Below are 71,545 nucleotides of genomic sequence, written 5' to 3'. Positions count from 1 at the left end.
CCCATTTGCAGGTGGCAGGTCCTGAGAACTCTTGAACCCAACCTCCCTTACCATGAATCCCTTCTTACTTGCATCTCTGTTCATCCTATTGGTTGTGCTCATGTTCCTGCACTTAGAGAAAATTTGCCCTCCTAGGAACAGGGGCTTCTCCCAGCGCTCCTCTCTTGTTCCACCTGCTACCTGGGGGAGCCCCTTCACAGGCCCCTCTCTGGGGAGGTGGATGAAGCAACTAATAGCAACTGGGAAGCTGAAGCTCACCTCCTCCTCCTCCTCTCCCGCCTACCCTGAGGGCTCAGACCAGTCGCTTGGCCCCCTGAGTGCATCTTCCTTATCTGCTCTGCCTGCTTCCCAGGGGCCCCTGGTGTGGAGTGCAGTGACCTTGTGGCAGCCCTGAAGGTGGCCATGACTAGCAGCCCTTGTGTCAGCTCCTCCCTAACGACACTCTCTCTCACCTGGCCATCACACTGCTGGCACCTGCTCTCGGGCCCCTATGGGGAAACTCGCAGAAGTCAAGTTGCTGTCCCCGGTCTTGACCTTTGTAAGTTCCAGTGCAGATACACCCACACAAACATACCCCCAGCATCAGGCTCAGTGAACCCTGCACAGACAGAGGGCCCTCCCGATCCAGAAGAGAGCCACATTTCCTGCTGTCACCAAGCCTTCTTTCGCTCTGGCTGCCAGGAAGCCCAAAGAGAACTCAAACCTCCAATCACAGCAATGCTATCGACCCATGCGTTATATTGTTTCACTCCTTTTACACGTGCGGATTATTTTTTTTTCTCTTTCAAACGCATTATTGAAATATCCTACTGATTATGTGGAGTTGCCCAAAGCTTGATGAGAGAGAGAATTCCACAGCAGCAGGCTCAGCCCACTCGAGGGCTCTGCCCGGGGGTTTCAGCAAATGCCCCCCCCCTCTTCTGCAAGCTGGAGGAAGCGTGGGAAGCAGGGATGACGGGTACACGGGTGCACAGTCAGAAGCGCCAGGCTCTGATAAGAAGGCAGCCGGTCCTGCTGCGCACCTCGGTGCTGGGGGATCGCCCCAGGGGCTGTGTGAAACCAAGGGCATCAGCATCCTTTAAGCTGAGGGAGGCTCTGAGCTTCAGTGGAGCGTTGTCACCACGGTGTCACCTCCCACCCCTCCTGTCATGGTACCTGAAGGCCCCTCCGCGGGGAGTCTGGGAATGCAAAGAAACCTTCTTCAGGTGTCTGCCTCCCTCATCCATAAAGCAAAGAAAATGTTTCTGCCCTGCACCCCTAAGCTGGTGGCCATCAAAAAAAAAATATGATGGTGGCTCATGTTGCCGACACTCACAGTCAACCCTCGCTGTAGCCGGGTGATGTCAGGGCTGTACTCAACTCTGTTTTAGAGACAAGAACACTGGGCACAGAGAGCTGAAGAAATTACCAAAGGTCACACAGCAATCCAGGTCTTCTGGCCCAGGAGCCAGGCTCTTCTGCCTCGGGAGAGAGCCTTGGAGCCACAACAGGCACACAGTGTTCCATGTGTGAAAGCATTCTCCAGCTCTGCGGTACCCTGAGAGACCTGTGCTCCTGTGAGATCTGAGGACCCCAGCCAGAACGGCAGTAGGAGCCACAGGGCTCCAATGGAGGGGAGATGGTGCACCTGCTGGTTTCTAGCAGGACTCACAGCCCCCGGGACCCCCACTGTCACTGCCACCTCTGTGTGGTCAGATCTGACTTAATGACAGACACATCACACAAGAGCAAGGCCCCCACTATGGCGTGGATGACCCTCCCAGGCAGGAAAAATGACAGACAGAGAGAACACACCTGCAGCCTGTCCATTCAAGTCCAAGAACAGGCGTTACACAAGGGCAGCCCCTGGCAGGTGCATACTTGGTGGGTGTGGCGGGTTTCTTCCGGTTTTCTCGGTCTTCATGCTAGTGCTCATGGTGCAGGTGTTCTGCTGCTTAACCTCCCAGGATGGATAGAACTGCATACCTGGGGAAAGGGAGTCACAGCGCCCTCCGCTGGTGTTTGCTCCTTAGGCTGATAGGACGAGCAGTCAGTACCAGATCTGGGTCCTTAAATCAATGAATGAATGCAGACCTCCGAGATCATCCCCCCTGGTCTTCCGTGAATGGACTCAATCCACCTGGTTGGCAGCGTCTCCACCTCTTGTCTGAAACCGATGGGGGTTTTGCTCAGCAAGGAGGAGGGTAGGGATGCGGCTCCCAGGCCTGGGCATCCAGCGGTGCCTGGGCATCCCCGCTGGGCCTGCTGCCTCGTCTTTATCTCCACCCCTAGCTGCTCGGATGCCTTTCTGGGCAGGTGCAGTTCTCTGCCGCTTTCTCTGCAAACAGGGCACTTAGCCACGCTTGGAGGGAGGGCCAGGGAAGGCCTCCAAGGATCAGCTCAGCTCCCACACCTGGGGCCAGGGGTGCCCCCACACAAGCCAGCGAGCCCCTCTGCTTCCTCTCTGCTTTACAAGTTGCCTGTTGCTTCCTCGACTCCAGGACCCCGCCTCGCCCTTCTTGGCACCTCTGTGATTGGGTGTTCGATTGTAGGACAGCCAAGTTTATTTGCTGTCAGGTACTTTATATCCCCCATAACTCTGCCTCCCAAGCCTTCCTGTGCATGTGTTTAATTTTTACAATCAGGAAGACGGATGGGGAATGTGACAGCCCAGACACCCCGGAGGGGTGGGCTCCGGCCCTGCCTCGGCAGAACCTGTGCATGAATTCCATCAGTGACCTGAGGTTGTATTTTATGCATAACACACCAGTGGCTTTGAAATCGCCTTCAACTTTTGATGGCTGAGATAAAGGAAAAGGAGGAGGTTGCACAAACGCGGAGCCGCTATTTGGGGAGACTGCTGGGACCTCCGTAGGTGGGAGTTGAGGGCCACTTTCTGGGGTCGCTTGAGTTTTGCTCCTGGCCCCTATGGCCACCTTCTCCCTCCATCTTCTGCCAGTGGGCAGGAGAGTGGCCACACCCAACTTCACCATGCCCTGCTCTTTCCAAGACACACCCTAGGACGATGGTGACGGCAATGATGATGACAACAAAGAGGGGGAAGAATAAAAAAAACTAAATGAAAATAAATGCATCTTTTAAAATGCTGGGGGGGGGTTCCTTTACTGAGATGATAAAGACAGAGTTAAAGAGAGAGGGAGAGGGAGAAGAACAAAGAGAGGGAGAGCGAGAGCGAGAGAGAGAGAGAGAGTCTCCATCTGCTGGTTCACTCCCCAAATGGCCACAATAGCTGGAGCTGCGCCGATCTGAAGCCAGGAGCTTCTTCCAGGTCTCCCATGCAGGTGCAGGGGCCCAAGGACTTTGGCCATCTTCTGCTGCTTTCCCAGGCACATTAACAGGTAGCCAAATCAGAAGTGGAGCAGTCAGGACTCAAACCGGGGTTTATATGGGATGCCGGCACTGCAGCCCGGGGCTTTAACCCACTGTGCTACAGCTCTGGCCCTTAAAATGCTGGTTTTTATCGACTAAAATACACAATTTAATAAAAGTGATGCTCTTGCTATGCAAATGTAGCTCCAAGCTGAGTCTCCTAGTTGCCACTTCCACCTGGATGGCAACCCAAAGCCCATCCTACAAGGCAGTTCTGTGGCCTCTCCAAGGAGCCATTGTCTAAAATCTGCTCCAAACAGTGCCTCCCCATCACCCGTGGCCTGTGCTCATCACGTGGTCCCTGCCTGTCTGCCTGCCCACTGGCTCGCTTTCTACAAGACAACAGCAGCAGCAACCGTAGCAACAGCTAATAATCGGTGGTGGATTGGGTATCAGGACACTGTACAGGGATTGTGCCATTTTCTCCCCAATACAGCCAAACGAGGTAGTTCTTTAATGCTCACGTCACAGGCTTGAGGAAGAGGAAGAGCCGGCCCTAGCTCACACCGTTGCCCCGTCCTTACTTCCAGTGGAACAACCTACTGGGCATGCCACGCGTGACATTCCCACTCCGTCTCTTACCAAGGGAGATATGTTGTGGTCGGGGGTTTGCTTGTGAAACTCCCTCAGTGCATCACCTTGGAAACAGAGACACCATCAGACTTGTGAATGCCCACAGCACCCCGTACCTGACACCTGCATAGTGGAAGCCTTGGATGGATGCACGTTGCACATAAGCCAGCGTGACTCCATCAGCCCTGAAGAGATCTCACATGTCTCACCTGGCCCTGGGAGCTGCTAGACTGGACCCCATAATTGGGGGAAGGGGTCCCTGGGGCTGTGGACTGCCCTCCCTCTTGCCTCTCCCCTCTCCTTCATGAGATCTTGTGAACAGGCCCAAGCAGGGTGCTTGCTACAGCAGGCTATCTCATGGGGACCAGTTGTATCCACTGATTTCCTTCAAATTGATCCAAGAGCAAAGTTTCAAATTGAGCGTCTGTTGGGCTCGCAGGTGTAACCATTGTACAAAACAACCAACATTTTATTCTGATTACATGAAGGAGAAGCAGGAGGGCCCTCTATCAAGACCCAGGATTCCCTGGAAGAAAACAGACGTACTCAGAACTGAAATCGGATTGATAGTAATCAATACCATCCAACCCAATTCAACTCGTTTGCATTTGATTGAATATGATCGTAATATACTAGGAGACATCAGCTTCTATTAGAGCTTAGGAAATCATCTTTGAAAAGAGGCAAAATGGTATCAAATGCATAATTTGAAAAACATTGTTTTCAACATCTTTCCACTTCATTTAGCATTTTGAAGAATGGAGGCTCTATCTTGTAGTTATCAAACCGAATTAATCACCTTGAAACCTGACAGAAGATAACTGGAACTCTAATTTCAGGCTGCTTTTATTCTTGGAAGATGGCCTTTTAACTTGGAATATGGGCATTAGTACAAAACTCCTCCACTATTCATCAGCTCTCACTCTACTAATTTTCCATAGCCCAGACCTGTGCTTCTCAATATGGTAGCCACTGATGGCATGTGGCCACAGAACACCTGAAATGCGGCTGACCTAAACCGAGATGTGAAACACACCTGGAGTTCAAAGACTTAGTTCCAGAAATAGAAAACAGGTCAATAATTTATAAAGTCAGCACACATTGAGATGACAAAAGTTTATGTATATGGGGTAAATAAAATATGACAAAATTAATTTTACCTGATTTTTAGTAGTTTTGTATAACTCCTAGAAAGTGTAAAGTCCTGTCTGTGGCTCACATTATATTTCTGTTGGACAACACTTGTCTATGCAGTTAAATACTCTGGAGTAATTGAATGATGCCTGCCCAGTTTTTGAATGATCTGAGGAAATGTGAGGGATCTTGAATAGTTTCATGGAAAAAAAGGCTTACAAAAAGGCTGCATGTAGATTTCATTCTTTTCTTGGCACCCAAATAAACTTAACTTTTAATTCTACTTATTCCACAACTTTTTTGAAATATCTTATTAAATAAGATTAAATTTTAAGTGAAAAAAGTAAGACACAAGGCACACAGAGGGTAATTAAAACCATATACATATATATATATATATGCACACACACATTTACTTATAAATGTAGAGAGAAACTCAGCTAGAACAGTAATCTCAGAGTGGGGGCCGGTGCTGTGGCTCAGTGGGTTAATGGCCTGGCCTGCAGTGCCGACATCCCATATAGGCGCTGGTTTGAGACCCAGCTGCTCCACTTCCAATCCAGCTCTCTGCTGTGGCCTGGGAAAGCAGTAGAGGATGGCCCAAGTCCTTGGGCCCCTGCACGCACGTGGGAGACCCGGAAGAAGCTCCTGGCTCCTGGCTTCGGATCAGTGCAGCACCTGCCGTAGCAGCCATTTGGGGAGTGAACCAACGGATGGAAGACCTCTCTCTCTCTCTCTCTCTCTCTCTCTTTTTCTCTCTGCCTCTCCTCTTTCTGTGTAACTCTGACTTTCAAATAAAATAAATAAATCTTTAAAAAGATAATCTCAGAGTGGTGAGATTTTACTAGTCCCCTTTTACACTTCTAGATGCTCCCTCAAAGAACTTCTGATTATGTTTATCGTCCAAGGAAAACAAATGCTATTTGAAAAGGAAGGTATTTCCGACAGCGGCTGGCGTTGTTCTGTGCCATTCTGCATCTTTCTTGGCATCTACTTAAGAACATCCCGGACAAGCACACTCAGTCCTTGCTGAGCCCTCCATGGCAGCTCTTCCCACCATTCTCACGAGGAACTCATTCTCATGAGAACTCGTTTTTGTAGTCAGAAAACAAAAACTTTTCTCACCCTAATGTTCTAATCAGCAACAGAGCATGATCTGGTAAAAAAAAATAATAATAATGGTAGCACTACTTCAAGAAAAAAGTCCACTATCAAAGGTTGTTCCTCCAGAATTCATTTCTGGATTGCTTGTTGCCTGAATCAAGAGGAAGAAATGAGGTAACTGCAAAAGTAAGTCATGATTCCAATGGTAGAGCTTTGTGTAGGCTACATTTGAAGAAATAGTGCGTATCTTCTAACCTAAGAAAGCACTGATGACAGAGGAGTTCAATTTAGCTGGTCCTCTCAAGGAGTTCTGTTGCAATGACCTCACTCTCCCTGGAAATCCTGAGCTTCTCCTATGTTTCACCACAGGCCCACTCACCCATCCAACCGCACATATGTGTGTATGGCCATCCATCCATCCACACAAGCGTATGTATACACACATATATCCATCCATGCACATACCGATCCTTACACAAATCCAGGCATCTACATCCACACATCATCCTTCTATGCATACACACATCCTTATATCCATCCATCCATCCATCCATCCATATACTCATCCACAATCCATCCTCTCATCTACCTATCCATCCACATATCCATTCATCCATCCACACATATATGCATCCACACATCTGTATACCCATCCATTCATCTGTAAGTCTGTCCATCATATTTTTATGTGAGCTTACTTTGACTAAGAACAATTCTAGGTTCTAGGGATATGTCCTTGAACAAAACAGACAAAACCTTGCATGCATTCTCTCTCTCTCTCTCTCTATATATATATATATATATATATATGTATGCATATATACATATATATCTTCTATATTCTTGTAGGAGAAGTGCAATGTCACCATGATAATTCAGAAAATATCCAGCATTTTAGGAAAGTAAAATAGGACAATGGGAAATGAAGATGACCAGGTCAACTGCACACAGACCTTGTAGGTGATAAGGAATTTGGATTTGCTTCTATTTTCAATGAAAAGGCATTGGAGGTTTTAAAGCAGGGGCACCGATTCGATCCAGTTTCCAAGCTTCAACATTTCTCTGGCTGCTGTGTTGCCAAGGAACCCCAGCAGCTTGAGGATGCAGTAGGGAACCCAGTGGGAGGGCCCTAGGGTCAACCAGCTGAGAGACGAAGCCAACCTGGACAGCTCACTGTGCCAGAACACACAGTTTTCTGGGTTACACCCAGGGCACACGGGATGCACTGTGAAAATGCAAAGAGCAGCTGGCTTGTAGGCCCAGCCCCTGTGATGTGGAATTATGGGAAGAACATCCTAGCACATGAGATCATCTGCCTGAATCCTTGAAATATTTAATAAATGTCCCCAGTCACACTCTAAGCACAGAGTCCCCTTTGAGGTTCCCAGAGGCTCAATCTCACTTAGTTTCCCTGCTTGTCAATTACGGCAAATGGTTCCAGCTGGATGTGGAAACAGACGTGTCAACACGGTCCCTGCCCACGAAGGCTTCCCAGCCACCAGGAAACAGGTCGTCAAGTCCAATTGCCATTGGAAACCTGATTCCGTCAGAGGCTTTCCAAACCCCACATGGCTGGGCCCTATCTGGGAGCAAGTCCCTGCTGGCTGCAGCCAGCCTCGCAACGCCCCATGCTGGACTGATGGACGCTGGAGGGAGACTGATGCTCCTTGGTCCTCGGGGGTCCTGGCACCCCTCCTGCACTGTCAGACCATCCTCAGGTAAACCTGACCTTCCAGGAATTTGCCCAAGCTAGGCCCTTGACAATGAAGTACTTTTCTGATTTTATCAACCACTGTTACTTTTCTGGCTCCAACTCAGACCCATCTGGGTAGTAACATGGACCCAGTGACCCTGGCATCTGGAAGCATTTGTCTTAAAACAGCCAATTCCCTCTTGATGTCGATGATCAGTTCAGCTTCCAGCCAACAGACCAGATCTGCCTGCCTTGGCCCCGACCCATGGTATCCAGCTTCCAGTGTGCGTGAATTGTCTCGACTGTGGACCATTGCCCCAGGGGGTGCACTCACACCTGCCCATGCCCCCGAGCCCTGGGGTGGAGGGGGTTAATGGGCAGATGTCAGCACCTCCAGATCACTTGCAAGTGTATGCATGTGCACAGATACACACAGGGTTCTGCCAGGAGTTGGTTTAAAGAACTCAACTTCCAGTGGCTGGAAAGGGTGAGCAGCTGCTGTGTTCTCAGCTCAGCCCCAGGCTGGATGAAGCAGGACCAAGAGAACAGACAACAGTGACCTCCTCGGCAGCAAAGAGTTCCGTGGAGGCCGGGGAGGCTGAGAAAGCCTGGGAGATGCCGTGCACAGATGATGAAGGCAATGGGGCTTGGAGACGCAGCCTTGAACTTCACCTGGAGCTCTGTCCCCTGACTCTGCAGTTAAATTCTCCTCCCTGCGCTCTGGTTTCCCCATTCTTACTCCAGGAACCCAGAGGTGTTTACAAGCTTCCTAGCTGCAGTGGCGACCCATGGCATGCGGAGTGGAAGTCCGGCACGGGGTTGGAATCCTGCTGATTCAGAACTGCTCATGAAATCCACTTAAACCGCAGCACCTGTGGCTTTCTGCGCCCCATCCTCCTTACACGATTTTCTGCGTATGATACAGACAGGGAAGATTAACAGTGCATGTGCAAAATAGCAATGCATTGGGCTACTTAAATTATTCTCCATTTTTTCACCTTGCATGTATATTTTAATTCATAAATACTGCTGCATTGAAGAAACATAACCAACTACATAGCACGGCTACAGGTTGCTCCGGCTCAAACCCCGTGACCTGGTTTCAGAACTATTCGGCTGGAAATTTCCACCAAACATTCTTTTCTCGCATTAACTTTGGAAACAATGAACAGGCACAAAGGTGTCCCTGTCTGCCTGTTCATAGCAGGAAAGCCACAGAAACCACGCACAGGGTCCCAGGATCTCACACCGCGGCCAGGGTCTCCATGCACACTCGGAGAAGGAAGGGCAGAAGCCCATCTGAGGACGCAGTGGTCTCAATAAACAACCCCACCAGCCTCCAAGTGCTTTGTCTTGGCTGCATTTCCCTCCTGGTAAAATAGCTTTGGGGGGGGGGGGTCAGGTCTGGAATCCCTCTTTGGTGGAGCAGGGCCACTGTCTGCCCGCCTCCCAGGGCAGCTCTCCCTGAAGGTTAGGTACACGCAAAAGCTTCGGTCTCTACAATCATTCTTCAGCCCCCTTGGTCTTCTCAGCCACTCCCTCCTGCTTTCTGCCTTTCCACGCTTCCCTTCGGTCTGCCCTCTCTGCCAGGGCATGAGCACCTGCCGGTCAGCTCTAGAGCTCTCTTGGGAAGGAGCAGTTTCAGCTCGGGGCTCGGCAGCAGCCCCAGCTCACCAAGAGGGGCACAGCAGCTTCAAGCAAGCACCAGCCCTTTCCTGGGCACCGAGTCACTGGGCAGGACCTCCTGGGCAGGACCAGCGTCCACCCTCTGTGTCTGTAGGTGACACCCTTGTCCTTGGAAGCCCCCCTCCTGGACCTGGCCTGCTCGGCTGCCCTCCCTCCGCCTTCAGGGCTCACGCTTGGAGCTGTGTCCTGCCTCTGTCATGGGCCCACGCTCCCTGCCAAGGCTGTACAGGCGTCCGGGCACAGGTGCAAGCGCCACCAGCCCCCAGGGCCAATAAGCGGAAGCTTGGTGGAGGAAAATGAGGCCGCGCAGCCCCAGGGCCATTATGTTTTCCCAGAACACGCAGTGCTCCCAAATAAATGTGTCTCCAGCATTGCAGCACCACAATATTCATACGGCTCATTACGGGTTTTAATTTTGCCCGCTGCTTATTTACTGGCTCCTTCCTCGCTTTATTGCCGGGGTGGAAGAGCTACTCATCCGTGCCTGGAACCCAAGGGCCCCTAAGTGGGATTGCTCCAGAGGCCGTGGCTCAGGCCATGCCTTCTACCCTCCTGCCCTCTTACCTGCTGCTCCTGCTGGGGGAAGGGGCCCTTCTCCTTCCTAACACCAGAAACCATGCAGCCACCTTTGTGCAGCGTACGGGTGGGACCACGACTCTGCACCGGTGACCGCCACTGCGACTGGATGGGCTTGGCATCCACAAGGTGCCGGTCACTGCCAAGCCACAGCTGCACCTGCAGAGAGCAGGGGCTCCCCAGACCCGCCCTGATAGCCGGCCTGCCTCACCTCCTCAGGTGTTCCTGGGGTCCTAGCTGCATGGGGAACTGGGCAGAATGTTTTGTCCCCAGAGACATCTTCCAAAAGTGAAATCCACACCCACCCTGGGATAAGGGAGAGGCAAAATTACATCACTGATACATACTCTATAGCACCTTGCAGCTACTGCTTTGTCATCTAAATTTGGAAAAGGCAGGGTGTTGGAAAGCCGCAATGCACTGCTCCTCTCTACTCACCAGAGGCACACTCTTGAGATTTTAGTGCTTTGATTTTTGTCCTTTTATTCTGTCCTGCAAAAAAGAAAGCTAGAGTTCAGAGGGCCAAGCAGAATGTCATCCTAGAATTGCTTTCATGAAATCGCTTTTCCAAACTTGTAAAACCACCCTGGATTCCCTGAAATCAGTGTTGGAAAACAAAGACACGAAGAAAGTACTTAATCAGCCGCCCCATTGCCTCCGTGCCTCCCCTTCTCTCCCACTGCATGGACAGTGCTACCCGCGGGCACTGGAGTTCTGTCCATCAGAGCAAGGACATTTGGAGGTTGGAGAGAGAGGAAGAAGGGAAGAGGAAGGAAGGAAGGGTGGGAGGGAGGAGGGGGCAAGGGAAACAAGAAGATGCATGCAATTATCACATGTTGATAATAATCAAAAATTATAAACTCCTGTGCAAGGTGAAAAATGAAGCTAAAAATAATGCGTTCATTTACCCTGTTCTTCTGTTTTATTGTGTTTATTTGAAATGCAGAGACAGAGAGAGAGAAACCGCCCATCCTGTGGTTCATGCCTCAAATGCCCATGATAACCGTGGCTGGGCCTGGCCAAAGCTGGGAGTCAGAAACCTGGATCTCCCATGTGGCTGGCAGGGATCCAAGTACTTGGGCCATCCCTGCTTCCTCCTGGGGTATGCATTAGCAGGAAGCTGAAACTGGAGGCAAAGCCCGAACAGACACTGGACATGGGATGCAAGGGTCCCAAAGTGGTGCCTTAAGTGACCGCCATGCCAAACACCTGCTGCCGCCCTAATACTTTTATTTCTGCAGGAAAAGCCAGAATTGTTAAGTCAAAGGAGGTTCAGGTGTCATTCTAATGGCCACTCTGAGATCACTTTCCCGAAAGGCGTAATCCAGCCGCATTTCCAACTGGCAAAGTCTCAGGTGCTTTCTCCTTGCCCCTTTGTCAGCACTTCATACGTCACTTGCACATCTTCGTTAGCCAGATGGGTAAACCACGGCATCTTATTTTTACTTTAGTTTTTCCTTCCCCAACTCCCAGAGGTTTGTTGTGTTATCACGAGTTTGCTGACCATTTGGATGTCCGGATCTGTGAATGATCTATTGAGCACCTTTGCCATGTCTGTAATTGGGTCACTTGTTGTCTTTATTATTTTAATGAGTACTCTTTGCATATCATGCATATGCACTACTTATCTGCCAGGTGTTGTGTGTTCCTCAATCTGTTGATCATTATGGTGCACACAGTTTCCCAGATCTTTCAGCCTTCTTTGTAAATACTGGCCTGCGTGCTGCCCAGAGTGTGAAGGTGTTGACTAACCATTCTCTACTACTAATGGACACTCAGATGGTTCTATCTTGTCTGTGTCGTGTGTTATTTCTATTAGACTCTTTAGCATATTTTGAAAATAAGAATTTTAAAGTAATTCATGACATTGAAAATATGAGCATTTAAAAAAAAAAAACATTGATTTTTAGAAGCTAAAGAAGAACTATCAATGCACGTGGCTAAATTGCCCTCTCAAAAGATACACAATGTACTCTCCCATCAACTTCACATTCTATCTCCTGTCCAGCACTGGGAATTGCAGCTCTTAAAAATACTCTCTGCTGTGGCCAGGGAGTGCAGTGGAGGATGGCCCACGTCCTTGAGCCCTGCACCCGCATGGGAGACCAGGAGAAGCACCAGGCTCCTGGCTTCGGATCAGCGTGGTGCGCCGGCCACAGCGGCTATTGGGGGGGTGAACCGATGGAAAAAAAAAAAAAAGGAAGACCTTTCTCTCTGTCTCTCTCTCTCTCACTGTCCACTCTGCCTGTCAAAAAAAAATTTATTCGTTTGATGGAGTGGGCACTGGGTGTAAAAGTGAAGATGCTGTGTGGGACGCCTGCATGCTATCTTGGAAGGTCCGGGTCCCAGTTCCTCTCCACTTCCAGCTTCCTGCTAATGGACATCCTGGGAGGCGAGGGGGGCACGAGTGGCCAGCAGATGATGGCTCGAGTAATTGGAAAAGTGCCAGCCACATGGCAGACCTGGGCTGAGTTCCTGGCTCCAGCCTGGCACAGTCCAAGCTGTTGCCAGCATTTGGAGACTACACCAGCATATGGGAAATCTTTCTCTTTCTGTCTATCTGTCTCCCTCTCACTTCTTCTCTACTTTCAAATAAATAAAATTAGCAAGTAAATTTTAAAAGTATATATTTGATGGCTCAAATACTGTTTTGTTTTGTTCTGTTTTGTTTTTGACAGGCAGAGTGGACAGTGAGAGAGAGAGACAGAGAGAAAGGTCTTCCTTTTTGCTGTTGGTTCACCCTCCAATGGCCGCCACGGCTGGCGCGCTGCAGCCGGCGCACCGCGCTGATCCGAAGCCAGGAGCCAGGTGCTTCTCCTGGTCTCCCATGGGGTGCAGGGCCCAAGCACTTGGGCCATCCTCCACTGCACTCCCTGGCCACAGCAGAGAGCTGGCCTGGAAGAGGGGCAACCGGGACAGAATCCGGCACCCTGACCGGGACTAGAACCCGGTGTGCCGGCGCCGCAAGGCAGAGGATTAGCCTAGTGAGCCACGGCACCGGCCTCAAATACTGTTTTAATGGTTTTTCTGCAGTTTAATTCTTGAGGCTGAAATTTTCTGTATTTATTAGCCATGTACTTACTTGGGATAAGACTTTCTTTGTGTGCCCTTTATGTATTGTTTTCCTTTGGGATTCTTGACTTTTTTACATATGGGAACTCTTTATGCCTGTAAGTTGTTTAAAATGACATAAAAGGTGTTGGAATCCATCTGGTTACATCCGTTTGTCCACGATGATTTTTCCCATAGGGCTTTGTCCTTCTCGGTCAAGAGGTCATTTTGGTTTGCACTGATCTGCTCTTCCCCTTTGTGATGGTTTGAGTTTTACTATTCAGTGTTTTCATTCACTATTTCTTGGGGTGTGGTGCAGATCCCTTGCTTGAGCCTACATAGCTTGCTCCTGCTATGTAGCATTGAGGAACAGTCCTCAGACGGGAAGGTCTTCTAACAAAACCGCCCTGGGGCTTTCCACTGTGCTTTTGAGCTGTGTGTGCTTATTTTTGTGTCAATATTGAATTAACTTATGATCTTGCCTCTTGATATATTTTATCTGACGGAACTAGTCTCGGTTGCTGCAATTAATTTTTGGTTTCAATTTTTTAACTTGGACTTGCTCACCTCATTTCATCTAGAGATACATTAGAAACATTTTGTCTCTTCTCTCCAGCTAAAAATAATCCTCTCTACACTTGGATTAGGGTTTCCTTGAACCTCAATCTAATTTGAAGATAATTTAGACATTCAGACTCATCATTCAGCTATATTTATAGCTCCCCTTAACCAAAATTAGTTTTGTTCTTTCTTTTCTATATTTTTCAAGTGACTCTTACACCATTCTTCCTGAAATTAAAAAAGCGGATTTTAGGGACAATCATTTGGCCTAATGGTTGAGACACCATTTGGGATGACGTCATCCCACGTTGGAGCGCCAGGGTTTCCTTGCTGGCTCCAGCTCCCAATTCAAGTTTCCTGCTCATCAAAGACCCCAAGAGACAGCGCATGAGGGCTCAAGTAGTTGGGTCCCTGCCACCCAAGTGGGAGACCTTGGTTGAATTCCAGGCTTCTGGCTTTCACCTGGTCTACGCTTAGTTTTTGTGGTCATTTAGAAGGTGAATCAGAGGATGCAAACTCTGTCTCTCTCCCTCTCAAATCAATAAAATACAATAATTTCTCCTATAAAATGGGAAATTTACATGTTTATTAAAATATTATTATAAATAATTATAATACTAATAACTATATGCCATTGGTAATTACAATATTGATTTTGTTGGTATTGGAAATATGGAAAGTATTAGTCTAATAATAAAATTAGATTTCTCAATAATTTTAACAAGTAATAATAATAAACCAGTTTGTAATTATCCCTTATATTTAAATAATATTATTTTGCTTGTTTTTCTAAGATACCATTTATTTTTTTAAGGTTTTGATTTAGATCGTTTAGATGTTTACCCAGAGTTTCTAAGTTAAGAAACTTCCGCATTAGGAAGCAAATTTGTCTAAGAGAGCAGAGATTTCTAGCAAGTTTACTGTCAGGGAAAGCGCTCTGTGCTCCTCGATGTTGGAGGTTGTCATGGTGCTGATGGCATCGGTGGAGCTGAAGGCAGGTGGAACGCTGGGGCCTGGACGCTTGCCCTGGACACGCTCAGCCAGAGGAATTTGGAGGAGGTTCGAGCCTGCGGACAGGGAAGGCTGCAGCCAGGCCCCTGAGCGAGTGCACGTGGGCGGAGCCGGCTCAGTTGGGTGTGGGGGGGTGAGGATTGCAGTGGATATAATGACACCCCCAGCCTGGCTGGGTGCTCACTGTGGCCAGGCCAAGTTCTAAGGCCTTGGTGCGCATCATCTCGTTTTGTTCAGCATTGCTAGGCGTAACTGACAGAAGTTGTACAAGCTTCAGGTATCCAAATGAACTTTCTGCTCTAAGTATACGTTGTGAAGTAGTCGCCACAATCAGCGGAGATTAACCCATGCATCACCGCCCAGGGCTACCGTTTGCTTTCATTTTGTATGTGTGGTGAGACACTCATCTACATGACTCCAATAAACCAAGCTATGGAAGCAAGTTGACTGTCCATTAATTAATGACTGAAGAAATTGTGGAATACATTAGTTGGCAAGAACCAAGGGCATCCTGCCATTTGCAACAACACGGACGACCCTGCTGTGTGAAATAAGCCAGATACAGGAAGAAAAAGGCTCTGTGGTTTTTCTGATATGTGGAAACTATAAAAACAATGAAGTATACAGCAACAGAGAGAAGAAAGGTAGTTACGGGGCAGGGAGGGGGAGTGGGGGTAGGGGTAGGGAGTCGTGGAATGTAGGTCAAAGGGTGAAAGTGGCAGTGTTGTCTGTCGATGTCAGCCAGGGGAGTTAGAGCAGGAGGAGCCCAGTGAGTAATGTTGCACGGATGCTGGAGTTTGTCTGAGAGAGGAATTCAGGTGTTCTTCCCACAACGATCAACATGATGGTGCACGCACGGTGTATGTACATATAACAGCAGCAACAGAGAGGAAGCTGAGGCTGACCGAGGTGACCAGGCTGCCTGAGGACACATCACCAGCAAAAGACAAAGCAGCAGGACTCGACACCAGCCCCTCTGCTGTCCCCCACCAAAGACAAACGGCCACCCGCATCTCTGTTGATTGCAGCACTTGGATTTCAGCTACTGCTCTGAGCATGTCGGAGGACTCAGTGGCACCTAGTGCACTCATATGGCCACGCCATCACTGTCCTCCATCCCTAAAGCTTGCTCACCATCCCAAACCCCACACCCATCATACCTTAGCTCTTCCTTCCTCTCTCTGTCGGCGCCCTGAGACCCAGCCTTCAGCTGGGCGCCTCTGGGAATCGGCTACACTGCGTCCCTCACAGCCCTGGAATCACGCAGTGTTTGTCCTGTTGCAGCCAGCTTATTCCCCCTACTGCATCGTGTCTTCAAGGCTCATTGGTGTTGCCATATGTGCCAGGGTTTCTTCCCTTCTTAAGGTTGAACAATGCCCTGTTGAATGGATATAGGATGTTTTGTTCATCTGTTCATCCACTGGCGGACAGCTGGGTGCTCACGCCCACTTTGGCTTTTGTGCCACGCCTACTTATTATCATGCCACGGATGGGTGCCTGATGGTTGGTCTGGTCTCTCAGTAGCCTCTGCTCCCTGCCTCCCCTTGGTGGCACAGCTGTGCCCACACAGGAAAGGTGTAGAGAATGTGGACAGGAACAAGGGCTCATGGCTTCTATGCAACAAACACTAGAGGAGCCCTTACCCAGCACCAAGGCACCAAGCACTGCGCTAGGCTCGCTGGGACCAGGGACACCCTTGACCTATGAGGTTGGCTGGGACTCGGCCACACAGCAGGATTCACGATGCTCCTCTGGACTCAGGTCTTCAAGGAACCACCTCTAGGTTGGTAAGCACACAGACCCCGACTCCAGAGAGAGTGTGTCCAGGGCTGCAGCTCAAGATGCTAGAGAGGGATGGTTAACAGCAACCTGGAGAGGGCTGTACCTGGCAGCCTTCCTGCAGGAGATGGGTCTTGAATGGGCTTTGAACCCTGAATGAGAATTCAACACACAGACATAGAGGGAAAGGAGACTGTGATAAAACCCACAGCACAGGAGTACCAGTGTTCCTATGTGATAGTAGTGTTGCAGGGCCTCAGTCAAGTTGCAGCCCAGGCCTACTCAAAATAGCACTGTCCTCTCTGCCTTTCTTCTCTCTCTCTCTCTCTCGGATAAAACCAGAGTCTGTGTTTCTACAGGCCAAAGAAGCAGAGTCTGGGAGGTTATCTGGTGAGTGCTAACAATTAAGTGCGGTGAAGAGGGGTTGCAAATATCTGTAAGGCTTCTTGATAAGCTACAAGTCAGACAGTAAAGGAGGCAGGTGGTAGGTCCAGTGATGACAATGCCAAGGTCCAGTTCCATCCTTGTCTGCGGCCACTGCAGAAGCAGTGCTAAGCTGGAGTGGTGGGCAGTGGTATTTCCATCTGCTCAGCACCTATTTGCCTGTGTCGTGGTAAAGACTCCTTGATTCTCCTGGTGTTTCTGGAGAAGCTGACTCTGTCGCAGGTTGGGAGTTCAGGGATGAGCGTGAGATCCCAGCCAGGCCGCTGAGACGCACTTCCAGGGCTTCTGCTGCATTTAACAAAGACGCCAGCTACCCTGCCTGGGTAAATACACAATGCACGCTTGGACTGAAATGTCCCATTGTATACCGGAAGTGTATACACTTACAACTTGTCAATCAAAAATAGAACCAGGGGAGGGCGCTGAGCAGAGCTGGAGCAGCAGTCACTGGGGAGGCCCACGTGCCGCCCAGAGCTGCACCAGTTTCCTGCTAATGCATCCTGGAGACAGCAGGTGACGTCAAGTGCTTGGGCTCCTGCATGTGGGAGACACGGAAGGAGTTCAGGGTTTCCGGCATCACATTGGCTCAATCCTGGCCTGCCTGCAGGGATGTGGCGAGTGAACCTGAGGATGGTCGCTCCCCACCCCTGTGTGTGTGTGTGTGTGTGTGTGTGTGTGACTCCGCCTTTCCAACAGATTAAAATAAATAAACACCATCTAAAATGAAACAAGCTGTAGAAGCCAAACGTGATGCTGCTGAAGGCCATCTTGCAGGGTTGGGCGAAGAGGCTGCTTGTGAACAAAGCCAGGAGTCAGGGAGAGACAGGTGCCTGGATCCAGCTTGACCTGAAGCCACAGCACTAGATTCCCTTGCTACCTAATATAATAGAATGATGCACAGTCCATCTCTCCAGGCTGGTCAGGATAAGATCTCTGTGATCGAGGCCTAATAAGATGTATCTGTTCCAGACTGAAGCGTTTTCTGAAGTTCTATGGACAAAGGCACAGAACCAAATGGCCTGCACCAACCTCAAAGTGAAGCCCTCCAGGCATGGCAAAAGCATGGTTCTGACGGGCACACATGCAGAGCACCAAAGCATCTATGTCCACTTTCCTGTTGTACTAATATCAAATATGCATAATACATAGTATATGCATAAACATAAATGTGATCTTAACAAAATGCAGACCAACAAGCACAAAACTATGAAACATCACTGAAAAAATCTAAAGATCCAACAAAGAAGGGAGCATACCAACTTTATGAGCTCATTACTTTTAGGATGTTGGTCCTCCAATTAAGCTATAGGTTCAAAAGTCTAATACACATTTTTAATTAATAGGAATTGACAAGATGGCCCTAAAAGTTACTTGTAAAGCAAAGGGTCTAGAATAGCTAAAACGACTTTATGAAGAAGTTTGGAATTATCACAAAACCTTATGCCAAGGATTAATATAAAACATTGGTAATTGTAACGGTATTAGTATGCTCAGCATGTTAAATCTAGTGCGCTTTGTTAACTACATGTCATCCAGCATATTAAGTTTATATCTAACATGTCCCACCGAAATCGAGGTGCACGTCCACATAAATACATACACACTGTATTTACGGAAGCTTTAGTTGTAGCAACCAAAACTGGAAACAGTACACGTGGCAGACAGGTGCACGGGCAAGCTGTGGTCTATCCCTCCGATGGAATACCACTCAGTCAATACAGCAGAATGAAATCTTGATGCACGCAGGGATGCAGCAATCTTACGAGCCTTGTGTCCAGTGGTACAAAGGGCTGCACCCCGTGAGTCCCTTTATGTGACATTCTGGAGGAAAAAAAAAAAAAAAAGCAGGAGCAGTGGTGAGGAGGGGTCGACTGTAGGTGGTACGGGTGTTGTTTCCAGCACTGCACGTATTCTTGTCTCGATTGTGGTCGTGGTTACAGGCTGTGGCCATTTGTCAGGAGACAGAATCTTCCATGCTATGCATAAAACGTACACAAGAAATCAGAATTTTATTTAGCAGAGTATTAGGTTTTTGACCATTGTGTAAATTAAAAATATGTTATCTCAGGGCCAGCACTCTGGCACAGTGGGTTTAAAGCCTTGGCCTGAAGCACCGGCATCCCATATGGACGCCAGTTCAAGTCCTGGCTGCTCCTCTTCTGATCCAGCTCTCTGCTATGGCCTGGGATAGCAGTGGAAGATGCCCCAAGCCCTTGGGCCCCTACACCCATGTGGGAGACCTGGAAGAAGCTCCTGGCTCCTGGCTTCGGATTGGCGCAGCTCCGGCTGTTGTGGTCATCTGGGGAGTGAACCAGCGGATGGAAGACCTCTCTCTGTCTCTACCTCTCTCTGTAACTCTGTCTTTCAAATAAATAAAATAAATATTTTTAAAAAATATTATCTCAAAAATAAATAAATGTACATTTTAAACAAAAGAAATCTATTTTTACACAAGAATATTAAAAGGAAAATTCAAAGTTTTTTTTTTGAGGGAAAAATGCAAACACGATTTCTGGATAAGAAGACATAACACTTCAAAGAGACTAACTCTTCCCAAATTAATATACTGGGTTTATGAAGTTCCAAACAAAATCCACGAGGATATTTCTTGAGGGAGAAACCAGTTACTGAGCATGCCAGACCGAGTTGAGAGGAAGAAAGCTGTGAACAGAAACTCCTTTCACTTCCCACACACCCTCGGGGGGCAGCAGGCGGGCAGGGGGTGCGCTGAGTGCCTCCAGGAGGGGAGGAGGGCAGGGGTCTGCCAGGAGCGGGGAGGCCTAGCCCTTCGGTTTGCACCTCACTCGGCGTTCGGCTCAGGTGCGGTTCCTTCTTTGCACACGACACACTCAAAATGGCGGTGTGGCCCAGGACCCCCACCCCAGGGAGGTCCCATACGGGTCCCACTGGGCTATTGCAGGTGGAGGAAGTCCTAACAGGGCAGCAGGGGGTCTGTGACCCTCAGGACCCACAGGCTCCTTGTTCCTGATTGATTTGGAGCTGGAGACGAACAAGTCAGGTCTGGAGGGGCTCCATTGAGTGAGTCCTGTTTCTTCCTTCGTCTCGCAAGAAAAGAAATAACTGGGCTTAGTTTTTTTTTTTTTTTTTTTTAAAGAAAACATTTTATAGGGGCAGGTGTTGGTGTGGTGGCACCGCAGCAGGCTGAGCCGCCCGCTAGAATGCGCACATCCCCCTAGTCTCCCCCATGTGAGTGCTCGCTTGGCGGCCCAGCTACCCGCACTTCCGAGCCAGCTTCACCACCCACATGGGAGACCCAGATGGAGTTCTCGGCTCCTGGCTCCAGCCTGGCCCAGGAGGGCCTGTGATGGGCATTTGGGGGAGTGAATCAGAGCACCCTCCTCTCTCTCTTTCTCTCCACCCCCCCATCACTCAGATACATGAATAAATCTTTTAAAAAGTCTTCTCTATCCAGAATGCCTAGGCTCAGTAGTGTGGTGAGTGTTATTTTTCGAAGTGTGAGAAGTAAAGGAAATAACATTGAAGTATAGACTACCTGCAAAAAACGACGGGAAAATGCCATCCTGTTCAGCCCTTGTTCTTGGTGTTTTCTGCACCTGGTGATGCACCAGGCATTGTGCAAAGCATCTGGAGGAGAGAGCCACACTAAGTGAGGTTGTGTTGGTGTTCAACTTGCCTTTTATGCTCTTTATATAAAATTCCACAATCCATAACTTTATAAAGAAAAAGTTGGAGTCATCTGAAGTCCTGCAACCTTCAAATCACCATTGCATAACACTTGGAATCAACTTGAATTTAGAGATTTTTCTTTATAGAGCTATAATATCTATTCTTCAGTATTTTTTAAAAATTTACTTTGTAGAGAGACACACATTTACAGTCACACACACACACACACACACTCACAGAGAGAGAGAGAGAGAGAGAGAGAGATCTGCCATCTACTGGATCACTCCCCAAATGCCTGAAACACCTGGGCCTGGGCCATGCGGGAGCCAGGAACTAGGAACTCAGCTCAGGTCCCACCACATCGGTGGCAGGGGCCAAAAAGACCTGGACCATCACTGCTGCTTCCCAGGACGTGCGTTATCTGGAAGCTGGATTAGGAACACAGCCGGGCCACTGTGGGAAGCAGGAGTCCCAAGTCACATTTTAAGTGTTGCACCAAAGAACGGCTCCTATATGAAATTATTATAAACGAGTTAATGCCATACTTGATCTTCCCTTGCCCGTTCTTCTCACAATACTACAGGGCAGGGTTGCCTGCCCTGCAACCAACTTGTTTCTCCAAGCTCAGGTAGTTCTCCCCACACTTGTGTGTAGGGGTCTACATGCATTTGTGCACCATGCACATCCTCCTTGGAGGATTTTTTACTGTTTGATTGACAAAAATGGGACTTCTTGCACACTTTTTGGCATTTTATCTTTCTTTCTCCACAATACTCACAGAAGCAACCCCAAGTCACTGAATCTAGCTGCATTTCCTTCATTTTTGGGACTGCATACTATTATAGCACACTTTCTCTAGCTATTCTGATTAGCCAGCATTTGCACCACTTGCTGTGTGTGACCGGTGCAAATGATTTTGTAGCAAACACTATCATTTATTTGTCCTATGTACTGGTCCTTTGAAGTCTACAGAATATGCTCTCATTTGCAAAGGTTTGTCCCTTTCTGAAGCTCACACTACAACTTGGTTATTTTAGCAATGCTTGGAAGTGGAACCTTTAAAGTTGATTACATTGTTAGGAAGGATTAATGCAAAGCTCATGAGACCAGACTGAGTACCTGGAGCAGGGGTTTTTATAATGCAAGGCTTTCCCCCATGTGTTGTGCCCTGCCACCAGCACAAGGCTCTCACCTGAAGACAAGCACATGTGGTCCATGTTCTTAGGCTTCCCAGCCCCCAGTGCCTTGAGCCCACAGTCTTGGGCACTTCTTTGTAGCAACGGGAACTGAGCTGAGACAGGGATAAAACCTACACTGTGGTATAGAGGATTAAACCGCTGTCTGTGATGCCAGCATTCCATCTGCTCCACTTCCAATCCAACTCCCTGCTAATGTGCATAGGAAAGCAGCAGAAGATGGCCCAGGTACTTGGGCCCCTGCACCCATGTAGGAGACCCAGTGGGGTCCCAGACTCTTGGCATTGTTTAGACCAGCCTTGTCTGTTGCAGCCATCTAGGGAGTGAACCAGTGAACCCTCTCTCTCCCTATTCTTTCTTCTCTCTCTCTGCTTTTTCAAATAAATAAATAAATCTTTAAGGAAAAAATAGGCTGAGACAGCGTGGTTTCTCAGGAGCATCACTGCAGGGTTAGATGGCAGATACCTTCCAGCATGTCATAAAGCTGTGGCCAGATGCCTTCCCAAAGCTTGGAGAGCTTCACTGTCCCCACCATGGTATGAGAATATCCCTGTTCTTCAAGCCTCCCAACGTGAGTCCACGATATTTCTTTTTGCTTTATAACACAGAACCTCATGCATAACCTGTTGCATTGCTTTAGCTACTATTGAATTACTTTACATAATTAATTAGTAAATTACTTCTATTAAAATAATGAGACATCTCCACTACAAATATTGTTATTATTATATATTTTTATTGAATGTTCTATGATAGCATCATCCAGTAGAAAGTTCTACAATGCTGGAAATATTGTGTGTCCTTGGCTAATGAGAGTGGGGGACTGAATTTTAATTTTACTTCATTTACATTCAAATATCCATATGTGGCTAATGGCTACCATATTAGATAATGCAGTTCTAGGCAATACAAGACAAAATGTTAAAATCATTGCAAACATTGGAAAATACACACAGACTTCTCTTTTTGCCAGTTGTATACCTAAAAAACTCATGACTTTTCATTAAGTTAAAAGAAACTACTGTAGTGGTAGGAGACTATCGTCGGATAACTATATAGAAACTAAGTATATAAAAATCAATAGCTATTTTACTTAGTGTTAAGCACTTGGAATAGAATTTAGTAAAAACTATCCCATTTACAATGGCAACAAAACTACAAAACACTAAAGAATAAATGTAGTTGGAAAATCACAAGGCATATATGACACAAATTATAATATTTTAATGAATTATAATAAAAGAAGTAAAACAAAAACAAATACCTAGAAAGGTGTACTATGCTCTTGGATGAGAGGATATGGTATCATATACATCGATTCTCTTAAAATCAATCTCTAACTTTAGTTAATTCCCACTAGAATTCCAACAGGTTAAAATGGTTCTTGACTAGAATTTGGTCAGAAATACACTGTTTGAAAAAGTAGGTGAGAACTTACTTTCTAATTGACCAGCAACTTGTCCAAAGTCATTGTTACAAAGTTGACACCATAAGGATACAAGAATAGAGAAGTGGATCCATGGAAATAAATTTAAAAAATCCAGAGTTTGATCCCAGTATATGTACAGTTAGTAATTCACAAATAACAGCATTTCATACAGCTGAACAATAAAAATGGGCAATTCAATAAAAATGCAGGCAAAACTGGTTATTCATATGAAATACATTTTTAAATTTTTTAAAATTTTTTGTTTATTTATTTTTATTTATTTGACAAGGTAGAGTTACAGGCAATGAGAGAGAGAGACAGAAGTCTTCCTTCTGTTGGTTCACCCTCTAAAATGGCCACCACAGCTGGCGATGTGCGGATCCGAAGCCAGGAGCCAGGTGCTTCTTCCTGGTCTCCCACGCGGGTACAGGAGCCCAAGTACTTGGGCCATCCTCCACTGCCCTCCCGGGCCACAGCAGAGAGCTGGACTGGAAGAGGAGCAACCAAGACTAGAACCCGGCACTCATATGGGATGCCAGCACCACACGTGGAGGATTAACCAAGTGAGCCACGGCACCGGCCCCCATTTTTAAAAGTTTTAAAAAGATTTATTTATTTGTTTATGCAAAAGACAGACCTACAGAGAGAGAGGGAGAAAGAGAAAAAAAGGTCTTTAATCCACTGGTTCACTCCCTAAATGGCTGCAACAGGCAGGGTTGCATCAGGGACCAAATATGTCATTCCAGTCTCCCACTGGTAACAGGGACTCCATATCCGGCCACCTTCCTTCCCAGGCACATTAGCAGAGAGCTGGATTGCAAGCAGAGAAGCCAGGATTTAAACTGACACTATGACATAGGATGCAAGTGTCACCAGGGGCGGCTTAACCCAGTGCTGTCTGAAGACAGCCCCCCTGGAATAAATGTTAAAGTGGGCTGTTATTCCATTACCATATTCAACTAGATAAAAGGCTTAAATGAAACAAATAAATGCTAAGAAAATCCAGAAGGTGCCCAATGTGCTACAGAGTTTGCAAGGGTCGCTGATATCCCGTATCAGAGTGCCTGGCTTTGCATCCCAGCTCCCCCACTTCTGTTCCAGCTTCCTGCTAATGTGTGTGCTCAAAGGCAGCAGGTGAAGGCTCAAGTAGTTGGGTCCCTGTCACTCAGGCGGCAGACCCAATTTGAGTCTTAGGCTTCTCTGACTTCGGCTGGCTCTGCATGATCCAGCCAGGACCACCGCTAGCATTTGGGGAGCAAACCAACCAGAGATGGAAGATCTCTGTGTGTGTGTCTCTCTCTCTGTCACACTGCTTTCCAAGTAAGTCAAAAAAGGGAGAGAAGAAAGAAAGTTAGAAGACTATTCACACAACAAGGGTTAATGGAGACTTCACAAATACAAACGGAAACTCAGAACTTGAAGAAGTGCAGGAAATTATATCTGACCCTATATAAATTTAAAACATTCATTTGGCAAAATATACCGTAAAATGATTCTACATACGAATGATATATCTGGAAAATAATATTTGTAATAAGGTTAATTTCCATACTGCACAAAAAAACCTCCAACAAACTAATTAGAAAAAGGCAAACAAGCCAATTTAAAAACAAAATGAGGAACCATGAAGAGAAAATTTGCAGATTTTTTTTAAAGATTCATTAGTTATTTGAAAGGCAGAGTGAAAGAGAGAGGGACAGAGAGATCCTCCATCTGCTGATTCAGTTCCCAAAACTCCTCAGCAGTCAAGGCTGGGCCAGGCTGAAGCCAGGAGCATGGAACTCCATCCGAATCTCCCATCTGGCTGGCAGGGACCCAGATACTGGGATCATCACTTGCTACCTTCCAGGCGCACCAGCAGGAAGTCAGGACAGAAGTATAATCAAGACTCAAACTGAGCCCTCTGATAGGAGCTGCTGGTGTCTCCGGCAGCAGGTTAGCACTCTGCAGCACGATACCTGCCCTGAAAATGTACAGCTCTAACCCAGACACTAAACTAAACCAGAGAAGACACCAGGTCCCCTGGGCTCGGAGCCCACCCCTCTGCTCTGCCTCCCCTTCCTTTCTGTTGTCAGTGTACAGATTCTCCAGACACCAGAGGGAAGTGGCCACTTCCACCGCAATACAAGGACTCGGGAAAATCAGGTAGGCTTCACTTCGGACAAATCAAAAGCTATGTGTCAAAAATGTCAAAAGCAAAAAAGCAAAGAAAGTACTTGTCGCAAATTTACCCACTAGAATACATACACACCTAATTCTGGGCTGGGGAAGGAGGGTGGACTGCATGCAACACCATAGAGCAGACCCACATCCTCCCCAACCTACTATGGACCCCATGGTCAGAGAGCCCCAGAAATGTGGGTGTCCCCTTCCTCAGCCCTTGCTTGAATCCCTCCCCAAGCTGCCCTGACTCCAGCTCTGACCTCCCTTTGACAACCAGCCTTGGTTATAGGGACTCACTCTACCCAGGGAAGCCAGCTTCCTCCACAGATGCACAAAGAAAGCTTTTCTCATTCTGCACCTGCGGTTGCATCCCTCCAACGTTGGCACTATTATTCTTCTGGAATCTCTGAGCAGGACTGGCCAGTGGGATAAAAGCACCTTTGGCCTTCCTCTTGGACAGGGGGTAGCCCTGACCTCAGAGCATGTGGAGACCCCTCAGTGGTGGCCGCCCATGCATCCCCCTCACGCCCATCCGTGGGGCCAGGCCACCAAGCCCACCTGAGACAAAGCAGAAACACACTTCTCACCCCCACCCAGATGCATCAGAATCCCTGGGCTGGTGGCTTCAATGTTTCTGATGCTGATCTTCACCTGGCGATTCTGATCTTCACATGGCTTTGGGAAGCTCCCACCCAAGCATCTTCCGAAAGCTGCCAGCTGGCCTTGGTGAGGATTGGCTGCCCCACACCGGTCTCCAACAAGATCACCAAAGCACCTTGGTCTCCCTGGTCCTTCCGAGTTTACAAAGTACCTTCTCCATAAGCACATTTGGGTTTCTCAACAGCTCAGCAAGTGATGCATTTACCTACGAAGTCACTGCATCTCAGAGATGCAATGGGTGTGATATTTTCAGGATACTTTATGTACAGAAAATTGTTACTTGTCTAGGACTCAGCTCCAGACTCCCTTGTCCTCAATTCTAAGTCAGAATTACTTTTAGCCCTTTTAGATTTCTCTTCTCTCCTTCTCCTGGGGCAGTTTCTGCAGGAAAGTCAGCGCCAGCCAGTGTATGTCTGTGTGTGGTCCCTGCGGCTGTGCCGATGCACTCACACAGCAGTGGAGAAGTCTCCTTCCGCCACGTAGAGCCTGAGCCCATGTCTTTGATGCTGATGCACTTTGTGGATTTGCTTACCCACCAGGATCACGAGACCCCACAAGAGGGCCACCTCTCCCCTACCTGTCCTCTGAGCCCTTCTGGGATCTCCAGACCCTCAAACGTTCCTGGAGATTCTGTCACATGGTCACCGGGACTCCACCCACGAGAAGGGGATGGAGGCCGGGACCCCTTCCCGGCAGCTTCCGCCTCGGCTGGGCGAGAGCATTCACCCCCTTCCTCAAGAGTGAGGATTGAAGGCCAGCCCAGCAAGAACTCTTCTAGTCCCTTTTTTTTAAAGATTTATTTTATTTATTTGAGAGACAGAGTTACAGAAAGAGGTAGAGACAGAGAGAGAGCTCTTCCATCCGCTGGTTCACTCCCCGGATGGCTGCAATGGCCAGAGCTCAGCCTATCCGAAGCCAGAAGCCAGGAGCCAGGAGCTTCTTCCGGATCTCCCGCATGGGTGCAGGGCCCCAAAGACTTGAGCCATCTTCTACTGATTTCCCAGGCCATAGCAGAGAGCTGGATCGGAAGAGGAACAGCCAGGACTTTAACCCTCTGTGCCATAGTGCCAGCCGCCAAGAACTCTTCTACACCTGTTTTTAGGCAAAAGCTCAGATGTAAAAACCAGGTTAAAAAACTAATAATTACTCATGTTTTCCTTTAAACTCCGGCTCTAGGTGTGTCCCCTGGGGGTGAAGGGTGAAGGGGAGAGGTAAAGCGGAATGAACATTGGAAGATATTGCTGGGACTAACAATTACCTCCAAATGACACAAAAACTGGAAGACGATGCTTGGCATTCCCTCCCATTCCAGTGAGACTGCATGCGTTCCTAGGGTGTCAGTGGGTGCAAATGGCAGAATCTGGAGCAAAAGTCAAAGCTCCTGAGATGCAGCCAGAAGTCTGTGGGTTGGGTCTGCCTGCAGGTGCTCACACATCTCTCTCCAGCCTCCTCCTGGCTGCTCCCCCTCCAATCAACTGCCTTTGCACCTTCAACCAACAAAGAAGGCAGCACGTCTTCCCGCCCTGCAAGTGGACAATGTGGGAGAATGCAGGGAGAGAAGCCTCCCTCAGCTAAAGGGATCACTCTCCGTGTTAGCTCTAGCACCTTGCACAGGGTGAGGAGCCCAAATGCCTCTGAGCTCTCAAGTGAGGGCCCTGCCAGCTGTCATCAGAGACCTCCCTCCCCTCTTCCGGGGGACTGACAGGACTCCCGCTACTGCGTACTGGGCGAGGCAAGAGTGAGTGACAGCCCTGCTCCCAGGGACGATGGATTCTGCACATGAAGATGCTCACTCCTGGCCCTGACATCCTTCCCACCCTGTGCCATGCCTAACAGTGCACGGTGTCCCTGCCCTCACACATCACCGAGTGCCATTGTCGAGGGTTTGCTCACTGCTGTCCTGAAGGCCTGGGCCTGTGTGCAGGAGCGCCTTCTCCTCCAACTCACTCACACAACAAAGCTCACACCTGCGGGCTGGCAACCAAAGGCGTGGCCCCCAGGAGTTGGCAGAGGCTTCTGGATTGGACTGTCAGAGGGCTCGGGCCCACCTTCCACACTGTCTGAAACTTGGGCCGATTTGGGGTCCCCGGTCCATTGCCAAGAATCCAAGGGGCTGTGAAGGAAGGAGAGGCTGGGTTTTGTAAATAATGCAGAGCCTCCTTCCCACACCCGCCCAGCCCAGGGCTGAACAGCAGCGACAAGGCCTCCTCGGCATCCTTGGATATGGACATTGGACAACTGAAGCTCCCTAGGGCTTATTGAGTCCAAATCCTGATGATGATTGTTATCATTATTTTTGAATGAGGATGCTGAGAGCCACAGAAGATTCTGGACTGGTTCAAGGTCACCAGCCTAGAATGGGTCCTTTTCTTCATGAGTTCCCAGGGGGATTCCCTACACTCATGTTTTTAAGGCAATAATCACATTTACTGGGTGCCTTCTATGGGCAGGGACTGTTCTCTTTTGTTGTTATTTTTTTTAGTTCCTCTAAGTTTCTTCCAAAAATGGTCCCTGCATAGTTAGTTATTGTTTCTAAGTGCATGCAGTTGAGAGACACTCTTTTAAGCACTTTTTTTTTTTTCAAGAAATCCATTTCATCCTTTTGATAACACAGTTCTCTAAGTCATGGATTAGTCTCATGCCATGCCATTCCTACCATCTTCCTCTGATGAAAAAAGAGACACAGAAGTAACACATTCTCTCTATAACTCTGACTTTCAAATACATTTTTAAAAATCTTTTAAAAAGTGATACATTCACCCATTCTTTCAAAGTCTGCATGCATGGAATTAAATGCATGCAGGCACTGCTGCACATACCACACCCTTGATCTCTCCCTGATATTGTCAGAAAAGTGATGCTAATATATTAACAGATAATTATTAATTCTTAATCTTAAATTAATAGATAATAATATATGCATAGATCCATAATCTACAACATGAGTGTTGGTCTAGTTTTCGAGAATACAGTAGCAAACAAGATAGACCAGATCTCTGTCCTCCTGGAGCTTACACCTGAGCAAGAATTAATGAACGTTAATAAGATAATAAAAGCAAATAAGATAATTTGAAATTGAGAAAAGTATCTGAAAGGAAACAAAACAAACTGATGGTGTAATACCTAAGTGAGAATTCCTTCAGAGAGAGTGACCATGAAAGACTTGGTTGAAGAGACGACCAGAAGGAAAAAGCCACGGGAAAAGCAGGGAAAGTGCTTTCCAGAAAGAAGGAATAGAAAAATACAAGAACCCTGAGGAGGTAATGAACTTGGCAGATAGGACAACCAAGGACAAACAGGAAGACTGAGAAAACAGTGGCTGGGCACATGGATGCATGACAGAGCAAACACCAGCTCAGAGTTTCTGAACATCTTCAGCCTCTGCTTCCACCCTCTCAGTACCTAGTTACTGTCACCATCTCTTGATGTGAAAAACAGGTGCCATTATTTCAGCATGTGGACTCAAAGAAACCACTTTCAGTAAGGATGGATAAAGTCATACCGTTTCCTAATGATCATCTGTGTTTGTACAGGCAGCTCCAAGACCATGGTGCAGGCACCAGGATAATCCCGTAAATTACACTGCCCAGGCCTCAGAAGCTCCCCCACCCAGCAGTTTGCATCAACAGGGCGGGATTCAGAGTGGGAAAGACAAGGACAGTGCAGAGTGAAGGGAGCTGTGGGTTCCGGGAGACCCCATGCAGGAGGACAGCGTATGCGGCTCTGAGAAATTATGATGAGGAATGGTTTGGCCACATGAATGATGGAATGAGCGGATGTAGTAGTGCTCTTAACTAGGAGGTGACTATAAAGCAAAGGAAATAAGTGCTTCCTTGCACTTTTCCAAGAGACATTCCTGAATTCATCTGGATGCTCGAGGGTACTTGAAACCTCTGATTGACATGATTCTGAGGCCCCATCACCTGCTCAGAAGCTAACCAAGGATTTTCTGTTTCAAGGAGCCACAGGTTTCTTCCTCACTCACACTTTGAAATCAAACAGACTATTTCTAAATACTCCATGGATCGAGAGGAAGCCTCAATGAGAATTAAAAATTCACAAAATTGAATGGAAATAAATTCACTACATCAGAATATGGGGTGTATAGTATAATTCTCAAAGCAGTGCAAAGAGACACATCACAGTATTAAACACTTAGATTAGGAAAGAGGGAAAGCACTGACCCATTAACCTAAGTCCCTATCTCAAGAAAGTAGAAAAAATGAGAGCAAAGTAAACACAAATGAAGCAAAAGAAGTAAATTATAAAGATCAGAGCAGAAATGCTTGAGGTGGAAAATCATAAGAAATGTAAAAATAAAACCAAAAATCTGGTACGATAAAAAATTAATGGTAAGCTTCCATCAAGACTCACCAAGATCAAATGAAAGCAGACGTCAATGGTTGAGATCAAGAATGAAATGGCCTTGTACAGCAGATCGCACAGTCATTAAAAGGATCAGGGTGGAATAGTACGGGCAAGTTTACACTCATAAATTCAGCAACTTAGAAGAAGTGAATTGATTCTTCAAAAACCACAAACCACCCAAACTCAATCAAGATGAAAGAGATAACTCAATTAGTCCTATAATCATTAAATAAATTGAATTTGTCATTACAAATCTTTTTATAGAGAAACAATTGGTTTCAATGGAAAATTCTGCCAAACGAATTAACAATTTTCCACAATCTCTTCCAGGAAAACAATAAAGGAGGAAGCAGTTTCAAACGCATTTTGATCCTAAAATCACACAGATACAGTACAAAATAGGGACTCTACACAGCAATATTTTTCATCAACTTAAATGCAAAAATCTTCAATAAAATATTAGTAAATGATTTTACCAAAGTAAAACAAAAGAACTAGAAAACATGACCAAGTTGGATTTATTTCAGATATGGAAGATTGGTTCAACATTTAACATCAGCGGAATCCATCATATCAGCAGATCAAAGTAGAAAAATAGCATGACAATATCATCGGACAAAGACAAAGCATCGGACAAAATGCAGCACCTGTTTGTGAAACAGAGTAGGAACAGAAGGGAAGTTCCTCAGCCCCATGAAGAAATCGAACAAAGGAAAACCCGCCCTGGGGTGGGTTTCCGGCACAGTGGCTAAGATGCAGTTCGGATGCTCACATCCCACATTGAACTGCCTGGATCTGAATGTTGGCTTTGATTTTGATTCTGATTTCCTGCTAATATGCATCTTGGGTATGAGCAGGTGATGGTTCAAGTATACAGCCACCCATGTAGGAAAGCCAGATTCAGTTCCTGGTCCCTGGCTTTCCCTAGCCCAAGCCCGACTATTGCAGGTATTTGTGGGAGTGAACCAATAAATAGGAGTCTCTCTCTCTCTCTCTCTCTCTCTCTCTCCATATATATATATATATATATATACACTTATGATAAAGTTTAATTTATGTTAGGTACAGTAAGAGATTGGCGATCACAACTAATAATAAACAGAACAATTAGAAGAATCTACAGTACTGAAAGTTGTTTGAATGTGATCTCTGTCTCTCGACATACCTTCTCGTACTTGCCTCATCCTCCTGGTGATGATATGGGTGACCCCAGGCTGCGGTGAGCTGTGAGTAACTAAAAGTGCAGACATGTACTGAAACTCATTGCATTACATGCTTATGTATGTGGGAAACTACATAAATGTAAGTTATGACATGACAGCGGATATATACACACAATGTACATAAAGTGAAGACAATGAAAGTACTTCTGGTGCATTTGGGGCAAGGGTTAGGGCACCCTGGCTAAGGTGCCACTTGAGATGCCCACATCTCACATTGGAACATCTTGGTTCAAATCCTGGCTTCTCTCCCAATTCCAGCTTCCTGCTGGTGCTTCCCTTGGGAGGCAGCCGGGAAATAGCTCAAGCAGCTGGGCCCCTGCAACCTACATGGAGATCCAGATTGAGTTCCTAGTGGAAGATGGCCCAAGTGCTTGGGCCCTGCATCCATGTGGGAGACCAGCTAGAAGCTCCTGGCTCCTGGCTTTGGATGGGCCCAGTTCCAGCCATTGCAGGCATTTGGGGAGTGAACTGGTGAATGAAAGATGTCTCTCTCTCTTTTGCTCTCTCTCTCTCTGCCACTGTCTCTCTGTAACTCTGCCTTTCAAATAACAAATAAATAAATCTTTTTTAAAAAGGAATGACTGACAGAGGAAGATATATGTCCATTATACATATTCCAATAAAAAGGCCATAAAATATTATATACAATAGACCCCTATTCCATGAATATATTGTAAATGAGTACTACATGCACTTCAATAAATGACTGAAATGCTCTCCTCTTTGAGAGTGGCAAGAAAAAGTCATTTCCATTTTTTTTTCCTGTGTCTTCTAAAACAATTCTTTTATGAGCTTCTAGCTTTCTTCATAAAAGCACTGACTGCCTAGAGTCTTGCTCTCATTCTTTGTCTGTCTCTACTGGAGGCCACATCACCCTGTGCGTTCGGGTGGAGCATCAGGGATCACAAATCCAGATGGGGAGAAGCAACGTTTCCGACATTCAGGGCCCCCAACAGCTGCGGCTTCAGACTCAAATCTCTCCTGCAGGTCAACCAAAATTCTGCCACCACCTGAGACGGACAACTCTGCCCTTTGTAGGAATACTTGGGCAGACAGTCGGAGGAGCCCTTACCCAGGAAGTGGAAGACAGACTTGGTTTCAGATGTTTGCACCTCCACATCACATCAACAAAGCAACTCCAACCAATACAAGCACAGACTCCTGACTGCACAGAGCTGCTGAGGCTGAGTAACAGTAATGAGACACGGCCACGGTTTAGACAGAGCCCAGTTCTCTCCTCCATGCCAAGCCCTTCCCTGTGGACCACGCTGCCTCCTTCTGGGTGCATGCTTTCCTAGGACGTAACAGTGGACCGAGAAACAGCACCTGCAGGAAGAGCAGTGGAGTAGATGCAGGAGCTGGAAGATGGGAAGTTTTTCCCCCAAACCTGAAGACGAAAATGCCAAGCCACTGCCCTTTAGATGCAGATAGGGTGTCCAGGACTGGATGAGCCCTCAGCAAAAACCCCACGGATCTCCCTTCCCAGGGCACAAGGGTTGCCCGGCACCATGGGGATGGCCTTCCTGAAGCACCAGGTCCACAGCCTGCATGGGCTCCAGCGGCTGTGTACTTTTGCTCATTTCCTTTCTCTTCGTTTCCAGGGGTGAAGACAGGGAAGACAGGGAGGGCAGTCTCTTATCTATGCCCTGCTCACCACTGACACTCATGTGGACCCAGCTTATTATCTACTGTGATCTACTGTGACCGTGACCTAGGTCCTGGACGGGCCACAAGCCAGGCCCTACTGCAACAAATTTGAACTTAGAATCACAACATCTCTAAGAAGGAGAAGCGACCAAAGAAGGCAAGGCATCTCGATGCTGAAGTCCTGGGAGCCCAGCTGGACCAGAAAGTGCCCAAGGCCACTGTCCATCCAGCTCAGGGAGGCAAGCTCAACTCCCCAGTGTTACACTCTCACCTGGCTTCCCAAGAGTCATGTGAATCACTTGAGGGACTCACAGAACTGGAATTGGCAGAGTCCAGGCCCAGCAGAGTGTAGTTTTGGGAAGCTCACAGATAGACGTTGCTGAGCCATGGCCCTGGGGAGAATCGGCAGCTCCAGTTGCACAAGGGTTCACACGTGGGGAATCTTTAATCCAAATTTACTTAGATGGGGTTTTCCTGACATGGCATGGTGCTAGAGCTACTGGGGTCGGGGATGGAGGGTTGCAATCTATGTTAATTCAGTGCTTTGAGAATTCACAGGTAGGTGCTCACCCACCCACGATGAGTGGTCTGTGTGGGGCTTATGGGACCCGAGAATGTGGATGAAGACCCTTGGTGAGGCACGGAGTTTGCTTGCAGGAGGCCCATGCTAAGTGCATGCTACCCCATGATCTCCCAGCATAGGGCTCCTCTTTGATATGCAAGTTTATCGCTAAATACAAGCAAGTAGTCAAAAAAAAAAAACACCCACTTTCTTGGAGGGTGACTTACTGACATGCTGGCTGCCATGTTTCTGTTTCTCTTAGTTGCAAATAGATGTTTCCAAAACAGAAGCTGTGGATGGTGTTCATGACTCTTATTAGTAGAGTTGTTGGTTGTGAGCCATCTGCATCCTGTGAAAACATCTACCTGGTCCTGCCAACAGGCAGATTTGCCTTATGGGAGAATCTGCACGAAACACCTGGAAGCCCGTGCATTGCTGCAGACACAGTTCCTGTCGGACAGATAATTCTCTTTTCAAACGCGCTCCTTCTAAAATAAGACTCCCTCCTCTACCACACTCCTTACATCCGGCTACGCAGTTCACAGCAAACCTCAAGATAAAAACTAAGGTTTTAATAATCTGCCAATGGCTTCTGTAAACTAAAACTGGCCAGGCAGGGTACAGTGGCTCTTTAAATCATGCCCTGGTTGGCTGTTCCTAGAGCAGCGATCTCAGGTCTTCCTGACTGTTGGAACTGTCAGGAAGTCCCATCCGCAAATACTCAAATTTCATTGCTTTCACACAATCCCAATATTATTTTTAAATGCAAATTGTCTACTGTGCAGCCAGGGTTAAACCACTAACCTAGGATAAGGTACAAGACAAGAGGCAACACTTAAGCAAAACATCATCGAGCACTTTTTATGGGTTTCAAACACCAGGCTGGGGGTTCTGTGCTGGCATCCTGAAAGTCTAAGCTCTTAACGCTTTGTGGCTAGGACTAATGTCAGAGAAAAGATGAAGTCATTTTACAAACCATGCATGCACGCATCTCCTTAGGAAGCAGCTGAACTCCAGATTTCCCATCGTAGTGAAGCAAGACTGCAATGTTCAACACAGCAGTGGAAAGTAAATCTGTAAGTGACAAGGGAGGATCGGAGAGAGAGAGAGAGAGAGAGAGAGAGAGAGAGAGAGAGAGAGAGACAAGCCCAAAGATTGTACATTACAGAAGTCTCCAGCAATTCCAGGATATTGACAAAGGTACATGCTGATAGCCAAAAAGCATGTAAGGATTTTAATACCACATTTCCAGTTATGACTCGTGAAGCGTAATTGGGTACTAAATTACAATGTTAATATTCATTTGAACAAATAAGTACTTGTAGTGGTGGCATCCGGGCCCTGAGAGGCAGCAGAGGAGCTGATGAAATGGACAGAGTTTCTTTGGCTGACTTTTGTCCTAGGTTTGGCGAGGTTGGTTCTCAGCGGAGTCCTGAGCCGTCCAAGCATTGACAACAAATAACGTTATTTCTCCTCTTGCAGCCACATGCAAAGGATTCAGAATTAAGCAAGTAAACAAACAAGTAATTACACATCACAGAGTGTAATACATGCGAGGAAGGGACAGGGCAGAGAGCCCCGGGAGAAGGCCGCTGTGCAGAGGCTATCCAAGACAGCCGGCTAATGGGGGAGGAAGTCCCAGACGCCGGCACTCGACTTCTCTCGACAAATGAAAGGAAAGGGGCCTTGCTGAGGTCTCCTATTATCGTGGACTTATCTATTTATACCTCCATTTCATCCAAAAGGAGTCTGAGGTGGGGCTCTCCTGTCATCTGGAAGAAAATTAGAGTCATTTCCCAAAAACAGCAAAAGCAAATTGAAGTAATGAGGAAGGGAGAGAGAGGGGGGTTAGGAGAGAAAGGGAGAAAGACACACACACACAAACATGTGCGCACACACATACACACACGCGCACACATACACACGCGCACACACACACACACACGACCACACATCTGAGCCGCTTTCTGAAGCCCACCTCTTAAGTAAAACAAAACATTCCCTTTGCCCATTTTCCCAGCAAAGGGTGGTCTTCCTACACAATTTCTCTGGGCTGCATACAAAAGGTAAGCTTCCATATTGAGCAATACTAATTAGCTGGGGCCATCTCGGGTATGTAACAAAAGCGAATCTATCACCAGCTACGGGAAAGAAAAAAAAAAACCAGCCCTCAGCTCCCCCAAACCCCAAAACACATAAGCTCAGCATTTTAACTGGCTGGGGTAAGAGCCATTATTTTCATTAATGGAGCTCATTTTTATTTTATTGGGCTTTTTTACTATCAGATTAAAAGCATGTTTTTATTGTAGTTTTTTCTAATGCAATCTTGGATGATGTGCTCAGAATGAATGGAATAGTTATTGTTTTAATTATTTTTTCATTTTGTGTTTTTATTTCGTTTGTTCCTTTTATTTACTACTCTTAAGTTTGCTGTAATAACGTGGACTCAGGGTGCCTCTAGTCAGCGTCCCCGCAGTGGCTTACATCTGCTGAAGACCAAGGGACAGGGTCATCACCAGCTCACCCATTGGCAGTGGAACCCAGTGGCTGTCCAGCCCCACAGCTCCATCTCATTGGCAAAAACAGACAGGACAGAGAGCCTGCCCCCAAGTCTGGAGCAGCAATGAGGTCCCCAGGAGCACCACAGGTCTCTCTAAGCTGCTTCTGCTCCTGCTTCCCTGAGCTATTCTGACCTGCGGGGCCAAGAAAGGCTTGGGAGGAATCTCAAGATAAAGAAGGGCCGGCGCTGCGGCTCACTAGGCTAATCCTCCTCCTTGCGGCACCAGCACACCGCGTTCTAGTCCCGGTCGGGGCGCCGGATTCTGTCCCGGTTGCCCCTCTTCCAGGCCAGCTCTCTGCTGTGGCCAGGGAGTACAGCAGAGGATGGCCCAGGTCCTTGGGCCCTGCACCCCATGGGAGACCAGGAGAAGCACCTGGCTCCTGCCATCGGATCAGCGCAGTGCGCCGGCTGCGGCGGCCATTGGAGGGTGAACCAACGGCAAAGGAAGACCTTTCTCTCTGTCTCTCTCTCTCACTGTCCACTCTGCCTGTCAAAAAAAAAAAAAAAAAAGATAAAAAGCCAGCTCCAGAGTGTGTTACCTCTAGCCAAGCCTCACCAATGCCAGGTTCCATATGGGATGCCCATAGCGCCACACAGATGTCAACAGCTGGGCACAGACTCCTTGTTCTGGGCCCATAAAAGAAAAAATGAGCCACCAAGGCTCCCTAGCCAGCCCAGATGTCCCAGCAACCACGTAAGCTTCAGAGAACCAAAACCAGGAGCAGGACATGCTTTTTAGCCATCTCATTCAGAACAAGAAATTGAGTGTGTGCATTGGCTGCGAAGGGACAAGCTCAAATAATATCGGGCGCCATGGACTTCCTGGAAGCCCAGCCTCAGATCTGCCATTCGTGTCACACGGGTGAGCCCAGAGGACCTCATGCAAAATGAGACAAGCCAGATAAGGAAAGACAAGGACTCCCTGAGCTCAGGTCTATGTGGAATCTCAGAAAGTCAGGTGCATAGGAATGGCGGTGATGAAAGTCAAGGACGCAGAGGGCTGCCGGTCAGAGGGAAGAGGACAGCAGCTACAGCCTGCAGGTCGAAGGGATGGCGTGGGAGTGCCATGGTGGCTGCTGCACCATTGACAGAACCTTTGCTGGGAGAAGAGGCATCAGGTGCCACCCCCAAACTTGCTTGACCCCAGCCATTGTTTCACTACGTACTTGTGAATCAAAGTATCACACTGCACATCTTAAACACATGGGATAAAAATACCGGACACACAAATACCTGTAAATGCCTGATCCAGGATTCCTTTGGGGCCACTGCAGGCCAGGATTCACACTCTCACTCAAACCCTTCCCCACTACCACAGGAGAAAGCCTGCGTCTCCCTCAAAAGAGGCCCCCACCTGTGCTTGGGTTTGCCCACAGTCCCTCACTCATCCTGGAGTTTTGCAACAGACTCCTTGAGAAGGTTTGAGTGTCAGTCGCCCAAAGTCCACATGTTGAAAACTGAATCCCCAAAGCAGTCATGTTGGGATCCAGGGTCTCGTGAGCAGGGGCCAGGTCAGTGAGGCTGTGTTCTCGGGAATGGACTAACGCCGTTATCAAAGGTGCGGGTCAACTACCACGAGAATGGGTTTGCTACAAAAGCGAGTTGGGCCCCTTCTTGCACCCTCACTCTCACTCTTTCTTGCTTGTGCAGTGGGATGCTGCAGCAAGAAGGTACTAAATTGCCTTAGGGAGTCAACATAGCCTGACGCCAGCACCATGCTCCTGGGCTCCCAGCCTCCAGAGCCACGAGTCAAGCACATTTCTGCTCATTATACATTGCCCACCTCAGGCACTCTGCTACAGCAGCACAAAGTGGACCAAGAATTGCCTGCTTGGACTCCCTTTGCAAGAGGAGCCTGCAAGATACGTGTCAGCTTCTCAGCCTGTTTGGCCTATGAATGAAATCCAGCAAAGCACTAAAGATCTTGCTATCAATCTCATAACATTCAAAACAAAATCGGAATTTCAGGCCCTCTGCTCCCACTGTCACCACCGTCATCGTCTGTTCCAGCCACACCTGTCTCACCTTGAGTGAGCCAAGGCTGCCCTCTGCCTGGAGGCTTTCCCAGCCACTATTTAGGACTCTGTTCAAATAGGGGATTTGCAGAGGTCAATGCCATCACCAGCTGCCTTCTCTCGTGACTCCCTGAGCTCTCCTCTCCTTTCATTTCCTGCATTGTACCTGTCACCCCTCTGCTGCTTCTACTGGTTGTCTCTCCACCTGAGAACAAACACATAAGGGAGAGAGCTTTGTTTGCGTTAATCACCACTCTACCTTCAGCACCTCAGCCCTGGATCCCGGCAAGGAAGCCAAGAACCATTCTGGGAAGACATCTAGGACTCTCTTCTTACCGCCACATGTCCAGTACTGAGCACAATCCAGGGCCCGTAACAGGTGAAAAGTAGACACCTGTTGTCCAGGGACAAGGCAGACATGTTTGTTGTCACCATGTTGCAATGGATGATAAGAATGGCAAAAGTAAAGGCGGACATGGGACTTGCGTGTCTCTGTCCAGCCCACCCCAAACAAACAGAACACTACCCAGTCCACTTCATTTTGTTTCTAAACAAAAGTGAGGAACATGAGGTGTTTTTTTTTTTTTAAGATTTATTTATTTATTTATTTGAAAGTCAGAGTTACTCAGAGAGAGAAGTAGAGACAGAGAGAGAAAGAGAGTTCTTTCTTCTGCTGGTTCACTCCCCAATTGGCCACAACTGCTAGAGCTGCACCAATCCGAAGTCAGAGCCAAGAGCTTCTTCCAGGTCTCCCACATGGGTGCAGGGGCCCAAGGACTTGGGTCATCTTCCACTACTTTCTCAGGCCACTGCAGAGAGCTGGATCAGAAGTGAAGCAGCCAGGATTCAAACCGGTACCCATATGGGATGCCGGTACTGCAGGCAGCAGCTTTACTCGCTACGCCACAGCGCCAGCCCCAGAACATGCGGTTTTAAAACCCCCCAAAGTTCAGTTCATTAATGAACACTGAATCATTATCACGATTTATTGGTGCTCTTTCCAGGCCAGTATTTTATATTGGTATTACAATGCAATATTGAGTGCAGCCTCGCAAAATCCAAACACTGACTTCTGGAAGCGAATTCTACTTATCAAAAGATGTTGTCCCCTTAAGGGAAGGGAATGCTACTTCTGAAGAGCTATTTTCTTCATACAGATAATTTGGAAGGAGCTCTCCTACCTTTGGAGAGAAAGCCTGGATTTAAGTTGCATCAACAAAAGATTCCCATTTATCATGGTCCACGCTCACAGCACTCCAGTGCCAGGGTTCTGTTGTCTCTCAGCATCCCGAGTATCAGAGCCGAATCCACCAGCACCTGGGACCAGAATATTGTCCTTGCACAATGCACTTGTGATTTCCACACTGAACAAAATCTCGTTTTGTTGCCCCCCAGAGTTTTGGAACAATATATCACAGTAGTTCCTGATCTCAGGTGGGCAAATGTTGGTAGGTTACATTTGCCAAATAAGCCTCCCTTTTAAAAAAGTGCTGCAGGAGGCAACAAAATTTGTACCGCCCATTTCTAAAAGGAAAATATCTAGCTCAGGTGCATAATCGCATGACCTGGGACTGGAAGATTCGGGGACTCACACTGGGACCCTGCAGTTCAATTCCTGGGTTGAGCTGCAGGCAGCTTTCTTCATTTGTTCGCCGGAAATAATGCATTGCTATTCATTATTATTACACATTCAAAGTACATTGTAAAGTTATATAATTAAATGTTATACAAATGTACTTATGAAGAGGTTGGTGACCAACAGTCCCTGAGTGCGTTCTCTCTGCCAGATACCATCCTGAACTTTTTACAGGCACTGCTTTTTTTAAGCCCCGACAAGAGCAGGAAGCTGAACTCTCATCCCTCCCAGTGGACAGTGGAATAGAGAGAGGGGAGGTTGCTTGTCCAAGGGGGCCACTCCTGCCGTCGGGGGCCAGGCAGGAAAAGGGACCCCAAAGAGGGAGCCAACAAGGTATGAAGCTACAGGGAGAGTGCATGGCAAACCCAAGCACTATGACTGCTGTGCTGCAACCTCCCGTGTTTTCAAGAGAACCCACCCATTCCGATTTTATTCAACGTGTAAACATAAAGGATACTGTGCACACAAACAAAATACATCTGCAGACCACAATGAAGCCTCCGGACGTGTTCTCCCCACACCTTGCAGCCTTTCCTTTTATCCTGTGCTGTTCTGATGCATGTGTCTTGTTTCCCAAGCCACGCTGAACCGTTCTGAGACTGACCACCCCCGTCTCGTGCAGCTTTCATTCCCTGCCAGGCGACGCTGGTGCTCTTGGACGGATGTGACGTCTCATTGAGGAAAGCCAGCTTCCCCAAGCCGGCCAGCCTCGGCTTTCTGGGACACAGTGGCTCACCGGGAGCTGACTCTCTGGTTCTCTCTCGCCTCCTGCATGGGAAGAGAATGGTGAACGCTGAAAAAACACTGCTGGGCTACTCAGCAGGCTTGGGGAGCTCCTGGTCCTGGCGCACAGGGGCGCAGGTTGAGTTGCAGGTGGGGCTCAGACACCCAGCTCTGAAGACCCTTGCAGCGACGGGGTCCCCGGAAGCCCCATGGTCTGAGCTCCTCATGCTCCGTATCCATCTCCTTCTCACTCTGCCCTGTGTGCTTAGTACGACATAGCCATGCTGCCTCAGCACGTGATAACACGGGTGGGCACACCCCGAACACAGAAACATGTTTGTGCACCTCCTGGCCACCAGAGCTCTAGGATGGTTCATTTTAGGTGTCGACTTGACCTTGAGCTAAGAGATACCTGATAGCTGATACAGTGTTATCTCTAGATATGTTTATGAGGGTGGTTCCCAAGGCTAGGCTGCCATTTCAATTGGTGTGGATTGAGTAGGGAGGATCTGTCCTCATCTTGGTGGGCAGGCACCACTCCCTTGCTTGAAATCCCAGATAGAACTACAAGGCAGAAGTTTTCTTCTGCAACTGGGACACCTATCTTCTCCTGCCCTTGGGCAGACATCCGGCTCCAGGCTCTCCAGTCTTTCTACTCCAGGACGGGTCCTTCCCCACCCCCAGGGTTCTGAGCCACTCCAGATTCTAGTCTTGAGCCTAGGACTGAGCCACACTACTGCCTCTCTGGTCTTCCAGCTTGAAGGCAGCGTACCATGGGACTTCCCAGTTTCCATAATCAAATGAGCCAATTCCCACAACAAACCTCCTCTAGCCATAACTCTACCTGCACCTATACTCTGTAAGTGCATCTCCTATTGGTTCTCTTTCTCTGAGAACCCTAACACACCCAGACCTGCCCCAGGTGTGCATACCCTGAAAACAAAAACCTGGGACACGAGAACAGGTGTGTGCACCTCCAGGACATCGCAGCAAAAACGACAGGTGCACCCATCACACTTCAGAGCCCTGTGTTGTCGGAGCTAATTCAAAAACTGCTGGTTTCACTTTTCCTGCAGCCCAGCTATAAGTGGAAGGGGAAGAGTAAGCAACAGTGATGGGGGTTGGAGTCCATTTGGAGGTACCCAAGAGCAGGCTGTCACTCACACCATCAGGGCTGGCTTCAGAGGAGAAGGCTCGCTGCGGGGCTAGCAGGCCAGGAAGGGGCGTGTGGCTGTTCCATGGCCCCCCAGGGCTGTGAACCCCTCAAACATGGGGCCTTTTTCTGAGCAGACTCCCCTCAGACCGCCTCTGCTTGTGAATGGTGAAATTGGCTTGGAGGCTGGTACTCGGTCCCCGAGACCACATTTTCCTGCTTGCTTTGTTCTAGTTGGATCTGTCCATTCTGCTCCATCAGGAGAAGAATCAGAAGAGAAAGACATAGCGCTGGAGGTGCCTTCTGTTTTGAGTTGTATATCATCAGGCCCTGCTGGCTGCCCAGTGTCCACCCAGAGGGCACCAATGAGAAAAACTTCTCTCCCAAACTCCACTGCTCTACGAAGTGCCCCCCAACCCACACTCACACATGTGCACGTGTGGCACGCACACTCTCACACATGCACTGATGAAGAGCCTCCAGCACGGACCACCTGCTCATGCACACAGGAAGTCCGGGAGTTAATGGCTGGGCTTATCTCGTGCCGCATTCCCAAAGCTCCATTTTTCATTAAGCAATTTTTAAAGAGTTTTATGACCCCGTGCACAATAATTTTTTTTAGCGAAAGCAGACTGAATTGTAAGTGGTGGTAATTACACCAAACTAATTGTAGGCAAAATTAGTAAGAGGCCAGATCGGTTTGGTCGCAAAAGAAAATATATGCTTGGATCGCACCTTAAATGATCTCTGGGAAATTAATGCATCATGGAAATAAAAGGAATCTTTCTAAATCAACAGCGGCTCTCTCCTAAAACATTTGCAAGTTGGAAGTTTTGCTCCCTGGTGTTGGTTGCTGCTAGGTACCCAGATGCCAGTCTGCACCAGCAGTTTCAGAGTTCCAAGCCCCAGGGCTCCATGTCATTGCAGGGAGGTCTCTGTGGGTTTTTTCCCTTGACAAGGATCCTAACCAAGCCCCCTCCTCTAGTTTAGCTCACAAGACTCTTCTTGGCCTCGCCCTGTCTATTTCTCGTAGTTGCATTTCCCATCTTGCTCTACCACCTGAGATATTTTCTACCATCTGAGATCATTTTTGCGCCTTTGGCTTAACCGTGCTATTCCTTCTTGAACTCTCTTCTTGCTACTTCTCCATCCGCCTAAATAATTCCCTCTCATATTTCAAAAGAATACAACTACCACAGCCTTGGGCTATCATAGGGGTCACACGTACCTGACCTGCATGTCCCGGCTCTGTCCCTCACAGGACAACCTCCCAAGCACTCTTCATGCTGAATTATAATCAGACATAGTTTTATGTATGCACAATTATGCATGATTATAATACAAGGAGGGGTGAGGCTGGACAGACACACACCTGGCAGAGGTGGAAGGACTGCAGGCCTGGAGGCTGGAGCAGTCTCCTGCCTGGCAGAATGGACTATCAATAGATGTTTGTTCAATGGTTGAGCAGGTCCTGCTCCCTCCCAGTCACACACTCCAGTGGCCACACTTGGCTAGCCCTGGTCCTGCATAGCCAAGTGCCAACATTACAGAGAACGAAAAGAGGGAGGAGGAGGAGGAAGAGCTGCCAGAGGGACCGTGGAAGAAACTGACACTTGTACGTTAGCCTACCTACCCAGGTAGTGAAGACGGGGTACCCATAGACCCCTGGCTCCAAGGGAGGAAGGAAACTCCAGCAGGTCCTCAAGAGCTCTAGGTCAGGGAGGTTCCCAGGAAGAAGGCCCAGTCAGAAGTTCAAGTTTGGGGAGGGACAATACGGCTGGGAAGACTGAGAGCCATTCTGAAATCTTCCAGCAATGGCTCTAGCCAAGTAACTACAGGAAGGGCCCTCAGAGATACGAAATCTAAGAAAAATAGTCCTGGCATCTAATTACAACTGTGCAGTTTGCTGCTTTTATCTGTAATTGGACTGTATAGTCTTTCATTCTAATTTACTTTACATCTACACTGTGATAATCAAGACAAGCAGAACAGAATGGTCTCTAACTGGCTATCCTACTGACACCCGTTAATGCCTAATTATAACAACTAAATTAAAGATGCGACTGTAAAGAGGGGGGATATCAGTTTGAAGCATTTAATTCTGTGGAAAGGAGTCGAGATTTTAAATCCTAAGGAAGAAAATCAATATTATGCCTCATTATATTGGTATTGCTAAACAGATTAATGAAATTAAGTATTTTGTTGTGTTGCTTTTCTTTTTTTTTTCCCAATGTGATCCTGATGCAATGATGGTTGGTAAAGGAGTGCCGCGGGGATGGCGGAAGTCTAATTTGAGAGCCAATTTATACACTGAAATTGGGAGATAGCTAATCTCATTTATAGAGCCAAGCCTTTCTTTTGATATGGTTGGAGTTTTAGATAAGCATCATGGGTCTGGACTTCTGTAGTCTTCCAGAACAAAAATAAATGCAACTCAACACTAAGGGAAAGTATGGTCTCTCTGCTTCCTTAGATCAGTGGGTCAACAAGGACTTCCCGGACCACATGTCCAGAGCTCTTTGGTTTGGGATGAGCAACTTTGAGGCTTTGGGAGCCAGCACCTTCACCATTTTTGCTAGACTCCAGAAGGACACTCATGAAAACACGGAGTGAAAGGGACAGAGCAGAGCAGACAAGGATCCCAGAGACGCAGTTGGTTGGAAGCTGATGGAGAAGCCATGGGAAGAATCCACAGCTCAGATTGGAATGGATCAAGGCTTGGAAGCACAAGGTTTGTGAAGGGAAGGTGTGCAGTTCTCGGGGGACAAGTAAGACAGTGTATGAGAAGACAGCAGCAGGCCCACTGCTATGGTTTGAGTATGATTTGGCACCAGAACTCATGCAAGAGTTTAAACCTCAAATGGCATTAACAGGGTAGAAACTTAATCCAATTATGGGAGGTAGAGGTAGGGCCTTTGGGAAGGGTTAAGACTACATTAGGTCATTCAGATGGAGCCCCCATGGCTGAGATGAGAGAGAGACAGACAGACAGAGAGACAGAGAGAGAGGGAGGGAGGGAAGGAGGGAGGGAAGGAGGGAGGGAGGGAGGCGCTATGGGTTGATGGACTCACAGGGACAGACATGTACACTCTTGCATATAATGCCCTGTGCCACCTTAGAATTCTGCCAGCAAGAAGGCCATCACCAGAAGTCAAACCACTGAGCCTGCCCAATTTGGGGCGTTGAACCTCCAGAATAAACCTCTTTTCATTATAAGGTAGCCTGCCTCAGGTATTCCATTACAGTAACCCAAAGCTGACTAATGCACCCACCAAACCTGCTTAATGAAACTGTAAGTTTATTATTTATGCAATGAATTCAAAATCAATTTGAAATTCACAAACCTAAGCAGTAGCCAAGGGTGACTGTGTCAATCACCATGTGGGACTCTCCCTAAGTCCCCATGTCACGGAGGGGCACCAGGGCAGGCCTTCATGGAATCCAGAAACTGAGCCCACAAGGAACCCCTAGAAACCTCTAGACTTACTGGCTAGTAAGCTACCAGGGTGAACAACTTGCAAGCTCCCTGAAAGAGCCACACTGAGGTGCTGCTGCCTGGAGCTGGCCACGCACTAATGATTGGGCTACCCAGGGCAGAGAGAGACCCAGCAGTGAGAGGGGAGCACCAAGGCAGGGGCCCCAACCAAGGAGGGAAATACAGCTCTGGTGAACTTATCCAGAATGTCTGAATCATAAAAATCAAGACTGAAGACATTTTAATTCCAACTTGCATTTACATCGTCGTTTTTGGAAAAGAGAGTTTTATTTTGAATTTTGCCTGTATCATCATCTTTTCTGATTCCTGGGGCCTTTACCAAGCTCTTCAGCACATGTGCTGACCTGGAGACAGGGATGAGGGTGCCCCGGAGGCAGTGCACTGGGCTGAGTGATCTTCACAGGCCAGGGAGAGGTCACCAAGTCCCCCAGGAAGGGACAGTGTAAGTCCCGATTGCACAGGGCCAGACAGCGCTCCCAGCATCCTGGCGCTGCGGGCACTCAGAAGGCAAATGCCATTATCTCCCCACCAGACCTGCCTCCCAGCTGCACAAACGAAGCCAAATAAAAACGGCTGGAGGCCACCAGCTCTGCTGTGACAGATGTGGTGCCTCTGCAGCATCTTGTCTGTTCTTAAGGATTTTTTTTTTTATTGCAAACAGACAGATGCAGCTTGTCCCTTCCATCTTGTTTACGATGCTGCGGGAACACCTGTGGAAGAACAGGTCCCTGCAGAAATCCCTGGTGCCACCCAGAAGGCTTGAGACTAAGCCAGGCAGCTCTGCACCCCTGTCTGCTGAAGCTTCCAGATTCTTCCCCTTGGAGAGCCTCAAGAGCCACTCACAGGATAAAGCCAGCGCACAAGCATCACCTCTCACTATGAGCATGGGATGCTTGCAGGGTGTACAAGTTCGTTCAAGCATGTGTTGGAGACCTACTATGTGTGTGCTCTGTGGACCTGAGATCTGTGGGCTGATGGCTCACTGCACGGGCTGCTTCCCGTCCCCTGAGCCTCTGTCTCCAACTGTAGGATTCACTGTATGGAAAAAAAGAACGTTACCAGCAAGTGATGGGTGTTAGGCCTCTGGCCATGACCACACTGGTTCTCGCTGCAGTTCATGGCCTTGTGGGGAAAGCAGACATCCAAGCCACCACTGTGTGAGTGCTTGTCTGAGTGCAGAGAGAAGAGATGCTTGTAAGGAGAGCCCAGGTTAGGGAATAGTCCCTGCTCTCAGCCTGACTGCTGTGTGCACCTGCTCACAACCCTGCAACCTTTCATGATTGACCATTTGCCTAGCACTTACTTTGTTTCGTTAACACAGACAAAGGAAGAACAAGATCATGACTTACAGCTGTGGGTGACCACTGCCTCTTTTTCCTAACCTTAGGTTTTCATGCACAGCTTTTGCTGTAGAGCAAACCACCCTCAGAACTCAGAAGCATCAAAGCAACCACTATTTAGTTGCTGCTTCTATGGGTGGACTCGGCATGCCACTGCTAGGCTCACTCACGTATCTGAGACCAACTGGAGAGAGGACAGTGACTGGAAGATCTAAGAGGGACAGCTGGCAGGCTGTTGGCCAAAGTGCCAAGCGGAGCTGAGCCACACGCCTCCCGTCATGCAGCTGCCTGACCTCAGCCCTTTCACAGGGTGGCCAAAGCAAGAAAAAGGCAGCACTTCCAATCGGTGCGGGCAGCATGTTTCCAGGAGTTCCTTTAGCTCCGGCAAGGCCCAAGGCCTCGCCCACACTCACTGGAGGAAGGCACCACCTGACAGCCAGGAGCCAGAGGGAGGGATTTGTGCCCATTTTTACAGCCCACCACAAGTTTCTAAAATTCAGTTTTATTCATATTCTAGCCTTTTTCACTGAATGTTTCAATCATTTATTTTCAATGTTTAGCGTTTCTTACTGATGCAGAAATTCAGTTTGGATTTGCTCTTTGATACATGAGTATTTACAAAAGTTTTTTAAACTACAAGTGGGTCAAATAGTTTTGCCTGAATGTTTTTCTATTTTTTCGTGGTCAGATAATTTGGCTTGATTAGTCCTATTCTTTCTGGTTTTCAAACCATGTGCCTGAGTGCATATATGTGTGTAATTCTTAATATTCCATGGATATTTTAAAAATGTTTATTTGTTTCCTGATACAATTATATAGAAAGATATGTGCAAATTTAGATGTAGACATAAAATCAACCTTGTCTGTAATAAGTTTTTTTATATTTATTTATTTACTTGAAAGGCAGAGCACTGGAGAGTGGGGGAGACACACGCACACACACACACACACACACACAGAGGGAGGTCTTCCATTTGCTTCCATTCCAGGTGGGACAGGCCAGGCGGAGCCAAGAGCCAGAAAGTCCATCCAGGTCTCTCACGGGGGCCCAAGCACTTTCTTCAGCTGCCTTCCCAGGCACACTAGCAGGGAACTGGATTAGAAGCAGAGCAGACTCAAACCAGAACTCTGATATGGGTTGGCGGTGTCACAACAGTAGCTTATCCCAATGCACCACAATGTCAGACCCTCTCCATAATGTTTTAACATTTTCTCTATTGTTACTGTGTGCTTGACCTGTTCATTTCTGCCAGGAGAATGCTTGTTATAACCATGGGTTTTTATTGATATATTTTTATGCCATAATATATAAGGAATTAAGACTCTGTTAATTATAAAAGAACTATGTTGTCCTTATAAATTCCATAGGTTTAATCTCAATAATCCCAGGAATAATATTAATTGTTATTAACATTATAATAAAAAATAAGAACAAACTATATGCTAAGAATGCCTCCAGAAACACTTTCTAAATACAAAGACGTAAGTAAGTTTAAAGTAAAAGTTGGGGAAAATTATATAGACAAAATAGAATGAGAAATTGAAGCAGCAGTATCAGAAGGAGACAAGACTTCAAGACAGAACATTCGTGAAGCAGGATATGTCACAGGGGTAATGTGTCAATTCATCAGGAAGACACAGCAATCGAAATGTGTGTGCATAGAACAACAGGTCTTCAAAATACATTCACTAAAAATTAACAAAACCAGTGGGAAAACAGACTAGGTAACAGTTAGAGCTGAGTGCTTTTCTCTCCCTAGTAATTGAAAGAACAAAAGGACCAAGAACTCTGCAAGGAGAAGGGCTATCTAACCTACCTGAAATCTAGAAAACATTACATCAAATAATAACATGTATATTCATTTCAAGTGAGCATGAAGCATTCACCCAGACAGACCATCTGCTGAGAACTTAACAGCTCTATTATACAAAGTTTGTTCTGTGATCATCATAGATTTCAATGATTAAAATTATAGTGTAAACTAACAAATATAAAATATGCTTTTAAAACCCTACTGTTTTTGGAAATTAAACAAAATCTTCTAACTGTGCCATGCATGGGTCAAAGAGGGAGTTACAATGTAAATTATAAAAGATTTAAAGTGGAATAGTAGTAAAGAAAAATTTAAAAATCTATGTGCTACAGCTAAATCAGCACCTTAGGTCATTTTATAGCTTTAATTGCTTATATTAGAAGAGTTAAAAGGTTTAAAATCAAATATTTAATATTTTAACTTAAAAGGCTAAGAGGAGAACAAATTATACCAAAAACATTAACAGAAGTAAGGAAATAAAAGGTATCAAAAGCAATCAATAAAATAGATTTTTCTCTGAAATGATAAATGAAACTGAAAAAGCCTAGAAAGACTAATTAAGGAAAAAACTGAAATACGAATTACTAATATCAAAAATAAAAATGAGGACACTACTACAGATCCTACAGACATTAAAGGAATAATACAAAATATCATGCCAATAAGTGACAGTTTGGGTGAAAGGGAGAAGTTATTTGAATGCACAATTATTCAAGTACCTCCAAGAAAATGAGAAAATGTAATTAGTTCTCTATCAACAAATCAAGTAAATTTGCTATTAAGCCTTTCCACAAAGAAATCTCCATAACCAGACAGCCGCACTGGTAAGGTCCCTCAAAGATTTACAGGGTAAATACATCATCTTTCATAAACTCTTTCAGAAAGTGAAGAGGAAGGAACATCTTCCATATCATTTAATAAAACTAGATTTAATAAAAATAGAACTCTCATACCAAATTCTGAGGATATTACAAGAAAAGAGCTATGAAACCAATGTCCCTCATTAACACAGATGATAAAAATCCTTTCCTAAAAATGAGAAAATTCACTCTGCATTAATAAATAATAGAGAAATGTCATGTGCTCATCTCAGTAGCTCCCAAACAAAAACCTTCCACAAAATTCAACCCTGCCTTCTTAGCAAGGGTGAAACAGGAAACTTCCTGTATCTGATCATGGTTTTCTGCAGAAAACTTACAACTAAGCAAGGTTCTTCATGTTTAGCAATGATAGATGTCCAATTATCATGAAGAAGACAAAAACATCTTCTCAATGTACTGGGATTCCAGGTCATGGTTGTATGTGTAGAAAAGGCTGAAGAAATCATACACACATACACACGACTTACACTAACAGGCAAACTGATTAATACCACAATGTAAAAGGCAAATATGTGAAAATCAGTTGCATTTCTATGTAATAGCAATAAAATCAGATTACACAATTTTAACAAAACAGCACTAGAAAAATAAAAGACTGGCGCTGGTGCTGCGGCATAGCAGGTAAAGCCACCACCTGCAGTGCCAGCATCCCATATGGGTGCTAGTTTGAGTTCTGGCTGTGCCACTTCCAATCCAGCTCCCTGCCAATGTGCCTGGGAAAACAGTAGAAGATGACCCAAGTGCTTAGGCCTCTGCATCCATGTGGGAGACTCCAGAAGAGAACCCACTTGACAGACCCGGAAGAAGCTCCTAGCTCCTGGCTTCAGGTCTGCACAGCTCCAACCATTGCGGCCATTTAGGAAGTAAACCAGCAGATGGAAGATCTCTCTCTCTCTCTTTCTCTCTCTGTCTCTCTCATGACCTTTCAAAATAAATAAATAAATATTAAAAAAGAAAAAAAGTGTTTCTAGGCTGGCGCCACAGCTCACTAGGCTAATCTTCTGCCTGTGTCACCGGTAGTCTGGGTTCTAGTCCCTGTTGGGGCACCGGTTCTGTCCCGGTTGCCCCTCTTGCAGTCCAGCTCTCTGCTGTGGCCCGGGAAGGCAGTGGAGGATGGCCTAAGTGCTTGGGCCCTTGCACCCATGTGGGAGACCATGAAGAAGCTCCTGGCTCCTGGCTTCTGATTGCCCCAGCTTCATTTTTTGCAGCCATTTGGGGAGTGAACCAGCATTTCCCAGGCCATTAACAGAGAGCAGGATCATAAATGGAGCAGCAAGGACTGGAACCGGCATCCCATATGCCGCATACGCCCTGCAGGCAGCAGCTTTACTCACTGTGCCACAGTGTCAGCCCTGGGGAAGTTCTAAACATGACTCAAATCAATGGTGATGAGAACCAGAAGAGTGGGGCCTCTGGACTTTGGGGACAAGCACTGAGAGGCTGGGGCCGCGGAATGACTTTCTGAAGTACAGAAATTCTCGACATCTCGATGTGAGTGTGGAGTCAGTGGGGTGTGCATATTTCTCAAGACTGATCAAGCCATGCATTTAAGGTGGATGCATTTCATGTGTGTTAATTACACATCAGTACTCTTTCAAACATCTAGACCGACAACCCTTTCTCTTTTTGACAAACTCCTGCTCATTAGCTACAGTCGTCAACATGAACCTTCACTCCCATTGCCAAGAGAATGAAACGGCAAACTCAAGTCTAATGTCACCCCCAGCGCATTTTCCTTTCTCACTACTCTTCCCTGCACCTGCAGCTTTGCACCACACGAGGAATCAAAAGAACAGATAAGAGAAGCAGGCACAGACGCCACCTCATCCAAACACTTTACTCAGGATAGTTTCGGAGATGGCAATACCTCCTCTCTTTGACACTCAGGCACATACCAACATTCCAGCACCTTTCTCTGCGTAAACACCCTTTGTAAAGCTCACTACGTTTCCACTGAGTTTTGATACTGCCCTGGCTCCCAAGGCTGGCTGGTTCACTTGCAATAGAGAATGCTGAAATCCATCACTATTTTTGGTCAGAAAAAAATTCTCTTCCATTTTTTTTTCTACAAGTCCAGTCAACCTTGTCTCAGGCATCTCAAACTCCTTGGTCCCTGGCCAGAGGAACTTCTTAAATGGACAGGAAACCATCCCAGGGCCTGCATTCAGTGGGCTGTTTCATGCACCCTTCCAAGATGTCATGCCCCATTTTCGGAGTAAAAGGGAGCCAAGGAGGCAAGTTGGTTTTGGATCAGTAACATCCAGGTATGAATCTCTTTGAAACAAGTTTTCTAACCACACTGATCATAACTTTAACTGACTGGAGAGGTCAACTTCTAAGCGGGGAAAGTAAAATGCAGCAGACAATGCCCTGCTGGTGCTGACGTCTCAGAATTGCATCCCTTATTCAACAAGTCAAGCATGCAGGTTGCACCCTCCAAGCCAGGAGTCTCACTGCCCTCAGATTCCTACCAGAGTTGAATGCTGATGGTGAATTTCAGAGAGAAGTCGATGTGAATAGATGGCGCTGAGAAGGAGCCCCTATGCCCCGACAGGTGACCCCTCTGCATGCTCCCAGGTGACCCTCGCCTCCTGAGAAGCTGTCCGTCTTCATCCACCCCAGCCACTTAGACAAGAATCAGAGCCCAGTGCACAGGACTTGTATCAAAGAGAAACCCCGGAAGACTGGCAAGCCCAATCCTGGCTTCCTCCTTCCCAACTCACCTCCAAATCCATCTCTTTGTGGGATACTGGGTCCTGGCAGCCACGTGATGTCATGACATGCTGGGAGGTAGGAGACTCTCCCATCTCCCTGGAGCCTGACAGTCTCTGGTTTGGTCTGGTTAAGGAGTACAACGGTCACTTAGTGTGCAAAGTCCTAGGAATACAAGCTGACCCTGGGACCACCTTAACAGTCTCCCATCACGCTTTCAAAGCTGAGGCACCTGTTCCTCTTTCTCTCTTCCTGAACCCAAGGCTGACTACCTCCCCCATCACCCAAATTTCTCCCCTTGATATTTTGCCTCTTTTAAGTGTTGAATTTGATTTGATAAAAAAGTTTTTGAAATTTTATTATTATGAAGAGAAGAGACTTCTTGTATCGTATAGATACAATGCTAAGAAGATTAAAAAAAAAAAAAAAAAGCTTAAGAACGTTGGCATCCATGTTCCTAAGGAATATCAGACTAATTTTCTCAGACTGACTCTGAGTTGGAGCCTCGGGGTTCTTCTGGTCTTGTACAATGAGCTGGGACGTAGTTTGTGTAGAATTGCGGATTTCTTCTTTAAATGCTTGGTAGAAATCACTAAGAAAGCTAGAAGAGCCTATAGGTGGGGGGAGGGGAAGGCAGGAATTTGTTTAGTAAAAATTCATTTTCTTGGAATAGGTATTGAGCTTAGCAGTTAAGATGCTGGGTGAGATACCCACATCCTGTTTTAGAGCGTCTGGGTTTGCCCAGCTCCCAGCTCCTACTTCCTGCTATTGGATGACAGTGGGGATGCTCAAGAGATTAGGTTCCTGCAACCCATACGGGAGACCTGGATCGAGTTCCCAGCTCCTGGCCACAACCCAGCTCTGTCCTGGCCAGTGCAGACATTTGGAGAGTGAACCAGCAGAAGGGAACACACACTCTTTCACTTATTATTTTTTTTTTTTTGACAGGCAGAGTGGACAGTGAGAGAGAGAGAGAGAGAGAGAGAGAAAGGTCTTCTTTTTGCCATTGGTTCACCCTCCAATGGCCACCACAGCTGGCGCACTGTGGCCGGCACACTGTGCTGATCCGAAGCCAGGAGCCAGGTACTTATTGTGGTCTCCCATGGGGTGCAGGGCCCAAGGACCTGGGCCATCCTCCACTGCACTCCCGGGCCACAGCAGAGAGCTGGCCTGGAAAAGGAGCAACCGGGACAGAATCCAGTGCCCCAACCGGGACTAGAACCCGGTGTGCCAGCACCACAAGGTGGAGGATTAGCCTAATGAGCCACGGTGCCGGCCTCTCTTTCACTTATAAACATAATAATGTCCAAGTTTATGAAGATTTTTGTCTTCTGTTATTAACTTTTCAGTTCTTTCATTGTGATTAGAGACTATGTATTTTATTTGATCTGGATCCTACACAATTTTTTTCTAGATAAATCTGTGGCCCAGAGTATGTTTTGTCTCAGTAAAATCCCATGCGTACTTAAAATGTGCATTCTGCTGCGGCTGGCAGGGAGTACCATTCAAATGCCAATCAGATCAAATGGGTTGATAGTGCTGTCCAAATTTCCTATGGCCTTACTGATTTTTTTTCAATTAATGAGAAGCGTGTAGTCCTGGCTGTAATTGTGGATTTGTTCATTTCCCCCACAGCTGTCCCTGTGGTGCTTTGCTGGGGCTATTGTAGAGCTCCCCATTTTTTCCCCCATCCTGAGGAATTTCTGTCTCCTACTGCTAAGCATCCTATGTCATTTTGTGACATAGAACATGTCCCACTTTTCAGGCAGAAAGTTAATCTTTGTCCCTGTTACCCTATTGTGACTCAAGCCTGAGGTCTGGGGAGTCACTTTAAAAAAAAAAAAAAAAAAGATTTATTTATTTATTTGAAAGTCAGAGTTACACAGAGGGAGGAGAGCCAGAGAGAGAGAGAGAGAGAGAGAGAGAGAGAGAGAGAGAGAAAGTGAGAAAGAGAGAGAGGTCTTCCATCTGCTGGTTCACTCCCCAGTTGGCTGCAATGGCTGGAGCTGCGCCAATCCGCAGGAACCAAGAGCTTCTTCCAGGTCTCCCACACGGGTGCAGGGGCCCACGGACTTGGGCCATCTTCTACTGCTCTCCCAGGCCATAGCAGAGAGCTGGATTGGAAGTGGAGCAGCCAGGTCTCAAACCAGTGCCCATATGGGATGCCGGCTCTTCAGGACAGGGCATTAACCTGCTGCGCCACAGTGCTGGCCCCATGGAAAGTCACTTTTGACACCCACTTCTCTCCCAATGCCAAAGATGTTCTCCAAAATATCACTCGCATGGAACAGTTTTCCCACCTTTTCGCTGCTTTTTGTTTAGTTCAAACCCATCCACGCCTGTCCCTGATTTGCTACAACCAGAGACCTTCCGTGGGACTTCCTCCAATCCCTTTATCTGAACCACTCCCTTGTCCACGCATCACAGGGCACTAGAGAAACCTCTTGAATAGCACAACCCCATCATGCCACTTCTTCCACCCTGCAAGTCCTGTACTATTTCTCTTCATCCATCCAGAGGCACTGTGAAAGAATGGAAGGTAAGCCACAGACTGGGAGAAGATAACTGATACATAAACACATGCGTGTGAACAAATGGTTACGTCCAGTGTCGCTCCCCCTCTTCGTGGAGGAACGACACAGGACCCTGCGCTGTTCTTTTGTCTGCTCGGCCCTTCCCGGGTTTGCTGCTGGTTCTTCCCGGGTTGGCTGCCGACCCTTCCACCTCCGTGGAAGGGCGGCTCCCCCTGCCACTTTCCCCACTTCCGCGGGGGAGCGGCACACGGCCGGCCGGCTCTCTCGGGGGCTGCTCAGATGTTATCCGGATGTTCCTGGTGCATGTTGTCTCTCTCCTCCTTTATAGTCCTCTTCCACCAATCCCAACTCTGCTACCCACACGCCGAGCACGCTGCTCTCCTCCAATCAGGAGCAGCTCCTGCAGTTTATTGGTCGAACTGGAGGCAGCTGCATAGAAGCTGTTTCCTCCTCTCCCAGTGCCATATTGTGGGAGAGCAGATGCATAGAATAAGTCTTAATTCCAGTAACTTAGTCTAGTCCGAGTTGCTCCCCACAGTCCAGAATCTTTCAATGACTTTAAAAATCCAGAAACAGGATGCAATTGACACAAGAGGAAAAATGCAAACTCATCATTCACAGAATGACTCCTTACCACATGAAAATATGCTTGACTTCTTGTGCATCAGAGAAATGCAACTGAAACAGTAATGAGACACCAGTTTCCTCCCCATGAATGGGAAGTGATTGGAAAGTCTGAAAATATCAAGTGTGGGCAATAGCATCCCAACAGACTGCTGGAGAAAGCCAGGGTGCTTCAAAGAGTTAATGGAAAAAGGAAGTGAAGGATACGCTTATTTTGGTGCAAAAAATTGATAAATGCATGCATAGTTTTTTTCATGAACTTTTTGAAGGCCTCTCATTTCAAAATGTTTACACCAAAATGAACTTATCTTTTAATTCCCTCTCCCATGAATTTTTGAAATATTTTCATACACAAATTGATTCAATCACTCTGGATGACAATTTAAATTTGAAAACATGCATACCCTTAACCCAACAATTCTACCCCTGGATTCTTTTTAAATTTAGTTGATTTATTTGAGAGGTAGAATGACAGAAATAGAGGGGGAGATACAGAGAGAGAGAAGTCTTCCACGTCCTGGTTCACTTTCCAAATGGCCACAATGACTGGCACTGGACCAGGTTGAAACCAAGAGCTAGTAACTCCCTCTGGGTCTCCCACATGGGTGGAAGTGGCCCAAGTACTTGGACTATCTCCCACTGCTTTCCCAGGTGCATTAGCAGAGAGTTGGGTTGGAAGAGGGGCAGCCAAGACTTGAACTGGCACTGATGTGGGATGCCACCACTGCAGGTGGAGGCTTAACCTGTGGCAATAAAATGCCGGCCCCATACTCCTACGTGTCTCATCATGAAACACTTTTGCATACATGTGTAAACCTATAAGAATCTCCAGAACAACACTGCAATAAAAGTGAAATGCTTACAGGGTCACTAAAGAAGAATAAGCAGGCAATGGAATACTATGCAGCAGCGTAAACGAGTGAACCACAGAAACTGATACCACACAGATGAATCTAATCTAATACAGAGCATAGGCAAGTTGCAGAAAATTTCAGACAGCATGATAATTTCATAAAACCTCAAAGTAATCAAAATATTATATTTGCTTGGAAACACATGCTGTCATAACTTTCACAAAAGGCAAAGTGAGATGAAGACTCAAATGCAGATGGTTGATCTGGGAGCTGACCCCAGAAAGCACTGGTAGGAAAAAGCAGGAGTGAGAGGGACAGCAAGGTGGCCAAGGGGATGCATGGTAGTCAGCCAGCTGAGCTGCCATCATGGAAAATCAGAGCTAAATCCTGCAGGGAAACTCCATGGCTCTGGCTGCCTCAGCCAAGGGCCACGGGAGCATAAGTATTTACACACCAGCTCCTGCCCGTCTGTGAGGACTGCTGGGAAGCTGGTGTTAACTCCCCAGTACTTCTGCCCGGTGGCCAGAGGACAGGCACAAAACTGGCAAATGCTGCCAGCTGATCCCAAACGCGTGGACGAGGAAAAAGTGAGGGAATGGGCATAGCGTGCTGACAGCCGCTACTGTAAACAGTTGGCTAGAATCACGTAAGAAGCCAGGAGTGGAGCTGCACTATACCAAGAACAGAGACCACTTTTCAGGGACGAGAGGGAGGTTTAACCCAGGAAAGGCATACATGTGCTGGGACTCACGTTTCCCAGGCCAGGGGGTGGCACCTGCAGGTCCCAGGTCCCAGCTGGCACCCTCAGGTGGGAGGATTGAGGGCTGGTTACAAAGATGAGGTCCAGGTGCTGGAAGAACAGAGATGTTCAAGGTTTAAACCCCTCACGGGGATGAAGGCGGAAGGCAGGGAAAAAAAATCTCTGGCACTGGAGAACGTGGCTGCGGGGAGGAAACTGGGCACAAATCCCACCCCAGCCTCCTCTCTTGCTGCAGTCTCCTGCTGGTGCTCCTTGTTGGTGACCCCAGCAGGAAGCCGGAGGTGGCCTGGGGAGTCGAGAACAGGTGGAGAGGGTTGGAAAGTCAGCCCGGAGGCAAGAAGGTGTCAAGAACAGTTGGTGTGAGTTGTTTTATTTTGATTTTTTCATTAGTGAAACCTTCAATACCACTGGATGCATTTGCAGATATAATTTTAATGATGCCTTGTGCATCAACACCGAACCCAACGTGGCCACATGCTCTGCCTTGCAGACCGGGTCTTCAGGCTGCCGAGAGCTGCCTACCCCTGCCTTCTCCTTTGTCCCCACTATGCTCCAGCCTCCATGCCTTCCTGCCCTCAGGCCTTCCACGCATGCTGTTTCTTTGGCATGAAATGATTCGCTCAGCCTGGCTCTGCTCAGCCGACCCTTATTTAAATCTGTCTCCAGTTTCAATGTCTCACTGCAAAGAAGCCTTGCCCGGCGGCCCAGACCTCTCACGGCCATCTGCTGTCCTGCGGTCCATGTGGAATGTCCCAGGATTCAAATATCTTGCCCAGGTTTCTCACCTTATCATTGCAACAGCAGCCATGCCTGGTTAGTTCCAGGACTGTAGATCTGTCTAGAATCTGTGCCTAACCAAGGCACTAAGAGGCAGATGGCACTCAGAAGGCCTCAAGTTAACTGCAGCAAAGCAGAGCTCACTCCTCACTCGCTGGGGAGGGGGGCTCAGGAACCCCAGAGGAACTGGCTGGGGATACATAGTACAGTGGAACAAGCTATAACACAGGGGTGTGAACTTTGAGTCATTCCTGGTCTCCTGCCTGGAAGAGGTCGTGTGTGAGAAGGCAGAGACAAAAGCTTGCTGCCTTTGATATCGGAGAATGATCCCCTAAAATCTATATGAAAATGTGGCCCCTTAAAGTTCCCCAGGAGCACCATCTGGGGTGCCACATGTTACCGGAATTTGGGGTGCCATACAATATCAACATATGCTTGTTAATAAATCCCCAATATAATAAGCCCGAGAGGGCTCTTGCCTAATATTTAGAGAAGGATTCTAAATACCAGCATAAATTAACAAGGCAGCATGGTAGATTTTAGGTTTTTATTTAGTGCAAAAGGTGCATAGGAAAGTGAGGGCTTTATCTAAGAGAAGTAAATCTGGGTTCATACTGAGCACCAGGAACCAGCCACGTGGAGGAGCATCTAGACCAGGAAGCCTAGGGCAGGTGGCCCAAAGGCCACGCGCCCTGGAGGCGCAGGGCTACAGCAAGCCCCCTCCTGGCAAGAAGTCAGGGAAGAAGAGAGAAGGGCGGGACACATCATGTCCCAGGCTTTTAACCCACTTCCAAAGGGGAGTGGTTAATTAACCTGATTGGCTGGTAGGCATCCAGGTGTGGCCAGGTAGGGGAATGAGGTCACATAGGGGCATGGCAAAGGTATCAGGGCGTGAGGTCACACAGGGGCGTGGCGAAGGCGTGGTCTTCCAGCTCACAAACCTAATTGATTTTAACCTATATGCCTGCCTACTTCACCTTGAACTGCAATTTTGCTTGAGTGTCCTACATCCTGTGGTTCACATTAAGTCACTGAGCACCAAGCATCTACAGCCATGACCAGTGAATGTATTTCAGTAGCCACGAGCCCGCCTTCTCCCTAGGCAGATCAGAGGCTATGTCCGCATCCCTAGGACCTTGTGCAGGGCCTGGGCCACAGCTGACTGCTGATTGAGTCTGCTCTCAGTGCCTGCCCCCGGCGAGTTGCCCAGTGGAAGGAAGACAGAACCCAGGCATAGAAACCCAACCTCAGGTTGCAACAGAGCTCCTTCTGTCCCAGGCCATGGAGCAATGTGACGACACAACAAAGCCTCGACCTGATGGAGCAGTGGGGGTGGGGCAGCTGGAGGAAGCCAGAGTGAGGAAACTGAGGCAGAGGCCCAGGGGGAGCAGGAGCCAGGGGGACCCCTGCTCCTCGCCTCCTTGGAGCCAAACCAGTCTTGGGACTGAGGAGATGTGGGGAGGCCCAGGGTTGGTCGGCAGAGCAGACCCACAGGAAAGATGCTGGATCCATTCCAGAGTCATCCCTTGTTTGTGGCAAACACCACGGAGACCCAGGTATCAGACTGATAGATACCTTCCTTTAACATTAAATTTTAGAGATGGGCTTTGTGGTACAGCGCTTTAAGTCACCCCTTGGGTGCTTATATCCCAAATCAAAGTGCCAGCATGCGTCCTGCCTCCTCCACTTCTGATGCAGCTTCCTGCTCATGCGTCTGGGAGGCCGCAGATGATGATTCAAGTGCTTGGTCCCTGCCACCCACGTGGGGGACCCAGATGGAGCTCCTGGCTTCAGCCTGGCCCAGCCCTGGCTGTTGTGGGCATTTGGGAAGTTAACGGTGGATGGAAGCCCTCTCGTCTGTCTATATAGCTAGCTACCTTTCTGTCTATCTCATCTCATCTGTCTCGGTTACTCTGCCTTTCAAATAAATAAATATTTTTATATTTGAGAATATCAGTGACGACTTGTGTATCTGTGAATGTAGCAAGTCTATAAGAGAATATTTGGGAATATTTGGGAAATACTGTGCAAGGGGAGTTGTGAGCTCTCCATAATTCAATGACAGAAATTCTGAGTTTTGCTTTCAGAAATGTGACATCTATGACAGAAAATCACAATGACAGACCAGTAAGTGCAAAAGGCCGAGTTGGAGAAGCCCAGACCCCCCTGCCCTCTGAGGCCTCGGCAGGTCTCCTGGTCCCGTCCAGGCAGTCAGGGAGCCCATACACACCGGGTCCGGGTCTCTGCTCAGGCTGATTCCCTTGTGGGGCCTCTTTAGAGCCCCTCAGCCCCACATACACAATGTCAGCACAGCCACCCCACGCCGGGACCCCACTGTGAGTCCGGGATGCCGCCTCTGCCACTGAGCTTCCCTGGGCCATGGGCTGGACGAGGACACGCAGTGGCAAGTTCCACCTGGGACCCCAGGACTTCTACATCTGTGGTCATCAAGACCTCACAGCCACCATAGGGAAGCTCTCTGCTCACAGCCTTAGATTTTCCTGAACAAGCCTGTGCCAGGGACACCACCATGGCCCCAAGCCAGCAGCACAGGCTTGCTCCCGCACAGGACTGTGGGTAGCTGGGGTGTAGGGCCAACTCAGTTCAGCTCTGAGTTTCTTGTGCTTCTGAGAGCCAGGCTAGTCTCTTCCCTAGTGTCCCGTGGTTGTTAAGGGACAAGCTGTCACTTCACTTAATGCTCAGATACCCAAACCCCTACTTCTGCTAAACCAAGATGGCCCCAGGTGTCACCCCCAACCCCCTTCCCCAGTGCCACCCTGCCCTCAGCCCTCGAAGGTCCCCCTGAGCCACAGAAGCCCTGCCCCATGGAACCATCCTCTCCCACCTGCTCCCTCCGGAGAGCTCAGGGGCGGGCTCACCTTTCCAGGCATGGTGCAATTTCTCTCTGAGACAGGCAGGGACCATAATGAATGAACAGGACCTTAAGGAAAAAAAGAGAAGCAAGCCATATTTTTCTTTCTTTCACGATAAAAATAATATGGCTGCACATCAGAATCTCCGGTGACAGAGCTAATGTCCAGGAGCAAAATGAGCAAACAGCGAGCTCTTCTTGCTAATGTTTACGTGGAATGAAGGAACTCTCGGATGGCCGGACAGCCACGCCATCCCGCTCGGGCGCTGCTGCCCCGTGACACCCACCGAGATCCAGAGGAAAATCTTCCGGAGGCTTCATTTTAGTCCTAACCGTGAAGTCTGCCCAGAAAAAAAAAAAAATCTGTAAAAATTAACCTAAAGCTTAATGGCTTATGTAAGAATGCCTTAATAAAAATATGTTGGCAAGGTTATTGAACTGTACAGCTAAACCCCTCCCACTCAATACTTTTCAGTCTAATTTCTGTCCAAAGCTTATTCAGCAAAGCAAAATGCCAATGCTCTCCTTCAATTTCCACTTCTTTGAGCCTGCTAATTTACGAATAAGAAAGGATTTATTTGTGTTATTAGCCACGTGTAACCTCTTGTTGGAAAAGTAGTGTTAAATACTGAAACCCTGAGATGCCTGAACATTCACCAAATACCTGAAGGATGATTTTGATATTTTTTTTCCTGCAAGCTGTGTTTGATTTACATCAATTAGGTCTTCCCCATAAGGTATCATATAACAGGAAGGCTAATAACCCAGAAATAACCTCATTAAAAGAGACAGCATATCGGTCTAAACAGAATGAACTCTAAGCAGAAAAATTAGTGACCTGGAAAGTAGCAGGAAGAGGTAATGGCAGTACCAAGAAAAAATACATTCCCGTTAGCGAGTCCGAGGAGAAATCACCAGCAATAAAGTAAAAGCACAATAGAAGCAGAAGCGGAACATTTTTTTTAATGTTTTTAATCTGTTCAAATCCGGGAACATGCAATTTATTTTCACCCCAGTCAAAAAGAGCCTCTGAAATTACACATGTGTTTCTTATAGACCCACACCCAAAAAGAGACTCGACCACCGGCACGCTCCTGTACGCCGCGTGCTGCGCGCTCTGACTGCGTCTCTGAGGTAGACGGTTTGGGGGGCTCTGGGTTTTCTCACCGTAGTGTCACTTTCCCAGGTGGATGAGTCTCTCTTTGGCCACCTCCTACCTGACCCCAGCTTTGGCAAAGCTGGTTTTTTTTTTTTATCTTCTGCATAAAGACACAGCATCTCATCTGGCCCCCTGATGCTGGTCCACCCCACCCCACCCCAACCGTGTTCATTTCCATACCTACCAGTATCTTGTTGGGTTGGGTCAATCAAGGAAGGCCCCTGCCTGTGGATGGGTTTCCCTGCAGTGTTTAGAGCAGAGGGAAGCCATCGCCACGTGAGGATCAGCAGCAGGAGGAAATACACCTGCTGACCTCGAGCTCCTGGTGCCTGGAGAGCCCTCCCTTCCGTGGGTGGTCCTGGGAGGCTGCCTTTAAATGGTCCCCAGTCCCTGCACCAGCAGACTGATGCTTCCAGGAGGAGCTACAACAGGGCTGTAAATCTGCATGCATGCTTTCATAAAGCAAACCAAGAGTGGGACTCTGGGTGAGTCACTGGGAACCTCTTGATTAGCTCTTACTAGCATTTTCCATTGGCCCTTCCTGGGCAGTGAAAGCCACCACACAGAAATCCTTTCTCCAGGAACACTGAGCGATTCCCGGTAGCAGGAGACACAGGAGACTAAGCTCTTGCTCAGTCCAAGAGGAGAGTCAGACAGGTAGCTCACCTGCAAGACTGTGAAATGCGTGTTAGGTCTTCCTCCCTTTGTCCTCTGCATTCCCCTCCTAAAATCCCTGCAACCTGGAGTCCGAGGTGGATTTTTTGCTTGCTGCTGAGATGACTGGTGGCGGGCGGTCTAGGTAGCTTCTGAATGAGCGGCCGGGCATGAGAAAGACCAAGGTAGAGCCGGGGGAGAGGGGGGGGACTTCCAGCTGCGCTCTAGAACCTCTCAGGAGGAGGCAGGGGCTGCAGGTTAAGTTGATCACAGATGGCTACCAATTTCATCCACCCTGCCTATGCAATAAAGTCTCCATGCAAACCCAGGAGGACAGGGTACAGAGGGCTTAGGGATAGCTAAACACAGGCAGGCAGATCGCCTGGAAGGCGGATCGCCCAGCGCCACCCCGGGTTTCCTGGCAGCATCATTAAGGCAAAGAAAACAATAGTAAAGTGTTTCCCTAGATTCCGTGAGGATTGCCAGGATTCGCTGCAAGCCACTTGGGCCCCTTCTATTAACAAAGCTCGGGATGATTTCGGAGAAACACCTTGACTTACCTGATACGTTGCAATGGCTCCTTCTGTGCCTGTGGCCTTGCTGGGTGATCTGCAAGCACTTAGCTCCCCTTCCCCCAGTTAGGCCTCTTTCTAGGTGGCACAAATGGAGTTTCACGCCTTGGATGAGCAGCTGCCAGGCATGATACGGCCGTCCACGCCGTCCACGCAGTGGGCTCATCCAGATCCAAGCCATTAACGTAGAGGCAGCAGCAGGTGCTCTGTGTTAAGGCATCAAACCCAGGGCTTCTCAACCAGCCAGGAGAAGGCTAAAAGCTAAACGAAGGGGTGGGTGGAAGGGAGGCAGGAACCGTCATGGTTTTCTCTAGAAGGCGAGGCAAAGAGTGAAAAGAGGCCGGTGCCAGCATCCCGGGTTCTAGTCCCGGTTGCCCCTCTTTCAGTCCAGCTCTCTGCTGTGGCCCAAGTCCTTGGGCCTTGCACCCACAAGGGAGACCAGGAGGAAGCACCTGGCTCCTGGCTTCGGATCGGCACAGCATGCCGGCCGTAGCGGCCATTTCGGGGGTGAACTGACAGAAGGAAGACCTTTCTCCCTGTCTCTCTCTCACTAACTCTGCCTGTCAAAAAAAAAAAAAAAAAGTGAAAAGAAGAGAGGAACAATGACGTGGAGACAAGCAGTCACCAGGGAACAGTTGTTACCTGCTCTGGGTTTCACTTGCCTTGATTTTTGGCCCATGCTTTCCTTAGGATTAGTCTAGGCTTTGACAGCCCTGGCACTATGGGCTCTTTTTTTTAAGTTATTTTCATTTTATTTCAAAGACAAGAAGAGACACACACACAAATAGAGAGCAATCCTCCATCCACTGGTTCATTCTCTGAAATGCTTGCAGCAGCTGGGGCTGGGCCAGGCTAAAGCCAGAAGGCCAATCTCAATCTGGGTCTCACTAGTAGGTGGCAGGGACTTGGGTTCTTGACCAACACCTGCACATTAGCGGAAGCTGGAATCAGGAGCTGAGCAGGGACTGGAACCCAAGCACTCCAAGGTGGGGTGCAAACACCCCAAGTGGTGTCTTCACTGCTTCCCCAGATGCTTGCTACTTCCCCAGCAGTACCGTATTTGGGGGCTGGGTCATTCCTGCCAGGCTGACCTGGGCATCACAGGCTGCCCTCCAGCAGCCCTGGCCTCTGTGTGAGGTCCAGAAATCGCTCCAAATGCTCACAGAATCACTTTCTGTTAACAACCACTGGGCTTGACACAGACAAACTTTTTTTTTTTTTTTTTTGACAGGCAGAGTGGACAGTGAGAGAGAGAGACAGAGAGAAAGGTCTTCCTTTGCCGTTGGTTCACCCTCCAATGGTCGCTGCGGCCGGCGTGCTGCGGCCGGCGCACCATGCTGATTCGATGGCAGGAGCCAGGTGCTTCTCCTGGTCTCCCATGGGGTGCAGTGCCCAAGCACTTGGGCCATCCTCCACTGCACTCCCGGGCCATAGCATAGAGCTGGCCTGGAAGAGGGGCAACCGGGACAGAATCCGGCGCCCTGACCGGGACTAGAACCCGGTGTGCTGGTGCCGCAAGTTGGAGGATTAGCCTAGTGAGCCGTGGCGCCAGCCCAACACAGACAAACTTGAGCACAAGTATAGGAGCTACAGTGAAGATCCATGGGCCCCAGAGACCTGGGCTCACGTCTTAGCTCCACTATTTCCAAGGTGATGTTGCTTATTTAAAAACAAACAAACAAACAAACAAAAAACAGATTTATTGGATTTATTTGAAAGGCAGAGTTGCAAAGAGAGAGGATGAGACAGAGGGAGATCTTCTAACCGCAATGCCTGGGGCTAGACCAAGCCAAAGTCAGGAAACAGGAGCTTCACCTGCGTCTCCCACATGGGCGCAAAGGCCCAAGTACTTGGGCCATCTTCCACTGCTTTCCCAGGTGCATCATCAGGGAGCTGGACCGGAAGTGGAGCAGCTGGGACTTGAACCGGTGCCCATATGGGATGCTTGTATGGCAGGTTGTTGCTTGACCAATTACTCAATGCCAGCCAGCCCCGATATTGCTTAAATTACTTCACCCACTAGATCTCAATGTTCTCATCAATAAAACAGGATCATAGGTCCTCCTCCACTTCTAATAGGGTTGCATTCCAATTAACCCATTGTAGGTTGAGAATATCCCAAGTCGGAAACACAACTGACACATCTTGCTTAGAGATTGCTCTAGCTCGGCACCCTGGGCCCTGGGCAGGAGCAGATTCTTCCTCATCCCAATCACGTGGCTGACAAGAGCTGCACTCACGACCAATGCCTGGCACCCGGAGAGAGCGCTGAACACCACATCGTTTGCCCAGGCCAAAATCAAAACTCAAAATCGAAAGCATGTTTTCCACTGAACGCGTCTTACTTTCATACCATCACACAAACAAAAATCCTACATCCTACAGGGACTGGAGTTGTGGTGCAGCAGATGAAGCTGCCACTTGCAACTCCCACATCCCACATCAGAGTGCCGATGTGAGTCCCAGCTGCTCTGCTTTCCCACCCAAGTCCTCTGATAATGCGCCTGGAAAGGCAAAAGACGATGGCGCAAATGCTTGGGCCCCTGCACCCGTATGGGAGACCCAGGTAAAATTTCTGGCTCCAGGCTTCAGCCTGACCCGACCCTCACCACTGAAGACACCAGCAGATGGAAGCTCTCCTTTTCTATCATTCTGCCTTTCAAATAATAAATCTTTTCCAAAAAAATCCTAAATCCAACCATCAGTCATCAGAGACAGGCTATATGCTTACCAGGTCAACTACCTAAAGATTTTGTGAGAATGAAAATATTATTCAAATGATGTCCTTCGCTCAAATTTTGGCATATAAGAAGAAGTCAGAGATACTTCTTATTATTGTAGTTGTGATTGTCAGCATATGCAAAATGGTCTCTGGCACCACCTAACACACATGGAGGATTCTAGTTCCTCAAACCAGTCCTCCTCCGTGGTCAGAAGTCTTTACTGTGTGGAGACAAGTGCACAGTAACCACCCCTCCCTCCAAGTGTGTTAGATTGTAGGAAGGCCTTCCTCCGGGCCCTCAAACAACTGGTGTCAGTCATGCTTTCTTGAGGGTATCTAGAACCAACTCTTCAATGGAGGCAAAATGTGCCAGTATGCTGTGGGCAGCTCCAGATTGCAGTACCAACAGGGGAGATTTGGGGCAATCCGGGAGATGGGTCCTACTCGGAGCCATGCAGCTGCCAGCACACGACCTTGGGGATTCATCAATGCCAATCATTTTTTCTTTCTGCTCCCACATCACCCTCCTGGAGATTCAAAGTCTGCAGGGAGAGAATGTGATGGGGAAGGCTGGGGGCCCAGCTCACCCTAGCCTGGGTGTGCAGCGCACCTTTTAGTGGACAAGCCTACTGAAGCAGTACCCAAAGGCAGCAGAACATAGGCCCTTTCTAGAAAGATATGGGGGTGCCAGTACCCCTTAGAACATGACTAGATGGGGGGCCAGAGGGGGGGTAACAAATGCCCACCCTGCTTCTAGGCTCCGGAATAGAATAGAACGCCCTTTGTTGGGTGTCGCTGATCAGCTTTGCACGCCTAAAACAATGCACCCAGTAACTTCATGAAGAGAGGAGGTTGATTTAGTTCACAGTTTGGGAGATTCAAGGGCGTGAGGCTTTGCTTCAGCTCAGTTCTCTTGAGGGTGGTGTTACATCCTGGGAGGTAGCAGTGGGCGTGGTGCGTGCAGGACGATAATCCCATCTTGAATCAAGAAGCAGAGAGAAAGACGGGAAAGAGCCTAACTCAGGCTTTTACAACAACCTCCTTGCAAGAACCACCAGGGAGGGGATGGCTCTGTGGCTGAGAGGGTAAAGCCCCTGCCTGCATCGCCAGCATCCCATTATGTCTGCTGGTTTGTGTTCTGGCTGCTCCACATCTGATCCAGCTAACTGCTAATGGCCTGGAAAAAGCAGTGGAAGGCAGTGCAAATTCCTGGGCCCCTGATACCCACGTGGGAGATCCAGCAGAAGCTCCTGGCTGCTGGCTTCTGCCTGGCCCAGCCAACCTGTTGCAGCTATCTGGGGAGTGAACCAGTGGTTGGAAGATCTCTCGGTTTCTCTCTCTCTCTCCCTCTGCCTGTGTAACTTTGCTTTCCAAATAAATAAATAAACCTTTAAAAAAAAAAAAAAAAACAAGGAGTTCCATGAGATCTACCTTCTGAGTTTTAGTCTGCCATTATTTGCAGGGAACATGTTCCAAGAGCCCCAGTGGGCATCTGATTCCATAGATTATATTAAACCCTGTGTATACCATGTGCAGTCTTTGTATGCCACCTATGATAAAGGTTAATTAATAAATTAGGCACAGCAATAGAATCCCAATAATAATGGACAATAAAATAAAACAACTAGAAACATATACTGTAGGGGCCAGTGTTGTGGCATAGCAGATAAACCCAACACCTGTGACACCAGCATCCCATAGGGGCACCAGTTCAAGACCCGGCTGCTCCACTTCCGATCCAGCTCCCTGCTGATGACCTGGTGAAAACAATGGAAGACGGCCCAAGTACTAGGGCCCCTGCACCTTCGTGCAAGACCCGGAAGAAGCTCCTGACTCTGGCTTCAGCTTGGCCCAGCCCTGGCTGTTACGGCCATTTGGAGAGTGAGCCAGCAGATGGAAGAGCTCTCTCTCTGTCTCTGTCTCTCTCCCTTTCTCTCTGTAACTCTGCCTTTCAAATAAATAAATATTCAAATATATATATACAATATATATATATACATATATGTATATATACACACATATATACATGCAGTATATATACATATATGTGTGTGTATATATATATATATGTACTGTAGCAAAATTTACACAGAATGTCTTACCTTGCTTCCTGCACTGGTGTGTAATGATACACACCCGTGTGTGATGAGGTGAATGAGGCAGGCAGGGTGGCACCGGGTGGGGCTCCGGTGTAGAGATTTCTTGAACACCGCACTGTGACTCCCCAACAGTCCATCTGGTTACCAAGACGACGGCTGAGTGACCGATGGGCAGGTTGTGCGTACAGCATGGAGATACTGAACAGAGGGGACAGTTCCTAGCCGGGCCGGGCCTGAGTGGATGGGCGTGACATTTCTCCACACTCCTCAGACCAGCGCTCCATGAAAACTTAGGAGATGTTTATTTCTGGAATTTCTCCTTTAATATTCTCAGCCCACAGCTTGCTGAAAGCATGGAAAGTGAAATCCTAGGTAAGAAGAGATATTCACTTTAAACTCCACCACAGGCCCCCAGAGAAGACGCACATCCCGTCAAGGGGGCCTGACACCCCAAAGGGAGGAGGGAGGATGGGACTGACACCCCAACAGAAGGAGGAGGGCACAGGTAGAGACGATGTTGGGTGATGAGGCTTCCATTGCCTCCCGAGAAGGCTGGGACGCGTCACCCTCTGCCCCCGCCCCCCGGCCCCCATCTGTGCCCCAGCCCCTCAGCCCGTCCTCACCCCTCACTGTGCCCCCACAGGGACGGAGCCAGACCTGTCCACTCAGCCTTCTCCCATCCCCATGAAGGTTTGCTTCTCCCCTTCATGGAGACCAAGGAGCCTCATCAAATCACACCTGGAAGTCAGGCCCTGGAACTAGCGAATGCAAAGTGTGCTGGATGAAACAGGCCTGGGAGGGGAGAGGAGCAGACCTGCACATAGCCTCCCCGGGGCTGAAGCTGCACGCAGAGCCAAGCGAGAGTGAGGGCTGGCAGCTCTGGCACTATTGATTTGTCGACAGGCGGGGCACGGGCTGTGCAGCATCCTTTCTGCTGAGGTTACCACTTATCCCGGAAGACGCTGTTGGCATGAGAGTGTGGCAAGAAAGCTTCCTTCGCAGGCAGGATAAGGGAAATGTTAGACACGCAGAGAGAGTACCTTGGCACCCGGGATGTATTAATATTTTAAACGTGGAAGGATCCAGGTAAACAAATTCGCAGCACGATTGAAAACAGGAACTTCACCTCTTGTCCCCTCACCGGTTCGGGAGGATCAGCTAATTGTTCGAATGCAAGGCTCATCATCTTTCAGACCAGAAGCCAGAAGGCCACAGTTATGTCTCTGTGGTTTCTCTATCAAAACATCCTGGGGGACAGACTCTAAGTCATCATTTTATTGATGGCGCTCGGAGGATCGGATCAATTTTTCCATGGACTCAGATCTTGGCAGGGAAGAGAACAGACTGAAAACTTTTTTTAAAAAAAAAAGTAAACTTGGAATGTTCTTTTTGCCAACCCCCCCCCACTACCACCACCCCTGACAGAGAACTTTTTCTACTCAAATGAACCTGCAAGAGAAATCAAAATAAAGAAAAAGTAGAAGGACTATTTTGCGGGCAGATTCCAGGGCTAGGATTCTCTGGGATTTGTTCAGAGAAACCCGATCCCTTCCAGAGGTCCCTTGCAGAACTGGCTGCTCCCTGGTTCTACTTCCTGGGTCAAGCATGCCAGGTGATCAACACGAAAGTCATCTAAGGCTGCCGTCTCAAGCCCCAGCTATTACAGCAGTGTCACAGTGCGCAGGGTGAGATCGGTCGTGACAGCCGAAAGAATCGAAACAATGCAAATTTGGCAGGAGTGGAAACTCAGGCACTTGAACAGCAGCTTGAAAACCGGTCTCCATCTCACCTGCTCTGCCTTCCAACTGGTGCACCACTCCCTCCAGTCCTCCAGAGTCCTCCCTCCCCCTGATCTTATGGCCCCATAAGCATTTGCATCCACTGCCCTTGGAATCAGCTAAGGAAAGCACAGGTAGGATTCCGACCAGAAGCAATTAAGACAGAGACAGGGCAAGGGGCAGGGAGGCAGGGATCAAAGAATCAAGAGACGCGCACCACTGTGCTTGGGAATGGCAAGAGGCCAGCTACTTTTGTGCTACATTTGGGTTACCAGTTGAAACACCCACATCCCAAACTGCTCCAAGTCCCAGCTACTCCACTTCCCATCCAGCTTCCTGATGATGTGTGCACTGGAAGACAGCAGGCTGCGGATCAGGTAGTTGGGTTCTTATACCCACCTGGGAGGCCCGGATGGAGTTCTGGGCTCCTGGCTTTGGTTTGGCACAGTCCTGGATGCTGCAGGCATTTCGGAAGTGAATCAGCAAATGGGAGCTCGCTCGCTCGCTCTCTCTCTCTCTCTCCCCCACTGTGTCTGTCTGTCTCTGTCTCTCACTTCCTCCCTGCCTTTCAAATATGATTTTTTAAAAATTCAACCTCCTCTAAGCGCTGAATTCCTGAGTGCCATCGGCTAGTTCTGTCTCCTGATACAATTAAAATGTTCCAAAAATGTCTCTGCAGCCACTGAGCCAGCTATCCAGGTTCCGTATTGAGAAACACCATTGAGATTTTCTTTTGTCAAAAAGCAGGAGTGAGACAAGCTTTTCCCTTGCACGAAGCCACGTTTTGGGCAAGCCAATCAGCACTGATGAATCAGCCTGGGTTCCTGCAGCTTCGCAGGCTGGAGACTTAGAATCCCCTTTGACCTTTCACCTCCCCATCCCAGTGGATCTCCTTTTGCTACTTCTGATCCTTTCTCCTCTCTCCCAACTTGTTCCAGCCAGCCTCCCTCCCCTGACCTGGATGCCAGGAGTAGGGTGGGGCAGAATCCCCAGAGACTCCACCTGGTGACAACTGGTCTCATTCTATGTAGCCTCTGCAGCGGGATCCCTGTGCTCAAACCAGCCCCACATGGAGCCCTTGAGTGATCTGGAACAAGCTTAGCTCCTCTGCGCCCCAGCTTTGCTATCCTGTAAAATGGAGGTGATCGCCCATAACAGCACTTCAAAAAGGTCATGGAAAATAGAATGAAGACATCGGTTTCTCTGGGTGCAAAAAATTCTGAAATCTACGCATATGTGGGATGTTCAAAAAGTTCATGGAAAATTCACACTATGAAAAAAACTATGCATGGACTTCAAAACTGGTTTTGCACCAAAAAAGACATTTGTCTTTTAATTCCATTTTCAACAAACTTTTAGAAATGCCCACCTGCTTGAGCCACTGGGTGCAACCAATGAACAGCGCCTGGCACATGGAGTAGTCAGAAAGTGCGAGCTCCATTATACCTATAATCTATTTCCTACCATTCAGTGGATGTCTTTTCCCAGCACCCCCTTCTTCAAAGACCTCAAGCCCCGTCTTTGCCTCCCCTTGCTTTCACCCCATTCTGGCCCCTGTCCCTGGGGAGAGGTCTCTGGGCTCACTGTCTTCCCACTCCTCTTATTCCTTCCCTTCCTGCCACCCCAGCCCATCTCTGGTCACTCCATGCCCAGCTCACAGCACCCACTTCCAGCAAAGTGCACCTTCTAGACCTTACCCCATCAGCTCTGCAGAGCGTCGCTCACCATTCTGCTCTTCCACACTGGAAAATCCAATACTCCTCCACTTCCTGGCCACTCATGAATGAGCTTCCTGAAAAGTTTCCCAGTCGTGTCCTCTCTGGCTTCATGCGAAGCTGTTGCCTGGATCTCCTGATGCCCCCCCCCCCCACCTCCCAGCGTCCTCAGGTCAGATCTTCCATCAATTCCTCGCTAGTTATGCTCAACCACCTCT

The 71,545-nt window shown here is 48.0% G+C and overlaps 1 protein-coding gene across 38 annotated transcripts; it reads right to left on the bottom strand.

Annotated features, from left to right (window-relative positions):
• Positions 1–26,888: 26,888 nt before the first annotated feature.
• On the bottom strand, positions 26,889–63,561 carry LOC149120899 (uncharacterized). Of its 38 annotated transcripts, XR_016225520.1 has the most exons (9): positions 63,002–63,561; positions 60,916–60,969; positions 60,636–60,697; positions 56,971–57,069; positions 52,699–52,818; positions 52,219–52,333; positions 40,610–40,856; positions 39,634–39,769; positions 39,077–39,271 (listed from the first exon to the last, which is right to left on the bottom strand). XR_016225520.1 is itself a non-coding variant. In XM_089320586.1 (7 exons), the coding sequence occupies exons 1-7, from the start codon at positions 63,192–63,194 to the stop codon at positions 40,714–40,716; spliced, it is 786 nt and encodes a 261-aa protein (XP_089176712.1). In that variant the 5' UTR covers positions 63,195–63,561; the 3' UTR covers positions 39,301–40,713. The 38 variants fall into 38 exon arrangements, 12 of the variants coding, with proteins under 12 accessions (XP_089176720.1, XP_089176722.1, XP_089176724.1 ...); XR_016225518.1 differs by having other exon boundaries at positions 39,634–40,856; XR_016225519.1 differs by lacking the exon at positions 39,634–39,769 and having other exon boundaries at positions 40,546–40,856.
• Between the last annotated feature and the right edge of the window lie 7,984 nt (positions 63,562–71,545).

This window comes from Oryctolagus cuniculus, chromosome 18 (assembly GCF_051225735.1).
Source record: "Oryctolagus cuniculus isolate XC-2025 breed Fujian yellow rabbit chromosome 18, ASM5122573v1, whole genome shotgun sequence".
NCBI classification, from domain to species: Eukaryota; Metazoa; Chordata; class Mammalia; order Lagomorpha; family Leporidae; genus Oryctolagus; species Oryctolagus cuniculus.
The sequence above is the reverse complement of the archived record's forward strand: the minus strand, read 5'-3'. Positions and strand labels throughout refer to the sequence as shown.

Bases quoted from the DNA above. Each gene is read 5' to 3' on its own strand.
- LOC149120899 (XM_089320586.1), bottom strand. From the start codon at position 63,194: ATGGCTTGGATCTGGATGAGCCCACTGCGTGGACGGCGTGGACGGCCG. The intron at 60,970-63,001 runs GTAAGTCAAGGT...TTTTCTGGGCAG, and splicing joins GAGCCATTGCAACGTATCAG to ACTTCACGGTTAGGACTAAA. The intron at 40,857-52,218 runs GTGAGTTGGGAA...CTTCCCATGCAG, and splicing joins ACAAAGAGATGGATTTGGAG to GAGGCGAGAGAGAACCAGAG.